Genomic DNA, 72089 nt, shown 5'->3' with positions numbered 1-72089 from the left:
TTGCCAACAATCGTTGTAGGATTTCTTTCACCCATTGTGCATCTTCTCCAACGCCTTCAACTTAGCCGGCCATGCCTTGTGGTAGGACATAGTGTAATCAAACTCACTGTAGATGTGTGTGATCAAAATAGGGACTCGGATCTTAGTACTTCGACTATGGGTAATATAAAGGTAGATATCATATTCAAATCTAATTTCAGATGATCGTTTGACATGCTTGAAAAATAATAAATTAGGTCACCATACATAGTAAAATGTTAGAAAAATAATGTCAGAATTCGAGTTGATATTCTTAACCATGATCCATACCAGCTAAAACACATGTATGTGGCACGATAAACTTCCTGATTGCCTATAACAGTGACTTTTTCCGTATAGATGCCATGATTTTCCATGGACACCCTATTCCTTGCATTGCATACTTCACTTCATATTTCTCGGATTGGGAGCGTGTAATAATGAAGTTGATGCCAAGTTGCTATACCATTTGACAACAGCTACAAAAGCATATTTGGAGTCAAACTCCATCCTACTCTCTAAATGGTCAAAATTTGTTGAAGAAGACGCATGCCCTAGTCTTCTACGAGGGAGGTCTAGAACATCTTTGGAGTCAAGCTCCATCCCAATCTCTAAATGATCGAAATTTGTTGAAGAAGATGCATGCCTTAGTCTTCTATGAGGGAGGTCTAGAAATACTAGACCTCCCTCAGCAGCAAGATCAAGAGGTCGTATGTGTGGTGGGTTGGTATGCCATGAAACTTGGGTCATCCCATCGAGCAATGTTTGCAGCTTCATTGTCAGATCCATTGTATTCTGGTTTAGTAGGAATGAGATCCAGTTTTGCAATAACTGCAATTTTCGCACCATCAGGCCTCGCTTCCTCTATTGGGACGTTATCTGTTTCTTCGTCCTCTTCTCCCTTTTCATTATCAACCCCGATTGCAAATCCAGGATTGGATGTACCCTCGTTGGTTAAGGTTGTTGGGAGTAGATCATCCGTTCTTGTAAATATGGTGTCTACCCCAAAATCACTTTTGTTTGACCCGCCCCAGCAACTTGATGGTGTGCCCGTCTGACTGTTATTGGTGTTGAACATCGGCTTGCCAAAATTAAAATAAAAGGGACTGATAGAATTTTGTGTGGGTATGTTGTAGGCTGGTGACCAAATACCCCGACTATCACCCACCCTAGTAATCGAGGGGCGAAACCAATGAATGCCTTACCATTGATTATGATTATGGTGGGTCTTAGAATGAGTTTTGTAGCAACGATGTGAATCCTCTACACAACCGTGTCATTGGACTTTCAGCTTCTTGATTGGGCATAAGATTTGGTGGACATGATGTAATCAGGCTCGGGCTACCTTCGTCCTCCTCAATGAAGTTGACATACAACTTTAGCACAACATTCCTACTAGAGCAATGGGATTCGATCACATGCTCCAGATTGTTGTCCCTATTCATCTAAAAAATGGCATAACTAGCTAGTTTCAATGACAAAATATATCTATATTTGAGGCTCGAAATCCTTCTCTAGATCGCCACTTTGCACCTAATCCTTGTCCTAAGCTCTTTTAACGTTATGGTCCGATTGAATGTTAGATAGTGTTGATACAAAAAAGGGCCAATTTCGGTCTCACAAATTTAATCATTGTAATGGATAAGAGTTATGACTCATCTGTTCATTTTCAATAAAATAACATGTTCAAAATGTTTAAAACAGAGAAAATAGTAAAAAAAATTAGTATTCATCACCCAAAACCCTAAACTTACACGTAAATTAAAGAATTACCTTTGCTTTGACAACAACGTAGATATGAAATTCAAGTTTTCGTTACCACACCAATTACTCCGAGTGCCAAGTATCCTTCAGATCAACAATCTGCTTCGAAGGTCAGTATGGAAAATCAAAGGCTTGTAGTGTTACCGAGCTAAACGGAACATTTAATTTCATTTCAAAACGATATAACAACTAAATTACAAACATATATAAATGAATAAATTTAAGATACAAATATACTTATGGGCCTTAATTTGGGCTTATGTGGCCTTAAAAACAGTTTGAAAACAATCTGGGATCAAATCAAAACAAAATAGAAAGTTTCAGAAAAACATGAAAATTTTCAAAAACATGTTGTGTAACATAGCCCAGACTGTGTGAACATTTGAAGTTAAAACACACGATCGTGTCCCAGCCCATGTGTCCGCCAGTGTGGGTATTCAAAATAGGACCTTACGGCTGTGTCACAGGTCATGTGCTAGACCATGTAGCAAATTATTTTGGTTCACACGGTCGTGTGGATACTACACCTAAAAACAATAATTACACATGGCTGCGTGAGGTGGCTATTTATGGCACACGGTCGTGTGACAGCTTGTGTCCTAGGCTGTGTGCACCATTTTTAACCCCTAAACCAAGCAAATTCATACAGCATTCCTTGTACAACAAGACATGGCATACCTAGTTCATTTCCATGGTTCAAAAACGCATTCAAATAACCAATTACATGCCAAAAATTCATTCATCCTATGCCTAACCAATATGCCATTCAAAGGCACCACAGTCAAAGATCATATGTTCAACTAACCTAGTTAAGAAATCACATGGAATTAATCATCTATTCTTACTCAAACCATCAACTAAATTGGTCAAACTATAAACATGCACAATAAGTTACCATTCCAAGCATCATGACCTAAATCATTTGCTTAAAGATTACCAATCCAAAAACACTTCAAACATACACATTCAAAACCAAGCATTTCACTAGTAACATCATTTTATAAAAAAAACACCTATATACATGCCACACCCCAAAACAAGATACAAAAGCTACCAAAATGGCTGGATAGTGTGAGCCTTCAATCGATTTGTCAAGTCAATCCACAAACTTGACAACTACAAAAGAACATAAATGAAACAAATAAGCTAAAGAAGCTTAGTAAGCTCATGTTTTAAAATATCAAACTAACTTACCTTAGTGGGCATCAAAATATAAAGAGATAATTTACAATTCCTGATAGCCAAATACACATTCACAACCTACATTAGTTCTTGATCACATATCAAAATATACCGTGCTAATCCTCTTCTTAAATAAATTATCAATTTCTTAAACAACATTTCATCAATGTAAATGTACTCATATATAAAAAAGTAGTTCACTGAACATTTAACACTTTCTGATATCTTAAATATACATCAACATTTATGTCCGCAAGTTTAACTATACATTCCATTAACATTTAGCCCGGTGAACTAAGTACTCAACTTGGATTCTCGGGTAACTACACCACACCAGAGGCATCGTAGATGCATAACAGAGACGCCGAAGTGCAGGTGAGGCATGAATGTGTAATTAGAGGCACCGAAGTGAAAATAGAGGCACCAAAGTGCAAATCCCATACAAGCGCACATACTAACCCTATTGGCATGCCAATCGTATCCTACGCGATTATTATGTTCATCTGGGCAATATATATAATTTCATTACTTTAATACATTTTCATCATACAAAGGCACACACCATTTTCGTACACATGTTATAAACTCAATACATTCATATCTATAATATGCAGCTCCAAGAAATGCTATCATTAATTTTTTAATTTCACCTATATACTTATTTTGTAATTCTCCATAATATATATAATCAATTAATGTAATTTCCCATACACACAACAATTAACTAGAAAACATCAATATAACCTCAAGTAAGTTACGATTACAGAACAAATTACTATGAACTTACTTATGATCACTTTCGATTACAAAGCAGGGACTACTCTACAATTTTCCCTTTTCCTCAGTTATTGTCTTTTTGGTTCGATTCTTGATCTATATAATAGTTAAATACAATCTTTTAATTTCACATACATTTCATATCAATTCAATGTATATGACCCTTAACATTTCATTAATTACACATTTTCCCTAAACTTTTATATTTTTCACAATTTAGCCCCTAAACTTAAAATCTCCAAATTTAGCAAAATTTGCCAAATACCCATGCTAGCCGAATTTATTCCTATATTAGTACAGTCTATAAGTATTCAAAATTCACAAGAATACCATGTAAGTTTTAATATTTTATCAAATTAATCCTTAACTCGAAAACTAATAAAATTACTTAATAAACTAATTCTAATCAACAACTAAAACCTCCATTTCATCAATTAACATCATAACATCAAGAATTCATCAATGGTTAAATCTAAAATTCTTAACAATTTCAAAAATGAAGGTACGTGTTAGTTGAACCTAGTTGCAACGAGTTCAAAAACATAAAAATTACAAAAAACGAGTTAAAAATTCATACCATGCATGCGCCCAATGTTTGGCCAAACTTCAAGCACCAAAAATGGGTGTTCTTCCTTATAATTTTCGGTAACCAAGCTTTTGGAAGATGCTGATATTATTATTTTTACTTAATTAAAGTTTTTAATTACTAAATTACAACTTTGTCCTTTAATAAAACATTTCATTAAACTTTTTCACTACCCATTACCGCCCATTAACCTATTACATGGCATAATTACATTATAAAATCCCCCACTTTACCAAGGACTTCACTTAATCATGTAATTCAATGATAATTAAGTTCTTTTATGCATATTACAATTTAATCTTTTTTGGTTAGTTAAACAATCAAAAATTAAATTTTCTTCATCAAAATTTAATATGACTCTAAAGTAGCTCTACAAATGTTAATAAAATAATAAAATACGATCTCACATATCGGATTGTGGTCCCAAAACCACTATTTCCAACACCACTGAAAAGCAGGATATTACAATTGAGTTCTTTCTATAGATCTCTTTTGTGGGGGAGGAAATGCACCCCCGCAAAGGCATGAGGCGAGGAAAAATGAAATTTTTTATCTCAAGAATCCTAGGTTGTAGGGGCTCAAAGGCAGAAGAAATCGAGTTGGCTTGTGGGTGATATTATAAATTTTTAGTCAAACAGATATTAATCATCATTAGAATATGCTAAACATACTTTAAATAAGCTTATAGTAATAATCAAACATGCATTAGGATCACATAGCCAAATTTCCAAGACCTACGTACGTATCAATACTAGAACATGGGTATTGATATTTTTCTTGCACGATATCCATACTATATGGAAAATTGGTACCAAATTGGCATTCTATTTCTCAACTAAAATCAAATCACAAGAACATATCAGTACAATTGAAAAAGTATTGATAAAATTACCCCGAGTATCAATACTCGTGGTAAGGTATCAATACCAATTTACAATTCTGACTTCTTGCACATTTCAAGTTCACATAGGTATCATTTTTACAACATGAATATTGATACCTCTGCTTTAGACCAGAAAAATACAATATTTTAAGCATATAAGTCATTCCCACTTATACCAATTCATCATTCTATAATGTCATCATCAAATAAACATCAAAACGACTGTAATAATAGTATCAAACATTGAAAATAAGTTCAAATAATAATCGATACAATACGATTCAATTCTAAAAATCCTAAGAGTAATTAAGCTATGAAACTTCCAAAACATCATGAAAAATATCATTAAAAGTCTACTACATTGCCTTATTCCCAAAACATAAACAAATAACAATAACACCTACGAAATAATAGAAATGGACTTGCTTTGATCGCCCCTTGGAACTACTTCGCTCACACCGGCATTCAACTACTCTGCAAAGGTTTTAAGAAAGGAGTGGATGAGCTTAGTAGGCTTAGTGACTGTTCAAAATAACCACAATGTGCACACAATATCAAAGGTTAAACAAGAGCATACTACAACATGTTCACAACCATATTCTAATCAAGTCAAAGTATCATATTCATGTTTCATTAAATCATAAAACTAACATATGCACGTACATGAAATTACATTCAACTCGCTTATATATAATTCATTTAATAATAATTCATCAAGACTAAACAACGTATACATGTTTTAATAACCCACAAGTCAACTGATATATTCACATGCATTCACAAGTTAAAAGGAAACGATCCAAACAATAATTACGTACACAATTTACTATAAGAACATACTAACATTCTCATGAAACTTAAATAAACTCATTTAGCATATTATTCACATGTTTTTACATCCATCTCAAATTGTATTATTACAACATATAAGATCACATTTAAATGATAATTTGCATAGCAACCACATACTCATTTAGGCATACATCACATTACACAGATATACATTTAATGTAACAGCCCGTTTTAGGGCCAAATCAGAACAGTGGTTTCGGGACCACGAATCTGACGTAGAAAGATTTATTTTTATTATATTTCTATGGTCTACAGTTTTATGGAATTGTTTCGTGAAAATTTCGTTCAAAAATGTTATCGATTGGGCACTTAATTAGCTAAAAGGACTAAATTGTAATAGGTGTAAAATATATGTTCTAGAAGCTAGAGGTGTCTAATTGCTATGAAATTTTAAATTAGAGGTCCTTAATTAGTAATTAGACCATTTTAATTTAAGTTGGACAAAAATGGACATGAAGTAAGAGAATTTTTATGTTTTAAGTTAGGGGCATTTGGTTATTTGGTTAATCAATGAATTAATAAGCAAAATAAAGCCAAAATTTTGTCCATATTGTTCCTTGATGGTCGAATATTGCAAGGGAAGACATAGCCAAGATTTGTCAAGCTTCCAAGCTCGTTTATCAAGAAAAATAGGGTTCAGACCTAGATCGGGCTAAAAATAATGTTTGATGACTAGGTCCAATTCTACTATTTTTATAAAGGTTAGTTCGTATGTAAATAATGCATTGTTATATTTATGTTTTAAATGCTTTAATATTGTACGAATTCTGATTGACTCTTTGGATGTATTCGAAAAAGTTTTTAACAAGCGAGAAATCCCTGTTGAACCTTAGGAATAGAATAAGATACGAGTGACATGTCACTAGGAACCCATGTGTGACAGCCCTAATGTGACCCTAGTCGGGAAGTGGTTTCGGGACCACTAAACCGAGTCATAAAAATAATTAACCGTCATAATTGATGCTCATTATATGTACATGTGCATGTGTGAAAATTTCGTGTTTGAATTTTGTTAATTGTAAGTGAATTTTATCAAATAGGACTTATGTGAGAAAATTTAGAAATGTGCTAGGCAAATGCAAAGTGGCCTATTAATGCATATTGTGAAAATGATGGGTTTGCATGTCAAATTACCCAAAATTAAGGCATAGTGGCCGGCCATGCTATGAGTGGAAACATGTCACAAACATGTTATGTTAGTGATGTATGTTAGGAACAATAAAATAAGGAGTATGGGTAATAAAGAAATGGAAAAAAAAGAATGTGTGTGATTGTTTCTCCCCCCTCCCCATTGCCGTGAATGTAAGAAAGAAAACAAAAAAAAAGTGTCCATCTTTTTTCATTTCTCTTGGCCGAATGTTCTAAGGAAGAAAGGAAACAAGTTGTGTTCTTTGGTTCTTCTTGGCCGAATTGAGAGGAGGAAGGAAGGAGTGAAGCAATCGGTCATCTTAGGTCGATATTAAGGTAAGGAAGTTGATACTAGTTCTTGAAATCCTAGTTGATTTTGAGTGAGATATCAAGTTATTGTTGGTAAACCATGTTGAAATTGTGATTTTGGAATAAGTAAGGTTTTCGGCTATGGAGATTAATAAGGGTGATGGTTGTGTTTCATGCTAAATCTAGATGAACAATGGTAGTTGCTTACATCTTGATGATTATGAGTTTCTTTCTTGATTCTACCTTAGATCCATGAAGTATATTTTTATTTGGTGTTGTTGGAAGTATCGACCATGGTATATCCATAAGTGTGATTTATGCTTATTGCATGGTAGGTAAGATTTATGTTTTGGATATATGTTTAAATTTGGTTATAATCAAATTTGTGATTCGGCTCTTGCACATAAATATATATGATTGCACATGATGTATTGGTATGACCTATATATTATCTCAAGGTATATACTTACACATGATGGTGCTTCGGTTATGGATTAAATGATGGATGCGTATTGAGTTATAATACGTAATGCATTAGTTTGTAAAATGTATGCCATTTATGTGTGGTATTAAGTATATAATCGGCCTCAACATAGACATGCATATTCGGCCATAGGAAGAAGATTGGTGTTGCATGTATTCGGTTAGAGGCAAGCATATTGATGCTTTTGTCTTGGCTTAGAAAATTCGGCCAAGGGGGAATATTAGCTAAAATGTTGAGTTTGATTCATGATTCCATATATATATGTGACTCTAATGCCTAAAGTATATATGGGCTAAGTACCTTGAGGTTTTCTTTTGATGTTCGAATGAATTGTATTAAATTGCTTGATGTGATTAAAAATGCATATGACCATTGTGTAGTTGAGCTAGAAGGTGGCCATATGACCAATCAAATTCCTTGTCATATTCGGCCATAAGCTAGCATAATGAGACTTTAATAAGTTAAATTTGTTTGAATTAGCTCAAGAGCTTAGAGGACCACAGTTGGATAAGGGAAAGGAAAAAGTTATCGAATAGCCGCTGAAAACGTTCGACCACATCCGAGGTAAGTTCTTGAGTAATAGAGCTTAAATTATGATTTGATTAGATCATGTTTTAAGCAAATCAAAATCATGCTCTTTGTGAGTGGCTATTGAGCCGAAATTGCAAGAGTGATAAGTGTCTTGTGTTTGAGTTTAGCTAATGAAAATGAAATACGAATGTGTCATGATTTAGTGTTAAATGTGCATGGTTATTCGAATGATGTCCGGGCTAAGTCCCGAAGGCTTTGTGCTAAGTGACCATATCCGGACTAAGATCCGAAGGCATTTGTGCGAGTTACTAATTCCGGGCTAAGCCCGAAGGCATTGGTGCGAGTCACTAAATCCGGGTTAAGTCCCGAAGGCATTTGTGCGAGTTACTATAACCGGGCTATGTCCCGAAGGCATTTGAACGAGTAGCTATATCCGGTTAAATTCCGAAGGTACGTGATTCGGGAATGAACGATCTTGCTGTAAAAATTTCAGTTAATACGCTTGTAACATCCCAACATTGAGGTATGTTTCGTATGTGCTTTGAATTAGTTGAGCCCTTACAAATAAGTATTCGCTCAGTTGATAAATGAGCTACCAGCCTTTGGCTAAGTTGATCTTTGTGTATGAATATAAGGGTTGGTAATGTGAAGTAAGTATGATATTGAAAATTTGCGCATATGAAATTATCTGTTTAGCTACATGAATGCTATACTTTGGTTGTGTCTAAATTCTTTGCTCAAAACTTACTAAGCATTTAATGCTTACTCCGTTTCTTTGATTCTCTGTTTTATAGATTTTGGTTCTTCAGCTATCGGACTCGGGATTTTGAAGTCGAAGTCGCCCACACTATCAAAGCTCCTTTTGGTATACTTTTGGTTGAACTTTGAAATGGCATGTATAGGACTACCCTTTTGTTGTTGGTCATGTACCCTTCGGTTTTGTGTAAATTTGGATAGCCATGCGAAAATGGCTTAAATATACTTTGATCATAGCATTATAATCGTTTTGTATGTTGTCCGTCGAGAGGTATGGAAATGTTGGTAACGGTTAGCCATGGGAATGGTTATTCATGATCATTTTTGGAATATGTATGACAAACTCTAGTTGATCCATGGAGGATCATGAAATGGGTAAAGTTCACCTTAAAAATAGATGCTGGCAGCAGCAGTGATGTGGATGTGAAAAATCACTAAAAATAGTAGGAATAGAATTAAATAGTTAATAAATTATGTAATCGAACCTTGATGAATCTATTTTCATTGGAAAGTAACGAAACGTTCATATGAATAGTATATTATGAGATGTTAAAGTTCTCATGAGACAGGGCCAGAACGGTTTCTGGATCCTCTGATCTGACTTTGGAAATTCATTAGAAATTAACCAGAGACATTTAGAAGTCATGCCATATATGTATAGATTCCTATTTGAGTCTAGTTTCTATAGAAACAAACGGAATCAGTATTGAAGCCCTGTACAGGGAGATATCCAAATCGTAATGCATGAAGGTCAGTATAGTCGTAGCCTGTAACAGGGGAGACTTTAACTAATAAACTGTACTAATTGGCCCAACCAAAAATTCTAGAAAAAAATACGTAGATGGACATATAAGTCTAGTTTCAGGGAAAAATTATGAAACTGATTTTCAAGTTTTAGAACTCAAGATATGATTTTTAAGGTGACAGTGACACAGTTAGCCAACTGCCTGGAAATTTTTAAAATGAACTGTGCAAGTAAGTGAATTTAGTCTGTGAACCCCTCGTGTCCGACTCCGGCAACGGTCTCGGGTACGGGGTGTTACAATTTTATTGGTATCAGAGCTACGGTTTAGTCAATTCTAGGACTACCGTAATGCGTTGGGTTTAGCTATACATGCCATTTTATGTGATTATTTGATAGTGTGGTGATTTCTGACATTTACAAATGTGTTTATTTATAGTAATGGATCCCGATCCCGACCGAGCGGTAGCTGATGATCTTGAGAGTGTAGCGCCTGCTCCAGCACAAGGGACAGTGCCGGCGGACTCTCAACCTAATGCTAGTAACCCGAATGATGAAGCTAGACAAGCTTTCTATAGCGTGATGAATGATTGGTTCAACCAATACATTCGAACTAATACGGCTGTTCCACAACCTCCATTCCCGACAAATACCACCCCCGCACCTACCATACCTCCGGTAACTGACCAAATAAGGTCAAATAAGCCCCCAGTTGACAGAATCCGAAAACACGGGGCTACTGAATTTAAAGCCACGGATAGCGGTGATGCCGAGCAAGCGGAATTTTGGTTGGACAACACTATCCGAGTACTCGATGAGCTATCTTGCACACCCGATGAGTGCCTAAAGTGTGCTATCTCCTTGCTACGTGATTCTGCCTACTATTGGTGGAATACGTTGACTTCTGTTGTGCCTAGAGAGCAAGTAACTTGGGAGTTTTTCCAAACCGAGTTTCGAAAGAAGTATATCAGTCAGAGATTCATTGACCAAAAACGGAAGGAATTTCTTGAACTCAAACAAGGTTCCATGTCGGTTACCGACTATGAACGAAAATTTGTGAGGCTTAGCCGGTACGCACGAGAATGCATTTCCTCAGAAGCCGTGATGTGTAAACGTTTCGAGGATGGGTTGAATGACGATATAAAGCTGTATGTAGGCATTTTGGAAATCTGAGAATTTGTGGCACTTGTCGAGCGAGCTTGCAAGGCCGAGGAGCTCAGTATGGAGAAAAGAAAAGCTAAGGTGGGAGCAAAGGAGTTTCGTAAGAGGTCTTCGGGGAAGCCCTTGCCACAGTCATCGAAGAAATTTAGAGATGGCTTAGGCCGGTCTAGAGACACTTCAGGCTTTTCTAGACGAGATCGCGATCGACCCCCTGTGAGTGCACGAGTCACTTTGGTCGCTAGTGTTGGAAATGATCGTCGGGACAGAGCGGAGTGCCAGTATTGTGGTAAATGGCATTCGGGGAGTTGTAGATTCCATGATCGCTCCTGTTACAAGTGCGGATCAGTTGACCACTTCATTAAAGATTGCCCGAGGTTGTCTGAACAGAATATAAATCAGAGCGGGAAACCGGGTGCTACCACTGCTCGAGGTAGACCATCCAAAAATATGAGCAATGCTAGTGGTGGTCAGAGAGGATCTAGAGATGCTACGACCAGATCTGAGGCTCGTTCTCCTGCTAGGACTTATGCTATACGCGCACGCGAGGATGCTTCCTCGCCAGATATTATTACGGGTACTTTTACTCTCTTTGATACTAAAGTGATTGCTTTGATTGACCCTGGTTCTACTCATTCTTATATATGCGAAACCTTAGCATCCAGTAAGACTTTACCTATTGAGTCTACTGAGTTCGTAATTCGGGTATCAAATCCCTTGGGTCGTTACGTGCTTGTCGACAAAGTGTGTAAGAAATGCCCCCTAGTAATTCGAGGTTCCTGTTTTCCGGCGGACTTGATGCTTTTGCCGTTTGATGAATTTGATGTTATTCTTGGTTTAGATTGGTTGACCGTGCATGATGCGGTTGTGAATTGCAAAAGCAAGACTATTGATTTGAGGTGCGCAAGTAACGAGATAATCCGAGTTGAGTCTACGGACTTAAAGGGGTTGCCAGCTGTAATATCATCAATGTCGGCTCAGAAATATGTAAGAAAGGGGTGCGAAGCATACCTTGCGTATGTACTTGATGACAAAAGAGTTAGAAAAGAAACCCGAATCTGTGCCGGTGGTTTGTGAATACCCGGATGTTTTTCCCGAAGAATTACCGGGTTTACCACCTGTGCGCGATGTAGAGTTTGGTATTGAGCTTGTACCGGGGACTATGCCGATTTCGATAGCTCCATATCGTATGGCACCAACCGAGTTAAAGGAGTTGAAAGCTCAGTTGCAAGAGTTGACTGATAGAGGTTTCGCTCGACCAAGTTTCTCACCTTGGGGTGCACCAGTATTGTTTGTGAAAAAGAAGGACGGAACCATGAGGTTGTGCATTGACTATCGTCAGCTGAATAAAATGACGATAAAGAATAAATATCCGTTACCGCGTATTGATGATTTGTTTGATCAACTAAAGGGAGCCTCAGTGTTTTCAAAGATAGATTTGAGATCGGGTTATTACTAGTTGCGAATTCGAGATTCGGATATACCCAAAACTGCTTTCAGAACGAGATATGGCCACTACGAGTTCTTAGTGATGCCGTTTGGGCTCACTAATGCCCCTACGGTATTTATGGATTTGATGAATCGGATCTTCAGACAGTATTTGGACCAGTTCGTAGTTGTGTTCATTGACGACATCTTGGTCTATTCAAGAGATGAGACCGAACATGCTGAGCACCTGAGATTAGTGTTGCAAATTTTACGGGATAAGCAGTTATATGCTAAGTTCAGTAAGTGTGAGTTCTGGTTAAGAGAGGTTAGCTTCTTGGGCCATGTGGTATCTGCATCGGGTATTCGAGTTGACCCGAGCAAAATTTCAGCCATACTTAACTGGAAGCCTCCGAGAAATATTACTGAGGTTCGAAGCTTTTTGGGACTCGCCGGTTACTACCGACGGTTTGTAAAAGGTTTCTCGATGATAGCCACACCCATGACGAAGCTACTTCAAAAAGATATTAAGTTCGAATGGACGGAAAAATGTCAGAAAAGTTTTGATCAACTGAAAACTTATTTGACTGAAGCCCCAACTTTAGTGCAGCCCGAATCAGGCAAAGAGTTTGTCATCTATAGTGACGCCTCCCTACTTGGGTTAGGTTGCGTGTTGATGCAAGAAGGTCGAGTTGTGGCCTATACGTCGAGACAATTAAAGCCACATGAGAAAAATTATCCGACCCATGATCTCGAATTAGCTGCCATCATATTCGCCTTGAAAATATGGCGACATTACTTATTTGGTGAGAAGTGCCATGTATTTTCGGAGCACAAAAGTCTCAAATATTTGATGACTCAAAGAGACTTAAATCTGCGACAAAGACGTTGGCTTGAGTTGTTGAAATTTTATGAGCTTGTCATTGATTACCACCCGGGAAAGGCTAATGTGGTTGCAGACGCCTTAAGCCGGAAATCACTGTTTGCTTTACGAGCGATGAATGTACACTTGTCTGTTCTACCCGACAATGTGTTAGTAGCTGAATTAAAGGCCAAACCATTATTGATTCATCAAATTCGTGAAGCTCAGAAAGTCGACGATGAATTGGTTGCAAAACAGGCTAAATGTGTTCCGAATATGGAATCCGAATTTCAAATTGATGATGACGATTGTTTGAGGTTCAGAAGTCGGTTGTGTGTTCCAAGAAATTCAGAACTCATTTCGATGATTCTGAACGAAGCCCATTGTAGCCGAATGTCAATTCACCCGGGGAGTACGAAAATGTACAACGATCTGATACGCCAGTTTTGGTGGCATGGTATGAAACGAGACATTTCCGATTTTGTTTCGAAGTGTTTAATATGTCAGCAAGTAAAGGCGGAACATCAAGTGCCTACGGGTTTACTCCAGCCAATCATGGTACCTGAATGGAAATGGGATCGAGTCACGATGGATTTCGTATCTGGGTTGCCAGTATCGGCAAGTAAGAAAGATGCGATTTGGGTTGTTGTGGATAGACTGACTAAGTCGGCTCACTTTATCCCCGTACGTACGGATTTTTTCATTGGATAAACTAGCTGAATTGTATGTTTCTCAGATTGTGAGATTACACGGGGTACCGATTTCTATTGTGTCGGATAGAGATCCGAGATTCACCTCGCGATTTTGGAAGAAATTGCAAGAAGCTTTGGGTACCAAGCTGCACTTTAGCACCGCTTTTCACCCCCAAACCGATGGTCAATCCGAGCGGATAATTCAGATACTTGAGGATATGTTGAGATGTTGCATCCTCGAGTTCAGTGGTTCATGGGAACGGTTACCTTTGATTGAATTCGCTTACAACAACAGTTTTCAATCAAGTATTAAGATGGCACCTTACGAGGCTTTGTACGGTCGTAAATGCCGTACACCATTATTTTGGACCGAGCTCGGTAGGTTGAACAGAAAGTAAAAATAATTCGTGAAAGTCTGAAGGCAGCCATAGATCGCCAGAAGTCGTACGCGGACTTGAAACGAAAAGACATTGAGTATCAGGTGGGAGATAAAGTATTTCTTAAAGTTTCACCTTGGAAAAAGATACTCAGATTTGGCCGTAAGGGCAAGTTGAGCCCGAGATTCATTGGGCCGTACGAAATCTCCGAACGAGTTGGTCCAGTTGCGTATAGATTGATTTTGCCCCCTGAACTTGAAAAGATTCATGACGTCTTTCATGTTTCGATGCTTCGACATTATAGATCCGATCCGTCACACGTGATTAATCCATCAGAAGTTGAAATTCAATCTGACTTGAGTTATGAAGAAGAACCGATTCGTATCCTGGCTCGTGAAGTGAAAGAGTTACGAAACAAAAGGGTTCCGTTAGTAAAAGTGTTATGGCTCAAGCACGGAATCGAAGAAGCTACTTGGGAAATCGAGAACTCTATGAAAGAACGATACCCAAACCTATTTACCGGTAAGATTTTCGGGGACGAAAATTTCTTAAGTGGGGGAGAGTTGTGACAGCCCTAATGTGACCCTAATCGGGAAGTGGTTTCGGGACCACTAAACCGAGTCATAAAAATAATTAACCGTCATAATTGATGCTCATTATATCTACATGTGCATGTGTGAAAATTTCGTGTTTGAATTTTGTTAATTGTAAGTGAATTTTATCAAATAGGACTTATGTGAGAAAATTTAGAAATGTGCTAGGCAAATGCAAAGTGGCCTATTAATGCATATTGTGAAAATGATGGGTTTGCATGTCAAATTACCCAAAATTAAGGCATAGTGGCCGGCCATGCTATGAGTGGAAACATGTCACAAACATGTTATGTTAGTGATGTATGTTAGGAACAATAAAATAAGGAGTATGGGTAATAAAGAAATGGAAAAAAAAGAATGTGTGTGATTGTTTCTCCCCCCTCCCCATTGCCGTGAATGTAAGAAAGAAAACAAAAAAAAAGTGTCCATCTTTTTTCATTTCTCTTGGCCGAATGTTCTAAGGAAGAAAGGAAACAAGTTGTATTCTTTGGTTCTTCTTGGCCGAATTGAGAGGAGGAAGGAAGGAGTGAAGCAATCGGTCATCTTAGGTCGATATTAAGGTAAGGAAGTTGATACTAGTTCTTGAAATCCTAGTTGATTTTGAGTGAGATATCAAGTTATTGTTGGTAAACCATGTTGAAATTGTGATTTTGGAATAAGTAAGGTTTTCGGCTATGGAGATTAATAAGGGTGATGGTTGTGTTTCATGCTAAATCTAGATGAACAATGGTAGTTGCTTACATCTTGATGATTATGAGTTTCTTTCTTGATTCTACCTTAGATCCATGAAGTATATTTTTATTTGGTGTTGTTGGAAGTATCGGCCATGGTATATCCATAAGTGTGATTTATGCTTATTGCATGGTAGGTAAGATTTATGTTTTGGATATATGTTTAAATTTGGTTATAATCAAATTTGTGATTCGGCTCTTGCACATATATATATGATTGCACATGATGTATTGGTATGACCTATATATTATCTCAAGGTATATACTTACACATGATGGTGCTTCGGTTATGGATTAAATGATGGATGCGTATTGAGTTATAATATGTAATGCATTAGTTAGTAAAATGTATGCCATTTATGTGTGGTATTAAGTATATAATCGGCCTCAACATAGACATGCATATTCGGCCATAGGAAGAAGATTGGTGTTGCATGTATTCGGTTAGAGGCAAGCATATTGATGCTTTTGTCTTGGCTTAGAAAATTCGGCCAAGGGGGAATATTAGCTAAAATGTTGAGTTTGATTCATGATTCCATATATATATGTGACTCTAATGCCTAAAGTATATATGGGCTAAGTACCTTGAGGTTTTCTTTTGATGTTCGAATGAATTGTATTAAATTGCTTGATGTGATTAAAAATGCATATGACCATTGTGTAGTTGAGCTAGAAGGTGGCCATATGACCAATCAAACTCCTTGTCATATTCGGCCATAAGCTAGCATAATGAGACTTTAATAAGTTAAATTTGTTTGAATTAGCTCAAGAGCTTAGAGGACCACAGTTGGATAAGGGAAAGGAAAAAGTTATCGAATAGCCGCTGAAAACGTTCGACCACATCCGAGGTAAGTTCTTGAGTAATAGAGCTTAAATTATGATTTGATTAGATCATGTTTTAAGCAAATCAAAATCATGCTCTTTGTGAGTGGCTATTGAGCCGAAATTGCAAGAGTGATAAGTGTCTTGTGTTTGAGTTTTGCTAATGAAAATGAAATACGAATGTGTCATGATTTATTGTTAAATGTGCATGGTTATTCGAATGATGTCCGGGCTAAGTCCCGAAGGCTTTGTGCTAAGTGACCATATCCGGACTAAGATCCGAAGGCATTTGTGCGAGTTACTAATTCCGGGCTAAGCCCGAAGGAATTGGTGCGAGTTACTAAATCCGGGTTAAGTCCCGAAGGCATTTGTGCGAGTTACTATAACCGGGCTATGCCCCGAAGGCATTTGAACGAGTAGCTATATCCGGTTAAATTCCGAAGGTACGTGATTCGGGAATGAACGATCTTGCTGTAAAAATTTCAGTTAATACGCTTGTAACATCCCAACATTGAGGTATGTTTCGTATGTGCTTTGAATTAGTTGAGCCCTTACAAATAAGTATTCGCTCAGTTGATAAATGAGCTACCGGCCTTTGGCTAAGTTGATCTTTGTGTATGAATATAAGGGTTGGTAATGTGAAGTAAGTATGATATTGAAAATTTGTCCATATGAAATTATCTGTTTAGCTACATGAATGCTATACTTTGGTTGTGTCTAAATTCTTTGCTCAAAACTTACTAAGCATTTAATGCTTACTCCGTTTCTTTGATTCTCTGTTTTATAGATTTTGGTTCTTCAGCTATCGGACTCGGGATTTTGAAGTCGAAGTCGCCCACACTATCAAAGCTCCTTTTGGTATACTTTTGGTTGAACTTTGAAATGGCATGTATAGGACTACCCTTTTGTTGTTGGTCATGTACCCTTCGGTTTTGTGTAAATTTGGATAGCCATGCGAAAATGGCTTAAATATACTTTGATCATAGCATTATAATTGTTTTGTATGTTGTCCGTCGAGAGGTATGGAAATGTTGGTAACGGTTAGCCATGGGAATGGTTATTCATGATCATTTTTGGAATATGTATGACAAACTCTAGTTGATCCATGGAGGATCATGAAATGGGTAAAGTTTACCTTAAAAATAGATGCTGGCAGCAGCAGTGATGTGGATGTGAAAAATCACTAAAAATAGTAGGAATGGAATTAAATAGTTAATAAATTATGTAATCGAACCTTGATGAATCTATTTTCATTGGAAAGTAACGAAACGTTCATATGAATAGTATATTATGAGATGTTAAAGTTCTCATGAGACAGGGCCAGAACGGTTTCTGGATCCTCTGATCTGACTTTGGAAATTCATTAGAAATTAACCAGAGACATTTAGAAGTCATGCCATATATGTATAGATTCCTCTTTGAGTCTAGTTTCTATAGAAACAAACGGCATCAGTATTGAAGCCCTGTACAGGGAGATATCCAAATCGTAATGCATGAAGGTCAGTATAGTCGTAGCCTGTAACAGGGGAGACTTTAACTAATAAACTGTACTAATTGGCCCAACCAAAAATTCTAGAAAAAAATACGTAGATGGACATATAAGTCTAGTTTCAGGGAAAAATTACGAAACTGATTTTCAAGTTTTAGAACTCAAGATATGATTTTTAAGGTGACAGTGACACAGTTAGCCAACTGCCTGGAAATTTTTAAAATGAACTGTGCAAGTAAGTGAATTTAGTCTGTGAACCCCTCGTGTCCGACTCCGGCAACGGTCTCGGGTACGGGGTGTTACACCATGTGTATATGTGATTATGTAATCTAGGTGCTAGTCTCGTATGTCTTGCCAGTGGCTAGGTAGTCAGGCATGTGTTGTAGATACCTCTAATAGCTTGTGTGAGCAGCACTATGTATGATATGTGATGCAATAGTGGTATGTTTGATGTGTTCATGAATGGCCAAAGAAATTGGTCAAATTGGTAAGTTTTTGAATTGTGCTTATTTGGAGAAAAGGTAAGATTATGACATGGGATTAAATGATGGATATTAAGGTTATAAATCATATGTTTTGGTATGTATTTGGCTTATGAAATGATATGATTTGGTATGTGTTTCAAGCATGAAATATGTTGATAATGAATTGGTATAAATGGTGTACATTTTGTTTGTGAAATGGTTGGAAATTTGGTATAAAATGATGTGGTTTTGATGCTTGTAAGGAGGACCCTTTATGGGTGGCAATTTGGCCTTACAAATGGCCTATTTTTGCCCACACGGGCAAGGACACAGGTGTGTGTCTCAACCATGTTACTGGAGGGCCATTTCGAATTGAGCCTGAGTAGAGCAGACGGTCGTACACACAGACGTGTGCTAGGCAGTGTGGCCAAGTCAATTTCGACCTTGGGCTAGGCACACACGAGCGTGTGATTGGTCGTGTGATCCAAGTCAGTAGTATCCCTAATTTTCACACAGCCTAGCACATGGGCGTGTCTTATGGCCGTGCGGACAAGTCAGTATGTATGCCCTATTTTGACACGGCCTAGATACACGAACGTGTCTAAAGCCATGTGAGTCACACAGCCTGTTCACACGTGATACGTACTCGTTTTGATAATGATTCGAGTTGTTTGTTACCTGATCGTTAAAATAGGGAAGTATCATTCTTGAACAGAGTATTGGTCAAATTCGGTTAAGTAAGGCTTTAAACAAATGGATATGTGATAGTTTGAGATAATTAAGGGATATGGTTTGGTTTAACAAAGGAATTCGGGTGGTTTGAAAAATGGTAATGTGGATGGTTCGAATGGCTTTAAGGTCAAGAAAGAACTAGTACTAAAATAGAGTACTAACCCAAATCTTATAGAACACTTAAAGGTGGATAGAAGGATAGCTAGACCGTGACCCACTCTCTATATGGAGATAGGAACCAATCGGTATGAAGGTGAACGCCACACTCAATGAAGAATGATAAGTTCAAAAGAAACAGAATGAGGCCACTATCAAGCTAGATAAGTCAAGTTGAGTCTAAAACAAAATAGGAGAGTTGAAAAACTCACAAAATGTTATAAACATTACTCAACGGATCAAAAATCTTCTTCTCCAAAATAATGTCTTCTTACAATCTATTTATAGGCACTATTATGACTATTCAAATGCCTATTTGTGACCTTTCACCTTTAGCAATTAAGTAAGGTTTTTACAAGCTTTAATTTTGTTTTTAAGTTATGTAGGGAAGCCAATAGTCATGTCTCTTCACTTGATTCTGGTGTGGATGGAAAAGCATGTCTCTTCACTTTATAATTGACTTAATGAACCCTTAATATGCTGTTTGGTGTCCCTTCATCTCCCATAAACTAAATGTCAAAAGACTTGTGCATTCATCTCTTTAATTGGCACCATAACTAGCTTTGAGTGCATGAAATTGATCAGACTTGAAGAGTAACTCTTGTTCTATTTGAACAACCACCATAATGAGTTTTGAAGGCTTGAAAAACGTCTAAAACTTGAAGAGCCAATTAGCCATATGAACAGTCACCTACAAGGTAGAAAATTAAGCATTAAAGGCACTCATAAGAATCAGCATGCTATAAACACTCATACACAAATTTATTAATGAACATGCAGCTTAAATCACCTTATTTTAAATGAAAATAAACACACTTTAATTTATACAGTAAAAAGTAACAGCCAAATTAAATAACATACTTATATAAACAAACTCAAACTTATTTAACAACTAAGATGCTTAAATGCATGGTTTAAGATGTAAACTAAATGAACAAATGAGTTACTTAATGCATGACTTAATTTAATGATACAAACTTTAACTAACATGGGAGTTACATAATGCATGTCATAATTTATGATGCAAACTTAACTTACATGAGAGTTACATAATGAATGATTTTATTAAATGCAGAACACATATTAATGATATTCAAACTATGACATAATTAAAGACTCATACTAATGATGTTCAAATTATAACATAATTAAAGATAATTAAAGACACAAACTAAAATAACTAAAGTAACTAAAATAAATGAATCAAAGTCCTTATTTTCCAGCAGCCAAATTAACAAACTGAAATTGAAAACTTCATTTTGCACTTAGGCCCCTCGAGTTTAGCCCAATCTCGGTGTCGACAAGTTGGGTCGTAACATGATGCGACCAGGTTCGCATCAACACGGGCATGTGACCTGTATAACTTTGAAAAATGTTTAAGTTTTGAAAAATTTTGTATAAGCTCGGTTTAGTCCCGACCCCTTCCTAAAGCATGTTTAAGGTCTCGTTAACCTATGTAAGGGACTCTGTAATGATTATATGATTATGTGTGAATGATGTTTGGGAATTATTTGTGAAATGTTTTGATTTGTTCGGTAACGCCTTTAACCCTAATCTGGCAATGGATATGGGTTAGGGGTGTTACATTCTGTTGGCACCAGAGCTACGATTTAGTCGATTCTAGGACTAACGCAGCGTATGTGAGTCTAGCTGTACATGCCATATTTATGAACTGCGATAGTGTGATGAATTCTGACAATGAAAATGTTTTTTATATAGCAAATGAATCCTGAATGAGCCGTAGCTTACAATGTCGAGAGTAATGCGCCTGTTCCTATGCAAGGGATAGCGGCATCTGATTCTAGACTGGCTATGAGTAGCCATGATGGTATATAGCGAATGGATCCCGAACGAGCTGTACTTGACGATGTTGAGAGTAATGCGCCTGCTCTCGCACAAGGGACAATGCTATCCAATTCTAGACCGACTACGAGTAGCCATGATGGAGAGGCTAGACAAGCCTTCTATCAAATTATGAATGATTTGTTCAGTCAGTACATTAGAACTAATCCGGCTGTTCAACAACCCCCAACCCCAGCTAATCCTCTGGCAGTTCCTGCTATGTCACAAGCTAATTCAAATCAGTTGATTAGCCTCCAGTTGATAAGATTAGAAATTATGGAGCTGAAGAATTCCGTGCTACAACTAGTGGTGATGCTGAGAGAGCTGAGTTCTAGTTAGAAAATACAATACGAATATTCAATGAATTGTCATTGAATCCCGATGAATGCATAAAATGTGCCGTTTCACTTCTAAGAGATATGACGTATCACTGGTGGAAGACTTTGATATCAGTGGGTCCAAGAGAGAGAGTCACTTGGGATTACTTTCAAGTTGAATTTTGAAAGAAATACATCAATTAGAGATTTATTGATCAGAAACGTAAAGAGTTTCTTGAGCTTAAACAAAGCTGTATGTCTATTACGGAATAGGAGCGAGAATTTGTGAGATTGAGTCAGTATGCTAGAGAATGTGTTTCAACTGAAGCTATAATGTGTAAGAGATTCGAGGATGGCTTGAATGAGGATATTTGTTTGTTAGTCGGGATTTTTGAGATCAAAGAATTCGTTACGCTTGTTGAACGAGCATGTAAAGCAGAAGAACTAGGAAAATAGAAAAGAAAAGTTGATTCAAAAGCTAGAGAAGTGCGAAAGAGAACATCGAGCAAGCCATTTCAGTCTATGTCAAAGAAGTTTTGAGATGATTATAGCCGTTCAAAGGCTAATGTGGGACATTCGAGTAGAGACCGTGCAAGATCATATTCAAGCTTCAGAGCTCCAGCTACATCTGTTGCCAGTGTTGGAAATGTTTGATCTGATCGACCCGAGTGTAAACACTATGGTAAAAGACATCCCGGTAATTGTAGATTGTATGATCGGGCTTGTTTCAAATGTGGATCATTAGACCATTTCATTCGTGATTGCCTCGAATTTGTTGAGCAAGAAATTGTACAAAATCTAAGGCTAAGTAACAATGCATATCGAGGTAGACCTCCAAGAAATTTGAGAAATGAGAGTGGTTGTCAAAGAGGGACTGAAGACACTGCTGTCCAATCTGAGGCTAGAGCACCTGCCAGAGTCTATGCCATTTGAGCTCGTGAGGAAGCTTCGTCTCCAGATGTTATAACAGGTACTTTCACACTTTATGATACTTCTGTGATTGCTTTGATAGATCCTGGATCAACACATTCATATATATTCATGAATTTAGTATCTAGTAAGACTTTGCCTGTAGAGTCTACTGAATTTGTGATTAGAGTATCGAACCCCCTAGGCAGATGTGTTTTGGTTGATAAAGTTTGCAAGAATTGTCCGTTAATGTTTCGAGACATTTGTTTTTCGGTCGATCTGATGTTATTACCTTTTGATAAGTTTGATATAATTCTAGGTATGGATTGGTTAACTTTGCATGATGCTGTTGTGAATTGCAAACGAAAAACTATTGATTTGAGATGCAAGAATGATGAAATAGTCTGAATTGAATCTAGTGATTTAAATGGGTTACCGGCTGTGATTTCGTCAATGAAAGCTCTGAGTATAGTGAGAAAAGGTTGTGAAGCTTACTTTGCCTATGTGATTGATTCAAAAGTGTCAGAAAAGAAAGTTGAATCAGTGCCTGTTGTCTGTGAATTTCCTGATGTGTTTCCTGAAGAACTTCCGGGATTACCTCCGATCCGAGAAGTTGAATTCTACATTGAATAAGTACCTGGAACTACTTCGATTTTGATAGATTCGTATAGAATGGCTCCTACCGAACTAAAAGAATTAAAGTCTCAGTTGCAAGAGTTGATCGATAGAGGATTTGCTAGATCGAGTTTCTCACCTTGGGGTGCACCAGTTCTGTTTGTGAAAAAGAAAGATGGTACGATGAGAATGTGCATTGATTATCGTCAGTTGAATAAAGTGACTATCAAGAATAAATACCTTGTGCCTCGAATTGATGATTTGTTTGATCAGTTGAAAGGAGCCACTATGTTTTCAAAGATAGATCTGATATCGGGTTATTATCAGTTACGAGTAAAAGATTCAGACATTCCAAAAATTATGTTCAGAACAAGGTACGACCATTATGAATTCTTAGTTATGCCTTTCGGATTAACAAATGCACCTACTATCTTTATGAATTTGATGAACAGAATTTTCAAACTGTATTTAGATCGATTTGTTGTCGTGTTCATTGATGACATATTGATTTATTCACGTGATGAATTTAAGGATGCCGAGCATATGAGAATAGTATTACAGACTTTGCATGATAAGCAATCGTATGTGAAATTTAGTAAATGTGAATTCTAGTTACAAGAAGTCGATTTTCTAGGCCATATTGTATCAGCATCAGGTATCCGAGTTGATCCGAGCAAAATTTTAGCTATTTTGGATTGGAAGCCTCCGAGAAATCTCTCTGAAGTCTGCAGTTTTCTGGGACTTTCTGGTTATTATAGAAGGTTCATAAAAGGCTTTTTGATGATCGCAACTCCATTAATGAAACTGCTTCAGAAAGATGTGAAGTTTGAATGGTTCGAAAAGTGACAGAAAAGTTTTGATCAATTGAAAGCCCTATTGGCTGAAGCTCTAGTGTTAGTAAAACTCAAATCGGGTAAAGAATTTGTAATCTATAGTGATGCTTCATTGAACGGTCTGAGATGTGTTTTGATGCAAGAAGACAAAGTCATTACTTATGCTTCGAGACAGTTAAAGCCACACGAAAAGAACTATCCGACGCACGACCTTGAGTTAGCTGCGATTGTGTTTGCTTTGAAGATTGGCGCCACTATCTGTTTGGTGAGAAATGTCATGTTTATTTTGATCATAAGAGTTTGAAATATCTGATGACTCAGAAAGATTTGAATCTGCGACAAAGAAGATGGTTAGAAATGTTAAAAGACTACGACCTTGTAATTGATTATCATCTGGGAAAAGCAAATGTTGTTGCTGATGCTTTGAGTAGAAAATCACTGCTTTCTCTTAATGTGATGAATGCTCATTTGGTTGTGTCCAATGATGGTTCGGTTTTAGCCGAATTAAAAGCAAGACCTTTATTCATTCAACAGATTATTGATGCTTAGAAAGTTGATAATGAGATAATAGCAAAACAAGCTCAGTGTGATTTAGATTCTGATTAAGAATTCAAGCTTGATAAAGATGATTGTCTGAGATTCTGAGATCGAATTTGTGTTCCGAGAAATCCAGAGTTAATTTAGATGATTTTGAATGAAACTTAAAATAATCGTTTATGTAACGCCCCCACGCCCGAAACCGTCGCCGAAGTCGAGCTTGAGGGGTTACCGAACATAATTTATCAAATTAAGAACTTCAAATCATTTGTTTCTACATTCACAACTTTCTAACTACCCGCGTCATAGTTACAAGAAAAATCATATCTCGAGTTAAGAAACTCAAAATCAAGATCCGTAAATTTTCCCTAAATCTAGACCCATATATCTATTTACTAATTTTTTTTCTAGAATTTTTGGTTGGGCCAATTAGTACAGTTTATTAGTTAAAGTCTCCCCTGTTTCAGGGTTTGACTGCTCTGACATCTGTGTATTACGAATCAGATATCTCTCTATACAGAATTTCAATGACTACAAGGTTTGTTTTTCTTAAAACTATACTCAATAAGGAATCTGTACATATAAAGAAAACTTTAATTATTTTTTTAAAATTTATTATGAATTTTTAAAGTCAGAACAGGGGATCCAGAAATAACTCTGGCCTTGTTTCACAAAAGTTTAAATATCTCATAAAATATAATTTATATGCCTGTTTTGTTCAATCCACATGAAAATAGACTCATTAAGATTCAATTTCATAACTTACTCATTATTTAGTTCCATTTATACTATTTTTAGTGATTTTTCAAATTCATGTCATTGCTGCAGCAATATTCGTTTTTAAGGCAAGTTTCATCTTTCCATGAATTTTTATGAACTAGATAACCTATTAAACTTCCATAATATCAAACATGATCTAAATTAGCCATCACCATGACTTATCAATATCAAACATTTTCTCAACCAAACATGGCCATATCATAAAATTATTTACACAAAATAAGTATATTGCTATACATGCCATACTTAAGTTTTACAAGCCATTTACCCAGATGAAAGTCCTTTGGATAGTGTGATCGAACCTTCGACCCGTCCCGATTCCCGAGCTGGCTTGTTCAAAACTACAGTAAATAAAGAGGAGGGAGTAAGCATAAATGCTTAGTAAGTTCATATGTAAATAACAAGTAACATAACAGTACAAATATACCAAACAACTTTAGCATGGTATCACCAAAACATATATCACATTTCTAAACATCATTCATCATCTTACCACCTTATCGTTGTTGTATCTAATTTCAACCCGAGGGTTAAGAACATACCTGTCCAAAGTGTCCATTTCACAACACTTACTAAAACGTCACTTGCATCTTAAGTGTTCTTCCATTTCACTAGAAATTTCACCCGTTGAACACATCGGAATACAACTCGGATACACGGATAACTTGCACATAAGTGCCTCATATGTAATCAAGAAATCATGCAACCCGCCCCTAAGTGAACTCGGACTCAACTCAACGAGTTCGGATGCCTAGTTACATTTCACGAACTCGGACTCAACTCAACGAGTTCGGACATTCGCATCCATAAGTGAACTCGGACTCAACTCAACGAGTTCGGATGCTCAACCATCCTAGTGACATGTCACTTGTATCCTAATCTATTCCTAAGGTTCAAACGGGATTTTCCTCGAACACATATCCTTGCCATCTTCCGTAAAATACCAAAACCAATACTCGGTAGTACTTTATATTTAACAATTAATACACATAATTTGCATTTTATTTGAAAATAACCACAAAGCATATATTTCATAATAAAAATCAGCATATCATATAATTAACATCAATAACTTAAAAATAACAATTATGCTACATTATTTACACATGAACTTACCTTGGTACCAAAATATAAAGATTTTGCAATTTAGTCCACAATCTTTTCTTTTCCTCGATCACGACTTGAATCTCGTTTTTCTTGATCTATAATACCAAATTAATCTTATTTAATACATACATTTATCAAAACAGCATTTAATACGAACTTTAAAAAAATTACACTTTTGCCCCTAAACTTTTGCATAATTACACTTTTGCCCCTAGGCTCAGGAATTAAAATTTATTCCTTATTCTTATGTTTTATAACATGCTGATCACTTTTCCCTTCTATGGCAACATCAAATTCTCTCTCTAACATATACTTGTGACTATTAGGTATTTTTGCCGATTAAGCCCTTTTACTCGTTTTCACTAAAAATCGAGTAGCACAAGTTGTCTAACATAATTTAAAACCCCATATTCTATCATAAAACATCAAAATACACAAATTTCACCTATGGGTATTTTTCCAAATATAAACCCTAGGTTGAATTATTGCTAGCATAAGCTTAATCGAGCTTCCGGGATTCCAAAAACATAACGAACATTAAAAACGGGGCTTGGAATCACTTACTATGGAGCTTGGAAGCTTGAAATAAACCCTAGCTATGGAGAACCCTTGAAATTTCGGCCTAATGAAGAAGATGGACAAAAAATGGCTTTTAATTTTGTTTTTAATTCATTTTAATAACTAAATGACCAAAATACCCTTACTACTAAACTTTCCAAAAATTCCTTCCATGTCCTAATTTTGCCCATGAACTTAAAATTGGTCAAATTGCTATTTAAGACCTCCTCATTAATATTCCAAAACAATTTCATACTAAAAACTTCTAGAATGCAAGTTTTGCAGCTTATTCGATTTAGTCCCTACTTTCAATTTAAGCACTTTAGGCATAGAATTTCATCACGAAATTTTCACACAATCATGCAATCATATCATAATCATCAAAATAATTATAAAATAATTATTTCTATCTCGGATTTGTGGTCACGAAACCACTATTTTGATTAAGCCCTAATTCAGGATATTACAGTTTATCTGTTCATCCGGTTAATATGAAAATGTATAATGATTTGAAACAACCTTATTGGTGGCCTGTATGAAGCACGATATTTTTGAATTTGTTGCGAAATGCTTAATCTATCAGCAAGTTAAAGCTAGGCATCAAGTGCCATCTAGTTTGTTACAACCAATTATGATTCTAGAGTGGAAATGGGATAGAGTGGCGATGGACTTTGTCTCGAGTTTGCCCCTATCTCTGAGAAAGAAAGATGCTATCTGGGTCGTGGTAGACCAAATGACAAAATTAGCTCATTTTATTTCAGTACGGTCTGATTACTCACTTGATAAGTTAGTTGAGTTATATATTTCTGATATTGTGAGATTGCATGGTGTGCCATTATCTATTGTGTCAGATAGAGATCCGAGATTCACATCACGATTTTGGAAGAAATTACGAGATGCTTGAGGTGCAAAATTGCACTTTAGTACTGCTTTTCATCCACAAACGGATGGTCAATCTAAGTGGATTATTCAAGTTCTCAAGGATATGTTGAGATGTTGCATTCTTGAGTTTGAAGGTACGTGGGAACGTTATTTACCTTTGATTGAATTCACTTACAACAATAGTTTTCAATTGAGCATTAAAATGGCACCATCTGAAGCCTTATATGGTCGCAAATGTCATACACCTTTGTATTAGACTGAGCTCAGCAAGAATAAGATTCATGGCGTTGATTTGATTAAAGAGACTGAACAAAAAGTAAAATTGATCTGAGATAGCCTGAAAGTAGCTTCCGATCGACAGAAATCTTATGCAGATTTGAAACGAAAAGACATTAAATTTGATATCGGCGATAAAGTGTTTTTGAAGTATCCCCATGGAAGAAAGTACTTTGATTTGGCAGAAAATGCAAATTGAGTTTGAGCTTCATTAGGCCGTATGAAATCATAGAGCGTATCGAACTGGTTGTATATAGATTATTGTTGCCACCAGAGATAGAAAAGATTCACAATGTATTTCACGTATCGATGCTTTCATGATACAGATCCGATCCTTCGCATGTAATTCCTCCTTCTGAGATTGAGACACAGTCTGATATGACTTACGACGAATAACCAATCCATATCTTAGCTCGTGAGGTTATAGAATTACAAAATAAGAAAATTTTGTTAGTAAAAGTGATGTGGCATCGACATGGTGTTGAAGAGGCTACCTGGGAGCCCGAAGATGTTATGAGACAACAATATTTGAATCTATTCAATGGTAAGATTTTCGGGGACGAAAATCCCTAAAGGGGAGAATTATAATAGTCTAGTTTAGACCCTAGTCAGAATAGTGGCTTCGGGACCATAAATCCTAGTCAGAAAAATATTTAAATATTATTTTCTGTGTTTAAAATATGTGAATTTATGTCCATAAAAGTTTTGTATGAAAATTTGATTGTTTGTGCGTTTCATTTTGAAAAATGACTTAATCACGTAAATTGTAAAAGTTGCTATCTAATTGTTAAAGTGCCTATTTGATATGGCTTTATAATTGAGAGGTCCTTATGTTGATATTTGACAATTGAAAACTTGAGTGGACATTAATGACCTTGTATTTTAATGGTTTAAATGTTAACTTACTAAGGGTATAATGGTAAACTAAGTATTAATGTTTATTAATTAAACAAAACATGATATTTGTTTCTTTCTTTCATCATATGGCCAAATATATCAAAGAAAATAAGAGAGAAAACACAAGTTAGGTGTAACGCCCCAAATTATAAGTAATTATTTTTGTATGTTGTGTTGCATAAATGCATGCTTGCTTCAATGGTTAAGAGTCTTGAGCAGTGTTGGAGAAGTCCTGAGTTCAAGCCTTGGATTGTGCAAAAATTTTGTTTTTTACTTGAATAAACTCTGTCTATAGTCAGTAGGCTTCTTAAATAAATGTGGATAAAACTTGATAAAAAGGGGCCTGTTGGTCTAGGGGTAAGTGGCGTGTAGAGTGTTCCTTGGGGTTTGAGGTTTGAGGCTTGGCGATGCAAAAGGAGTGTTTTATTTTACGGTGAGTACATAAGAGTGCCCTAGGTTGACCAAAACTCTAAGGAGTTTGAAGAAAGTTCAAATTAGTTGGTGGAGAGATTGGAGGAGAGGTTAAGGAGTGGATCATGGGATTTGGTGGACGGTTGGAGAGATTTTAGGAGAAATTCGTGGGGAATAGAGGGGAAGGAAGTGTTGTGCCGAATTGGGACTTTGGGCACTCAAGGAAATCGATTTTGGGGGAAAGAATTAGTTATTGGAGTTGGTATACTTATTCCCTTTTTCGGTTTCTACCAAATGGTTCTCTTTTGCTTCTTTGCACTTCCTTGTTGAGGCCGAATATTGCTTGACCATTTGGGTATTTTTCTATGCTTGAGATTTTGTGCTCTCTTTTCAACCATTTTCCTCTTGTTAACTGACTTCCTTTCCTTTTCTTTCTGAAATGGTCTCCCTCTCTTGACCGATTGCTTCTAACACCTTTTCCCCTCTCAGCACTTTCGGTTTTGACAAGTTACTCTCTTGGTTTCCTTGTTCTTTTTGTGACCTTCTTGATCGATTATTCCACCTTCTCCCTCCCGCAGTCACTTGTGGTCCTTAGGCCGAATACCTTGTCTCCTCTCCCCTTCATTTCTTTTCTCTGCTCTCACTTAATTCCTTCCCATTTCCCTTGGTGCGTTGGCCAAATATTGATTGGTAAGTCCCTATTTTGCTTCTCCAGTTTTGGCTTTTCTCCTCTTTTTTCTCTTATTGCCAATTCTTATCTTCTCTCTCTCATTTATAGTGCTCTTTCAGTTTTTAGAACTTCTCGAGGAGTGAAAGAGTTTACAAGTGTTACAAAAGTGTACGAAACCTTTCTCCCGTCACTCGATTAAAGGTAGCTTGACACTTATTTATCACATGTTGAACTTTGGTGCATGACTTGTGTTATAGGGTGTTGGCCGATTGCCTTATTTTTCCCTATCTCTAGTTTTATGTTTACAATAAGCCTGTATATGTTGATTCAAGCCACCTGTTTATGCAATCATCATTAATGGACTTTGCTGGTAATGTAGCTTTTCGATAAGGAGGGTGTAATCAACCTTCGTCAACGGTTTAAGTGGGCTAAACCACACTCTTTCAATCAAGGCAAGTATCAAATATTATTTTGGGTTAAGTGTGTAAAAGAGGGTGATTAACCCTATTTTCAAGCGACTAATGGAAAGCCTTGTATGAATGTAGGTTTTGGTGCTCGTAGATTTTTAGCACTTTTCATAAACAAGGTGTGTAAAACACTACCCCTATTCGTAAATCGACAAAAGCCGAAAAATGTGACCATTGACGCTACACAGGCGTGCGCTCACTCGTATGGTAACTAGAACTCATAGACGTGGGCTTTTGATCATAGAGGCCACCATGAGCAATTTATGGGCTTAGGCCATTTTGGGCCACGTTGGGTCGAATGATCTGTGTAGGCCCCACGAACTTGTGGGCCCTATATGGGAGACCACAGGGATGTGTGGAGAATATTGGGCCAGGCTGTATAATCCATACGACCAAGGCCATTTTTGGGCTTTGTGGGCCACATGGGTGTTAAGGTTGCACGGGTCACCCGAGATAACTGTGGACCGACTGTTGGGTCAGTAAGTATACCCAGATCCCAAAGTGATAAATGACTGTTATGCCCCTATGAGTTAAAATGACTATTATGCCCTTATGAGATGTATGACTGTAATCGAGCATGCCATTTTATATATATTGCATACATGTATGATATTATGATACGATGCATGACATATTGCATGGGGATGGGTTATATTACTTAGAGGAAGTGTACTGTACTAGCATCTCTGCTGCAAATACTGTTTAATGCTGTAACCGGTGCTAATTTTGGAGAGTAGGGATGGATGGGTTGATTTTATCCCTCACATGGAGTGTAGGGCTGGATGGAGTAGAGTATAGAGGCTGGTTGAGTAGGATTCTGATTGCATATCTGTACTATTACTGTCACTGAAATGGGCTAAGGCCCACATTGATACTGATACTGTAATCGGCTTAGGCCCTAACTGTTACTGAAACGGGCTCAGGCCCAGACTGTATTTGCCTATCGTATGAATGACTATTTGTTCATTAAGGGATTACACACTGAGTTTTCATAAACTCACCCTTCTGTTTATCTGTACAGGTAATTCCAAGGTTTAGGCCATTCGGTGCTACGAGGGACTCGAAGGTAGCCACACAACCGCACATGCTTCCATATTTGCCTTTTTATTTACAAGAAATTTAATTTGGGTATTTGTTTTTGTAATAAGACCTCTTTAAATTTTTAACTTTTAATTTGGGATTTTATTTATTTTGATTCATATCTGATAGTAGTAGGACGTGAATTTTCAAAAGATAAATGCTTTTCAAAACACCACATTACGTAACATATTTTAAAAGCTTCCGCAACAAACATTGATTTAAAGTGTAATAACAATCTAATATGATTAACATTTTGCTAAAATGACTTGAGTTTTAACAATGAACGGGATATCCTAAATTTTCGTTAAGATCACAAAGAAGTTTTAATATAGAATGGGTGTTTCAATGAAATTATGTTTTCGAAAAACACTTCAATGTGACATCGCCAGATTCGGCCATAATGTCTAGGCCGGGTTTGGGGTGTAACATTAGGGTTTCGACACTTTGATTGGTGATTAAGGTATGGGTTTTGTTCAGTTTTTGATAATTTCTACATTTTTGTAACTGTTTCTTAGTGTTCTATCAAGCCTATGTTTGAATTTGTGAAATTGTTAATGATTTTGAGTTATGCCATTGTTGATAATGTGAGCTTTGTGAAGTTTGATAATAGTATATGAAAGATATGTTTTGGGTTAACATATATTGTTCTTGAATTTTTGATGAATTTGAGTAAACTAAATTGTAAGATTTGTAAATTGAGAGACTAAAATGTGAAATAAATGAGACATATGGGCTTAGATGAATACTATGAGAATTTGGCCTAACATGAGTATATGGAAATTTTGTATATTTTGTGATTTTTGTGATTCGGGACTAAAGTGAAAAAATATGAAAATGTGAGGGCTAATTTGTAAAATACCCTAAATGTGTGTTTGTGGATTGATTTGAATGAACTCGTGAATAAAATGGTTAAATTTAAATTTATATAGATCAAGAACAAAAGAAAACGAAATTAGATCGGGGAAAGTCGAAAGTTGTTGAGTAGCGGATTTCGTCTATCAGAATTCACACGAGGTAAGTCTATATGCAAATAAATGTATTTGAAATGGTTTATTTATGCTTATATGTTATTGAACAAGGATGAATGGCTTTATGCATTGAATATGAGACATATGAGAAAGTATCGACAAAGTTCTGACATCAGAAAAGTACTTGATTTTATGTAAGACCACGTCTGGGATGTTGGCATCGTACTTGATTTCGTGTAAGACTTTTTCTGGGATAGTGGCATCGATATTTAATTACATGTAAGAGCACGTCTAGGATGTTGGCATTGTACTAGCTTTCTGAGTTATCCATGTATTCTTATGATTCTGAACAGTTTAATGGGCATTCCGAGAAATGAATGATAATATGAAATGTGTATCCGATTTAGGTACGTTTGAAGTTGTATATCATATTTGATGTTGAAAGGTAAGTATATGTATCTTTATGATAAAGTGAGTATATGTGACAAAAGTATAAGAAAATATACATTATGTGCAAATCAATAAAGAATATTTAAAATGTATTTGAGCTATGTGTTTTTTGATAGCATGTGGTTAAAGATTATATGTATATTATAATGCTTATATGTTTATATTGTTAAGTTTATTTGTATATGGCTTACTGAGCTTTTGGAAAGCTAACTTTGTGTGTGTTTGCATTGTTTTATAGATATTGTAGCTATCGGGAGCTTGGGGATCATCGAGGATCGTCACCACACTATCGAACTATATTTTGGTACCTTTTGAAAATGTATATATTGAAGTATGGCATGTATAGGCTAGAGGTAGTTGAATATGTTTTGTAAAGTGTATGTTTAGCCATGTGATATGGCTTAATTATGGTTGAACTTATGGTTTGATTTTGGTATATGATATGTGATGCAATAGTGGTATGTTTGATGTGTTCATGAATAGCCAATGAAATTGGTCAAATTGGTAAGTTTTTGAATTGTGCTTATTTGGAGAAAAGGTAAGAAAATGACATGGGATTAAATGATGGATATTAAGGTTATAAATAATATGTTTTGGTATGTATTTGGCTTATGAAATGATATGATTTGGTATGTGTTTCAAGCATGAAATATGTTGATAATGAATTGGTATAAATGGTGTATATTTTGTTTGTGAAATGGTTAGGAATTCGGTATAAAATGATGTGGTTTTGATGCTTGTAAGGAGGACCCTTTATGGATGGCAATTTGGCCTTCCAAATGGCCTATTTTTGCCCACACGGCCAGGGACATGGGCATGTGCCTCAGCCGTGCTGCTCGAGGGCCATTTTGAATTGAGCATGAGCAGACCACACGAACACACGCACGGGCGTGTGCTAGGCCATGTCGCCAAGTCAGTTTCGACCACAGGCTAGGCACACGGATGTGTGATTGGCCGTGTGATCCAAGCCAGTAGCGTCCCTAATTTTCACCCGGCCTGGCACACGGACGTGTCTTGTGGCCGTATGGACAAGTCAGTATGTAGGCGTGTCTAAAGCCGTGTGAGGCACACGGCCTATTCACACGGGCATGTGACTTGTATAAATTTGAAAAATATTTAAGTTTTAAAAAATTTTGAATGAGCTCGGTTTAGTCTCGACCCCTTTCTAAAGCATGTTTAAGGTCTCTTTGACCTATGTAAGAGACTTTGTAATGATTATATGATTATGTGTGAATGATATTTGGGAATTATTTGTGAAATGTTCTGATTTGTCCGGTAACGCCTTTAACCCTAGTCCAGTGATGGATACGGGTTAGGGGTGTTACAATTTTATCATATTATCATCAAATAGACATCAAAATGACCATAGTAATAGTCTCAAACATCAAAAATATGTTCAAATGATAATCGAGATAATATGATTCAATTCTCAAAATCCTAAGAGTAATTAAGCTATGGAACTTCCAAAATATCATGACGAATATCATTAAAAGTCTACCTCATTGCCTTATTCCCAAAACATAAACAAATAACAATAACACCTACGAAATACCAAAAAAGGACTTACTTGGATCACCCCTTGCAACTACATTGCTTACACTGGCACTCAATTACTCTGCAAGGGTTTTAAGACAGGATTGGGTAAGCTTAATAAGCTTAGTGAATGCTCAGAATAACCACAATGTACACACAATATCAAAGGTTAAACAAGAGAATACTACAACAAGTTCACAACCATATTCTAATCAAATCAAAATATCTTATTCACGTTTCATTAAATCATAAAACTAACATATACTCCTACATGCAATTACACTCGACTCACTTATATATAATTCATTTAAAAATAATTAATCAAGACTAAACAATGTATACATGCTTTACTAACCCACAAGTTTAGCTGATATATTCACATGAATTTTGTAATAGCCCATTTTCAGTGAAATCAACATAGTAGTTTCAGGACCATAAATTTGATGAGTAAATTATCATTTTAGCATTATTTTAATGTCTATGGGATATTAATAGGGTCGTATTAAAATTCCATAAAGAAATTTTAATGTTTGCATGGTTAATTAAGTGAAAAAGACTAAATCGCAAAAAATATAAAAGTAGATTTCCAATAGATAGAAGGGTTAAAAGGCTATGGAAAGGAAACCAAATGGACTTAAATGGTAATTATACTATTCATAATGTTAGTGGACAAAGATGGGCATGAATTTGGTGTTTTATTTAATTAAATAACAAGGCTACAATGGTAATTTGATAAATAAATCTTAATTAAACTACATAAATATAGTATCATCTTCTACAGTTGTTTCTTCCATCGATTTTTGAAGAGGAAAATAGCCATTTTTAGGGGTTTGAGGTTCGGCTAGCTTTGGTGTATGCATGTAAATGATTCCGAGCCCTATTTTTAATGATTTTTATGTTTTTGAGGTCGTTTTAGCTTAATCTAGCTAGCTTGGGGATTAATTTGTAAAACTATCAAAGATTGAGGGTTATGACATGCATGACTTTGTATAATTCTTGATGTTAAATGGTAGGTTATGGATCCTTGTTGATAAATAAACAAGTTTTGTAAAGTGATTTTGATTAAATTTACATATAGGGATTAATTTGTAAAAATAGTAAAAATTCATGTTAAATTTATGAAATGATGATTAATATGGGTTGGTTTAAGTCCTTAGAGAATTCGATTAGCTTGAATGGGGGACTAAAATGCTTAGATTTCAATTTATGAGCTTAAGGACTAAATTGTGAAAAGTTAAAATATTGGAGGCAAAATGGTAATTTTGCATAAATATGAATTGTGGACTAAATTGAATGCTAGAGGTATTAAATGGGTTGAAATTATCTATTTAGATCAAGATAGACCACATACAGATCTAGATCGGGGAAAAGCTAAAGCCTCAGATTAGTTCGACTTCATTTCTACGCCTCTAGTCATCGAGGTAAGTTTGTATGAACGATTGTTATTATTGTAACAACCCATTTTTCAGTGGTGTCAAAAATAGTGGTTTCGGGGCTACAAATCCGACTAGTAAGTTTGTAAATATTATTATTTAATATTTATGAGTTAAATATGGTTTTAAAAAGGTTTTTGATAGGGTAATTTATGTTATATAAATGATTAATTAAGTTCAAGTGGTAAACCATAAAGTCAAGTTATTTTAAAAAAATGAGGTATCGTGACCTTGTTTCTATAAACCAAGCCTTAAATAAAGAGGCTATTTAATGGACCAAATGAGACTCTTCAAATTAGAACGTTTTTGGAGTCCTAAACCATCATCATGATGCCATGTAAGAGGATGTTACACAAGCTTTTATAATTTGGTTTCAAGGGAGCTGAAGGGGCATCAATTAAACACATTAAGGATACATTAAATCTTTATTAAGGAGATTTGGCATGCCTTTTCAACTACACCAGATTCTAATGAAGAGACATGACTCATTGGCTTCCCTACATGAGTTTAAAATGAAACTAATACTTGTAATAACCTTACTTAATTGCTGAAGATGAAAGGTCTCACATAGGCATTGGAATAGTCACAATACTCCTATAAATAGCTTGTAAGAGGACATTGTTTGGAAGACTATGATAAATGAATTTTTTTAGTTATTGCTCGAATTCTATCTCATTGTTCTTGAAAAAACTTACTTGGACTTATCAAGGTTCTCCTTATGGTGTCAAACCTTTTTTTTTCTTTTGAACTTATCACTTCTTTTATTTCTTTGTTCTAAAGTATGGCGTTCTAATATACTGTTGGTTCCTATTTTCTGAATAGCAGGTCACAATTTTCTTCTTCTTCTTCAAAGACTTGTTTGTTATTTCAATTTATAGAAATCAGGTCACGATCTCTCATATCGTTGCTTCATTTCTAAGTGTTTGATTCGTAAAAGTCATCCATCCAACCTACTTTTAGTCATTTTCATCTACCAAGTTTCCACTATTCACAATTTCACCTTGAATGCTAAATCGAGACGATACAGAATTAGACAATCAGGAAAACTAGCGTATTGTAATCAAACTCATGGTTACGAGCATGCATCATTTGGTATCAAAGTTACGATAATCTAATCCATGTATCGTATTGGAAGTTTCGAAATATTTAAAAAATTTGAAATATTAAAAAAATTTGAAAAAAAATATGAAGAGAAATTTCATTAGAAAAATTGAAGTTGAAAAAAAAATGAAGAAAAAAAAACTGATTCATATCTTGGAGTATATAATATATTTTTCGACAAGTTGTCGCACTAATGAAATCTTTCGATTAAAAGAAATCTTTCGATCAAAATTTTTTTTAACCTTTTCCTTTCCTTTTTGGACCTATACTACCACATATCAACCTTTTGTTGCTAACCGACTATTGCAAGTGTTCTTTGTTCAAGTCCGAACTAGTTTGATCCAGAACTTGAGAGGAAAACGGCACGAGTGGTGAGATTAAAAGAGTGAGAAAAAGCCAAATTGAGTGCAAACATGAGTGGAGTGAACAAAAATAATTTTTCTTTGTGAGAGAAATTCGTGAGGTTCATATTGGTAAGGTATTCATCTTCTATTTTAAATTCTTTTGTTTTTCAATCTTTTCAATAAATCATGTTTCAAGAAGAGCTTTCAAATTCTGAACATCTTTTCAATAAATCATGTTTCAAGAAGAGTTTTCAGATTCTGAACATCTTTTCAATAAATCATGTTTTAAGAAGAGCATTCAGATTCTAAACTTCAAGATTTTATAAAAGAAATGCGTAGAATCATGCTATCTGAATTTGAACAATTGTATAAAAAAATTGATCGTGTGGAAGGAAGATCATCAAAGGAGTCTTTTGTGCAAAAAAACCGAAAAGATTCATTTAGGAGAAAGCCATGTCTTGATTCCTATTCTCCAAGAAATTCAAGTCGAAATAACTAGAATCGCAAGATTGAAGTTTTTCGAGGTAACAAACATGAAGATATGAGTATCTCTTCAAGTGCATCAACGTATTCATCCATGGAGTTTCAATCACGAAGAGAAGATCGTGTTTCATGTGTAAAACATTCCGCTTGTGACCAAAGAAACTCTACTCATTTTGATTCTTTCATTTCAACCCCATCTTGTAAAGAAAGTATGAGGCCAAAGGAAATTGCGAGAAAAGAAAAACAAGAGTTGATAATGAGAGAAAACTAAAAGAATTTGAGAGAAGAAAAATAGAAATGAGAGAAAAAAATTGAAAAAGAAAAAGAGGGTGAAAGAAAGAAAACAGAGATTGAGATTGAAAAGGATCATGAGCAAGAAATGAAAAATGAAAGAGAGATTAAGATTGAAGAAATAAATAAAAGTGTGAGTGGATCGAGTGACGTTGTTGGAAAAGAAATAGAAATTAAAAAGGAAATGAGTGAAAAAGAAAGGAGTGTTTTTACTAACCAACATGTGAGTTGTCATCGTATTGTTTCTTCATTTCAGGTTTCTAAAGATCCATTTGACGAGTTTCAACTGATCAATAAAGGTAAGATCAAAAATGACATTAATCCACTAGTGCTTAAAGGTAAGCAAGGTTAGGAATCTTTAGCAATTGAATCACGACAATCTAATTTGAATGTTGTTGATAAAATTATCTGTAACTTAGTTTTGAAAAGATCTCTGCACATTGTTTTAGTTAATTGTCATTCTTTGACCGTCATTCTTTAATTGTTGTTGATGATTTTGTCTCAAGTAGTGTCATGAAGAGTTTTTTCTCATGATGTGTATTGTGTTCATAAGTCTATTTATGTCATTGGATTAAATTGATGTATACAAAATTTGATCGTGTGTGATAAAGAATTTTCATGTAAAAAGCTTAATTTGTTTGATTGTGATGGTTATGTGAATTCTTTAAATCTTTGTGCGAAATCTTCATGTAAGTGCATGCCTATTCGGATGAAATTTGAGAGGTTTGGTTGTTTGAATGTGTGTATGCTTAAATTCTCTTTGTTTAGCATGCGTGAATTATTGGTGAAAAAAAACATTTGCTGCATTTTGAAGCGAGTGATCAAAATCGTGTGTTTAAACATGGAGCTTGTTATTTTGAATCATTATTAAGAGAAATCAAGCATCATAATTTTTATTTGAATAAATGTGTGAACAATTTTTGCTTGTTTGATGTTTTATCTTTAAATATGAAAACAAAGTATTTGAACTGTGATGAGTTGCAAATGCAAAATCAAACTTTCAATCCCAGAGATTGTGAATCTATATGTTCAGGGGATTCGAGCTAGAATTTTGATTTCCAAGATTATAAATTTTGAATGCTTTGTGATTCTTCTTTGTTGCCATCGATGAAACTTTTGATACATTCTGAAAAGGTAAGACCAACTTATATTTTTGATCCCGTCATTAGTTTATGTGTTCCATTTTTTAATAGGATTCCAGAAAGTTATTTTGTGCTTATAATTCACAGTATCACTAATTTGTTTCATTCTCGTGTATGTGACAATTTGAAATGGTACCCTCATAAGAAGGGAGGGTATGCAAATAAACCTTGTTTCTTTTCGAACCATGTGTGATTCTCAGGTTTTTGGAAGCGACTTTATCAAGTTCATAAATAAAGGGGTTTGTGATCTTGAAAGGTTTTTTACAAACAAATGGCCCGATTGAGGACAGTTCGTTTTGAAAACCGAGGGGATGATACATGCACGAGAACGATTGAAGTGCACTCCAGCACATTAAGTAGACCAAACTCCAAGCTACCCGTTTAAAGAGAGGACCCAATTGAAATTCCCATCAGGCCTATAACGCGTGCTAGATCCAAGAAGCTTAAAGAGGCGATAATGGGCCTAATTCAGCAAGTTTTGGCTGAGCATGAGATGTCTAACCCTTATTGGACCCAAAATAATGTTCCAATCCCATGCAATGTTTTGCATGTGGTTGTTTGTTTAGTTTAATTAATTCTACCGTTTTTAATTATGTCTTGATTAGTAAGTGTTTGCATCTTTTCATTATGACATGCATTATGTGTTTTGCATTAAATAAAGCCATGCATTATGTAGCTCTCGTGTTAGTTAAAGTTTGCATTATTAAATCAAGTCATGCATTAAGTAACTCATTTGTTCATTTAGTTTAAGTGTGTGAAATGTGTTTAATTTGGTTGTTACTTTTAATGCATAGTATGATAATTATCATTATAAATATGGTGTTAATAAAGTATGATTTAAGTTGCATGTTCATTTAATTCGTGTGCATGAATTTTATTAAATATGTTGTTTTTATGAATGTTTTAAGTTATTGTTTAATGCTTAAATATCTATTTCATAGGTGACTTTTCATTTGATTAAAGACTTTTCAAGTTGAACAGTTTCAAAGCTTTTTAAAGAACATTATGGGGGCTGTTTAATGGACCAAAGGAGACTCTTCAAGTTAGAACGTTTTTGGAGTCTTAACCTTCATCATGATGCCATTTAAGAGGATGTTATACAAGCTTTTATAATTTGGTTTCAAGGGAGCTGAAGGGACATCAATTAAACACATTAAGGATACATTAAGTCTTCACTAAGGAGATTTGGCATGCCTTTTCAACTACACCAGATTCCAATGAAGAGACATGACTCATTGGCTTCCCTACATGAGTTTAAAAATAAAATTAATACTTGTAATAACCTTACTTAATTGCTAAAGATGAAAGGTCTCACATAGGCATTGGAATAGTCACAATATTACTTATAAATAGTTTATAAGAGGACATTGTTTGGAAGACTATGATAAATGTATTTTTTAGTTATTGCTCGAATTCTATCTCATTGTTCTTGAAATAACTTGGACTTATCAAGGTTCTCCTTGTGGCGTCAAGCATTTTTTTTTCTTTTGAACTTATCACTTCCTTTCTTTCTTTGTTTTGAAGTGTGGCATTCTAATATAATGTTGGTTCCTATTTTGCTAAATAGTGGGTCAAAGTTTACGTCTTCTTCTTCAAAGACTTGTTTGTTATTTCACTTTATAGAAATATGGTCACGATCTCTCATATTGTTGGTTCATTTCTAAGTGTTTGATTCGTACAAGTTATCCATCGAACCTACTTTTAGTCATTTTCATCTACCAAGTTTCCATTATTCACAATTTTACCTTAAATGCTAAATCGAGATGATACAAAATTAGACAATCAGGAAAACTAGTTTATTGTAATCAAACTCACAATTACGAACATGCATCACTAAGGGTAGGGTTAAATAAAAATAAACAAAAAAAATTACAAGAGGGAAGACTCAAACCCCCAATCTCAAACACATAAACAGAACACTTAACCACAGATACAGAGACTCAATTATTGACAAAGTTTATCAAACTATTACTCAAAATTTTGGGCGTTACAGAACGTTTTGTCACCATTTCATGTGTCCATCATATAAAAGTAATGTATTTTTTTTAGGAATATTTATAATACAAATACATGAGTATCTTTTTTCATTTTTGTACATGATTTATATGTAAAACATTTAAATATTTCCTTCAATATATATATATTCTCAATCTAAAATAATAATACTATGTTCTACAATATTTTGCATCACAAGGAGGTGCAACATTAGCTATTCAAGAGATTTACAATTTGATGTAATACCTTAATGAATACATAACTTGTTTTAAATAATATGCAATTTTACAATTCTTTTCAACATGGATGATAAAAATTTTGGATCCTTAAAAACTTTATTTATTCATATATAAAAAATGTATACTTGTATAAAGAATAAGTATAAATAAAATTTATGATAAACATAACAAAGAATAAATTCATGTTACTACTCAATCACTTTACCAAACATGCAGTTAGATAATTTTTTATATACCATAACGCAATAAAATACAAAATAATATAAAGTCATAATCAAATATTAAAGTTGCACTATAAGGGTTTAAAATTATAATTTTCTATCCTCTTCCTCTTATAGCATAATTTCAATTCAAATTTTATTATCATGCATTATGGAGTAATTTTTTTTATAATATTTTGAAAATTTAATGTTTTAGACATCCTACAAGCACATACATTATGCATTCATATTAATCATAATGTTTATTAGCATCATATTTTTTTTTTAGCCTTATGCTTTTCAACAACTAGTATGTCAATATAAATTGTAACAATTGATAGTTTCATTATCATTCCTTTTATTTTATATCCACTATTACATTTACTTTTGAAAGTGCCTAAACCAAAGAGATGTTTATAATGTCATTAACTCAACAAAAGAAATATAATTTCTATAAAATTATGTACAATATTCACTTTAGGAAATATGTCAAATTTTCCAAATTGACTTCAATGATCAAAAGTGATAAATCAAATGTGTCAAATAATATTTGAGTATCACATAAATATTTTTATTCTCTTTGAAGGACTATTTGGAAAAATTTAGTGATTCTCTTATTTAAATTTATCATTCCACTTTATAGGAGAGAAAAAAATATTATAATCATTATAGTTATAGTGATTATTATACTCATACTAGCCATCAAAAACCATGCTCATAACCATAGTTATAACTTTATCCTTTTTAAGATTGATCATGTAACGCTCCATTCACTTCAAGGAGTACAACATATCTAATCATAATTATTTTCCATTATCATAATTTTCTTTCAAAACTAATTCATAGTTTTAAAGAATCTTTTACCTGCTTTCTTAGTGAGGCTATAGTAAAAAATTCATGATTAATATCATTAGATAGTACTCAAGCATGTATAAATTTGAACTCAGGTAAACTACTAAAATAGACATTTTTGCTTATCTTAGGTTACATTTTAGTCACTTATGTTTGTGTAACACCCCAAAAACTAGGTTAGAAGAAATAGGGTTTTGGAAACCAAGTATGGTCATTCTTCGATATTGAGTTTAAATTTTGGAATTTAATGACAAGGAAATTGATCTTGTTCAGTAGTTAGGTGTTCTAGTCATGTGTGAGAAGTTTTGGGTTCAAACTCTATTCCTTGAAATTTTGTTATTTTTATCAAACCCTTACTCTTGATCACCTAGCATAAGTTCTATTTTTGATAAACTAATGATAAGAATAAGCCTACTGGTTCAATGGTTAAGCGTTTTGCATACTCTTCGGTCTTGGCTTCAAGTCTCGGCAAAAGCTAGGGAGATGTTTTTATTGAACTGTCTTGTGGGGTAGTTTATTTTAGTTAATTAGAATTTACCAAAACAAAAACTCCCTTTTTGTTTCACATTGTTTTATTTTTTTCTAACGTTACGCTTTTGTTTTCTTCTTTATTGATTCGATTTCACCGTTTCAAGTTCCTTTCTTTTTGTGTCATGTTACGTTTTATTGATTCTGTACAGGGTCTAATTTCTCCATTTTAGTTCAATTCGTTGGCCGGTAAGTTTGATTTAAATTTCTGGTGTCAAAAGTTCTTCAACATAATTGCAATTTTGGAATGTTAGTTTTTAGTGATTAGACTGCGAATTAATCATTTTGTTGGGCAATTGCTTGTCATTTAGGGATGATAATTCATCCTTGTTGCTCTTGCATCGAGTCCGTGTCAAGTGGGTGCCGAAACCTTCTTTTTTTGCATTTTCAATTGTCAAAAAATGGGACTGTCAACGCCACACAGCTAGGGACATGGACGTGTGCCCAGGCCATGTGAGCCACAAAAGTAAGGACATGGGCATGTGTCCAGGCCGTATAACTCACTGTTTACACATTAGAACCACACGACCAGGAACATAGGCATGTACCCAGGCTATGTGAGCCACACGGGCAAGGACATGGGCATGTGTCCAGGCTATGTGGCATATGAATAGGATCCAAATCTTATTTTTGAGGCCGTGAGTGTTGCTCAACATGAGCACTGACCTCCACAATGTATTTATGATCTCAATTTGATCGTAAGAGAACTATCTGATGCTCTAAGACTGATATATGGACGATATATGCGATATCTGAACTTGTTAGATTAATGATGAACAACTTGTGATTTGTACGTATATATGTTATGTTTGAACCTAAGTGAGTAGGATCCATCAAAACGTAATGTTCTATTACCTATGTGTGCAAATTATCAGGTACGACCTATATTCTGTTAAGTTTGTTGGTACGCCTCTGCGTTGCTGTGTTGATGAAGAATATGTGATATATGAACATGTTAGACTGATTGTTACTGGTTCTGATTTATAACCGTGCATATGACTTCATGGCAAATCACATATGGTTCGTTAAGGTTTGATAAGTTTGTTTTTAAAAAAATGGACCCCAATATTTAATAATTATGTTATTGAGAGATAGCATGACTTACATGCTCATTACTCTGATTTTGCATTAGCATGCTCTAACACATTGCATGGAACTTGGGTTGAAGTAAAAGGAGGAAGTTTCTGCAGTTTAATGATTTGCACGATTTGGTGGTTTATCCATACTTCTGTTCCGACAGTTCGACTGTACTATAGTGGCTTGACAACATATATTTAATTGGTAGTTTAACTGTATATTGATAAGCCATCATTGCCAGGCAAACCTAGGGTGGCGGGTCATCGTTGTTGGGCAACCCAGGATGACTTTATTGGTGTATTTTGGATGGATGAGTTCGGGGGAGAACTCTATTTTAGTCTATATCGGAGTTTGGGACGATTGTTTCTGATAAATTTGCATTTTGATCTGTTTGAAAACACTACATCTGCATAAACATACATGTTCTGTTCTACTATGCTCCGTTTTGTTATGTTCTGCTCTGTTCCGTTCTGTTCAGTATTGCTCTGCTCTGTTCCATCTTGTTTTGTTCTGCTCTATTTGTTTCTGTTCTGTTTTTCTTTGTTCTACTGTACTACCTCTGTTGAAACCTCTATGATACTTTAGATCTGTTCAGTACTGGTTATACAATTGTTAGTGTTACTATGATTTATATATTACGTTCTATTTATTTGTATTTGAGTTTGGTTATACATGTGCTTGGTGACTTACCCTTTTCTTACTTTTATCTGTCAAGAAGACATTTGATTTAGGATCGGACACCTGCGAAAGCTTAGATTGTTTTGCACTAAGATAATTACAATTTGATCCTTTAGATTTGTAATCTATTTTGGACTTGTCTTATTTTTCTTTTTATAATCTCGCCCATATCTGCTGAGTCTAAAACGAAACTACAAAATCATCTAAATCGACTAAAATGAATTCCTAATTTTCAAAGTTAAAACTTTGAAAAGAAGTACGTTTTTACTACGTTGGTGTAACTCATTCAGATTCAACTTAAACTTCTGGAATGGGTTTGGGGTGTTACAGTTTGAAATGTTACATTTTAGCCACTTACGTTAATATGTTGTAACATTTTAGTCACTAAGTCGTTTAATTGCCATTAATGGTATAACGGTAAGCTGATATAGCACGTTAAATCATCATTTCAAACAAAAATTTTAAATTAAATTAAATAATTAATCCTCATATTTTTTCGTTTTAAGCAATTTAAATTTTTTCTTTTATGTTTTTTCTTAACTTTCTTTTTTTATCTTTATTTTTCATTTCATTCTACTTCTCCTCTGTTCTCTCCTCCCTTCTCCATTTTTATTTTCTACATAATTAATTCAAAGAAATGTGATTTCAAACATGGGACATCTGCAAAGTTATTTTGCTTGAATGATCTAATAATTAATTCAAAAAATTGAGATTTCGAACATGAGCCATTTGCAAATTAAGTCAAACAGTCAACTAAAGGTTACTTGTTAACGTGTAGCATTTAACCGTATGATGAATTTAAGGGCCTAGTTGCACGAAAATCATTTGAGGCAACTCTTGAAACCCCCATTGGAATATGAGAAAGGGATAAAGGAACATAAGAGAAAAAAAACATAAGAGATGAAGAAGGGAGTAAAACAAAAAAAGTAAAAGAAAATGGAAAATAAAATAAATAGTTAAAAAGAACATAAAAAAAATTAAATTGCTTAAAATGAAAAAAAATATAAGGACTAAATGTATAGTTTAACCTAAATTTTTTACTTGAAATTATAATTTAAGGTGCCATGTCAGTTTATCGTTACACCGTTAACGACAATTAACGACTCAGTAACTAAAATGTTACAACATAATAACGTAAGTGACTAAAACGTAACATTTCAAACATAAATAACTAAAATGTAACCTAAAAAAAAAGTGACTATTTTGATAGTTTATCCTTTAAACTCCAAACTAATCATTGCATATAATACACATTTACAATAGATAAGATGTAAGAACAATTATACATTTCAATCAAAATTAAAGCTTACAATTATACATTTCACTCAAAATTAAAGCTTAATCAATCAATTCTATAAAAATAACAAAAGAAAAAACATATACCTCTACATAGAAAACCCAACAATTAAACTCAAAAAAGAGATTGATAAATCTATAGAGATGCAAATAAAGAATTATATAAATTTAACTTCTTAATAGAAATCGACTTAAATTTTAAAAAAAAAATTGATTAGACTTAAGTAATTGTGGATGAGAAGTAGAGACTAAGCATTCTTTGTAGTAAAGAAAAAGTAATCATCCCCAAGAAAATCTTAAGTAGCCACTCATAATTTTTTATCCAAACAATTAAATTTCAATGCTTTAAAGTCCAACAAAATTTTGACGCAAACTAAGAACCTATCACTCTTGAATAAAATCGTGTCAATGACGTATTATAAAACTAAAAGAAATATAACAAGAAGAAGAGAAAAGGATAGACACAAAAGCAAAGCTAATTCTACTTTTCTTGGGATTGGGATATCTAAAAAACCTATACACGCCTTCTATTTATAAAGCCTCAACCACCATATGTTACAAAACTCTAATAAATAAAATTAAAGTACCCTAAAATTTTTAGGGTTTACAAGTCACAATAAAATAAATTTTTAAAGGTTATGAGAGCTATATAGACATCCATTTTACAACAAAATACAAATGTCTTTTTAAAGTAAATACAAATAATGTTAATTTTCATTCTCTTTTTTAACTCAAAAATATGAAAAAAAGTTATGTTCAACAAAACATAACACGAAAACATTGACTAAAGTTGATCAGATATACAAGTGTTACGTTTTGTTCTTAGACATTTTTACATGTCCATACTGGTAAACATAACCCATACCAGATAAGCCGGTTTCATAAATTTATGCCAACCCAGTCCCCACCGAATTCACATCTTAGTATTAGTTTTATTTTTATTTAAATTTAATTATAAAAAATTTTAAAATTAATTTGAATAGTAAACCAGACTTTTCATCCAAATCAACCTCTAATTGTAGATTATTAAAAAGAAAAAATCTTACATTACCCTTGGAAATATAATATTATTACGGTGCATCTATATATTAACTGAAGAAAAAGAACAGAAAATAACTTCAATTGTAGCTCTCTTTGTTCTTACAACTTTGTACAACATGCCATCAGTAAAATGAGATTTTTCTAAAATAAAATACGGAAATAGTTCACAAATTAGCTTAAGTTCAAAGTTGAGTATATAGATATATATACCTGCTCAAATTTTGCACAAAATGAAAATTGACAATCCGTGCATAATATTGCAGAATATTACATTTGCTGCAATTTGGGGGTAAGAATCGAACCTTGATCGCGCGATAAATTTCATTGGCAATTCGCCCTCCGAAAACTCCAAATATATTTCCTTGCAAGGATCATGCCAGATCTATCATTTTATACACTAATTAGCTTATAATGATCAGCAATCCGATTTTTATGAAAAATTACCTGCTTCAAGCCTCTCCGGTGAGATTTTTCGTGGCAGATGACGACTCAGGGCTGTAATTCCAAAGCTCTTTCAGCTCTCCTCTCACCAAACCTAATATAACCGTAACACCTGCAAAACCAGAGAAGAAAGCATGAGCAATGGAGAAAGGGGAAAATGACTCAAATTGAGAAAGCATATGAAATCCTTTTACTGTCCGGACCGTCCAGGTGGAATCAAAAGCTTTGTTACCTAGTGTACAAGGAACAAGATAGAGGAGTGCCGGTTGACCCTGTCCATTCATTAGATATAACCCTAGGTATGTAAACAAGAGGCCTGCAATATGTGGAAATTGAAACAATTAAATATCTTTCACTACAGCTTCATAATAGTTATTTCACTGCTTTCCAACTTGGCTTTTAGTGGAGTCTCAACCAAACTAATACGAGAAAAAAACCTCAGATCATCATTCATTTTTACAAATCAAATATCAAGGTTTTGGTACTTACATGCAATCAAACATATTATGCTCAAAAACCTAGACAGCATGTAAAACAATTCAATATTCAATTTGTTTCTCAAGATGAAGAACGGTATTTTAAAATCTAGAACCGAAAGGCAATATTACAAGTGTGTGTGTGGGGGGGGGGGTTAACGATGATAGACTCATTTCCCTTCAAGAGGAAATTTCAACAGCAAAGATCTTACTTATTCCTGTAATATCAACCTCAAAGAATAAAGCAGGTGATTCCATAGGAAATTCAAGTCCGGGTCTCAGTTCAGTGCCAATTTGAAACAGACAAAGGTAAAACAGATTATTTGAGATCAAAGAACTTAAATCTCAGGTAAAACATCATCAAAATCATTCCTGAGTTAAATAAACATTTGTAGGGGAGTTAGACTAGGAACAAAAATTGCAAAGATAGAAACATCAATCAACTGAAGTCACATAGTAAGCCTGATGAAAACAGTTATATTTCATAGACAATACGTTATCCTCACTAGGTGGGTAAATATAGCTTTGTTTGATAGAGAGGAAAGGAAAATTGGAAAGATGAAAAATTGAAAGGATAGAAAGATAGAAAAAAGGAAAATATAATTTTTCTTTGCATAGGTGTGTTTGGTAGGAAGGATGGAAAATATAATTTTCTTTCCATCCATTACTTGGTAGAGTTGAAAAATAAAGGGAAAAAAAACATTTGAAATTTTGAACTAACATACACCTATCTCTCATTTTCTCTCCTCTCAGCATTTTAATTTGGAAGGATCGATTTTTATACATTAGGATAGAAAATGATCATCCCTCCTGATCATCCCTCCTATTTTCTTTCCTCACTTATCTTTTCTATTATGCACACTCCAAATTTATTTTCTTTCCACTTTTCAACTCCCTCCCATATCTCCACTTTTTCATCCAACCAAACACACCCCAAGTCTTATGACACAGTTAGGAAAAGAATATAACTATATATACTATGTCAATCCAACTGTTCCTTTTGCTTGAAGTTCCCATATCCAATAATATTTGGACATGGGTGTTGGGATATGGCCCTCCAAAGACCCTCCGAACACATCGAAAACCTTGGAAAAGATTTAACATACTTGTATCTAACTCTCACATCCATGTTAGAGTAACACAGTACGCATATATAAATAGCGTATGTATTAACAAAATTATGATGCATGAACACTCACCAAATCCATAGCCAATTATCAACCACAGAAAGTATCCATTGGCAAGATGCTTCTTGCATGCTTTATCGTATCTGAGACAACCAAACAGGGAAAATAATCATAAACCCATAAACAATGAAAAGATTAAAACCCTTAGGGTGCATTCGGTTGAGGAATTTGTAAGAGGGATTCCATTTGTATCAAGGTTTTCAGAATTCTAAGAATGAATTTACTTGTTTGGGTAAATATATCAAGGAATTTCAAATTTTGTAATTAATTTCAAGAGGAAATTATAGCTCAAATTCTTTCATCAAATTCCACCTGAATAGGTGGTTTTTTGAAATTCTAATAATTTTGTTTGATTTAATACACATTGTTCCACTATAAGATAAAAAGCTTAAACTTCAAAATTATTGCTTTTATTAATTATAATATGTACTTTTTAAAGTTTATTTTATTAAAACTATTTATAATTTTTTATTAATATAATGATATCCATATTAAATTTTTTATATTATTTATTTTTAATATAATTATTCTTCTTTTATAATTATTTTTTAATTTGTAAAATTCCAATAACCTAATTTTCTTTTTAAAAATCGATTTTTTATCCAAACAAGCAATTACAAATCCTAGCATTTTGAATTGATAAATTCCAAAATGCTAGCATTTTAAAAATCTCAAAGATTTTAAAATTCTTCATCCAAACACACTCTTAATAAACAATGGCTTAAGTCAAAGGACCAGTATGCAATATTAACATTAAAACTCAAAATTGACACTAAAAACAGTTCAAATGCTGACTGAAACAGCTTGACAACACCTAGTTCAGTGACCGCTATCAAACCACTTATTTGCATCTTGGTATCAGTGATGAAAGCTAACAAAATAAAGGAAAAGAGTACCTAAAAGCAAATGCAACGAGCAAACCAGGAAAGAGAATGTCACCGAATCCAATCATATCATAACCACCCCATGGATCAAAAGCTCTCGGAACTCTCAAAAGCATGGGAATTGATTCTCCACCACTATTGTCACCTCGAGCAACCTATTAACAGGAGCAAAATGTCAGAGATCAAAAGCTCATCCTTGAACAGTCACCTTGTTTTTAGTTTGACCAGATGTAGGGCCACCTGGGTTTATGGGTGCTTGCCATATGCCAAAACCACTTCTATTGAAGTGGAATTGCAGGTAAGAAGTAAGATTTTACAGTAAGTATAAACTAGTGTGGTGTGTAGTATATATACATATATGTGTGTGAATATTTATGCAAGCATATAAATACACGGCTGGATTGACCAACTAACCAAATCAGTTTACATAAGAAGTAACTCCTCAAAAACATTGGCATCTAAAATGCTACTGATTCCTTTATGCGGTATCAAAGCCTCTTTGAACTAGTGGTTTAGAGCTTAAAATAATAAACAAATTCAATACAAGCACGTGACGGACCAGATTGACTTACATTTTATTGGACTTATTCACAAGGATGTTTGAGTTTAAAAACTTATTCTCAGCCCTAAACCAAATAACATAGGCTAGCTAGTTATTTGACAGGAAAGATTGAGACAAATCTATGATTGACAACATGATTTCTGATGAGAGATGTTCTCTATTACACAAAACAGAAAGAAACCAGAGAACATAATCACCAAAAAAGGAAGAGGTTATTACCAGGTTAAAAGAAAAATACAATAAAATCAATTTTGTAACTCCAATAAGGCGCCCTAAAAAGTAATCTTAAGAGTAAGAACCGTGCATATTTTGTAATCTAGAAATCATTTCTTTTAAGTCAACGTAAGAAGCATGAGAAAAATCATAGATTCAACCAAACCAAGGAATCATCCTTCGTTCCATCAGAATATATTTGATTGTGTAATTATTATTTATGTCCATAAGAATTACTGCACTGGCTAATCACAAGGAAATCAAGGGACCATGCTTTTCCATATAAACAAATTTTTACGAAAGATGGTATTGAATTGAGTAATGAGAAAGGTGCTGCTGCTCCATTAGATGCAAAGATTCAATACTTTCAATGGAGTCAAAGCAAAAGATTAGTCAATTACTTTACAACAATTAACACAAAGCATATTAATTTCAGTTCAACAACCAAAAGGGTAAAGACTTACTACAATCATCACACTCTGATGGAATATAAGTGGCGATAGGAAGACCCAGAAGATGTCATAAACAAATGCACAACAGAGAAGCACTGTAGCAACCTGGTTCATGAAGAACTATTAGGCCATGAAGTAAAATATATTTTATAAATACATGATAAAGAAACCATTCTACCTTGATATTAGGTAGTCGAGCCAACTGTAAGACTGTTATCATCAAACAGATCCCCTTTCGAACAAAATATATATCAAGGTCATCAACAAATGCAAAGAAAAAGGCATCAGAACAATGTTGGAAAAGTTAATACTAACCTCAAGCTACTCAAAACAACAGAGAAATAAGTAGGTGAAAAATGGATATCATTGGAATTCAAATATGAGATACTAGATAACATTTCCTTTAAACCAGATTATGGCTACCTACCTAAGTCAGTAATTTAAAGTCCACTGCATTCCAGTACCGTTTAGATCTGATTCTAAACATCCTTCTAACTCTGATTTTATGACCTGATTCTCAATCCTATTCCAAACCTTGTAATACATTTCTAATTTCCAATACTCTTAACATCATTCACCATAAAATTTAAATCTCAAAACCCTACTTGTTTCCCAGCAATAGAATCAGTTAATTGCCAAGTTGATAAAGCCATCTTTCTTGTCCTGAAATTGGCATCCACATATTCAACATATTATTAAGCAAAGATATTACACTAGAGAGAGTGCTAAATATTTGTATCTTAGAAAGTATGATCAATTCCCAAAACATCCATTACTGGAATGCAAAGTGGCGATGTGGAGAATTACAAGAATATCTTGGCCCACCCATGAATATGATTCTCGCCGATTGACAGCCCAGACAACAGCAAAACTCAAACAGCACAATGCAACCACAAATGAGACAATTGAAACCTCCCCAAAGAGGGGCAAATTCAGTGTCTTCTGCGGACAATTTCTGCATTTTCTGCTAGCACACTTAAATCAGAAACAAGAACAAAAAGATAATCTTGTAAAACAGCTACGTGACAGGTTTATAGCAAAGACAAGCAAATTTCGAGCATACCTCACTATAGGCGTCATAATGCAAGTATGCATTCCCTGGAAAAAGAAAAACCCTCAACAGATATACAAAAGATTTCCATAAGGGAATACATCACTACGACAAAAAAGAAAGTTTAAAAATGACAAAAGAAAAAGGGGGGGGGGAATAGCTTCTTCAACACTCTGTACATCACAGAAACTGGTGTTTCAACATAACATATTCAGAAGTACAGCAGTGAACAGCAACCCAGTTACACATTTCTAATCATTACTTGCATACTTTTAATATCCATTGTAATATATTAGGAGGTGCTAATATTTTCTATATCGCATTTCCATTTTGCAAACCACCGGCTATAAAAATGTTAAGAAAAAATGGAACACAGATAATAACATTAAATGTGTAGGCTGTTTTTGACATGCTCTGTCTAACCATTGGCAGATTTGAGCATACATCCAAATATACATAATAAATAACGCATAAAATTCAAACACAAAAGTAACTGTGTTACCTGAACACCACCAATGCAGAAGAGTACAATCAGCAACCAAACAAACCAAGCAGACATGAAAAGGTAGAGTAGCACCAGAAAAGTGGATGCCGTTATAACAAAAACCACAGCACCCTTTACACTAATATCAAGGATTTCCTTGTCATCATCATCGCCTGTTCCAGCATTAGGAGATTCCTAGTCAACAGCAGCAGAAAAAACATCACTTAAATTTCCTTTCAAGAATAAGATGTTATAATGACGGAATTAGAAAGAAAAGCAAGAATACAGATACACTATGAAAAGGGAGAGATATAAATGGAAATTGGTATGATTTCTTCGCATGACAAATCAAAGCAGTATAAAATAGTTGTCTGCTGATGATGCAGGAACAATCCCATATGCATTTTCCTAATTCCTTGCAAAGGACACTAACTCACTTAGATGCAATGTGCCAACATAAGAATTTTATTGAAAAATGAAGCAAACACCACACTACCCATCAAACTGGACTTTTAGATATATGACAAACAATATGGACGCTAATCATCTACCAGCTGATAAGATAATAGAAAAATATCTAGAAAGAAAAACAAAAAACTTAATTGTATACTGCCAACCAACCAGACCCACCATAAACTTTGAAAAGAAAGTAACAAAAATAACCATGTGAACAATACGAACTGATTAGAAGCACCAATCATCAAATGTCTTGAAAATTCAATTGCCATGAATGTCATTTATATGAAAATACTAATAGGTACTCAAAATTTTAGGAAAACCTAGACAATATGCTTTTCATCAGAACCAATTACTCCCAATATTATAGGTATCAACAAATATATATAAGACACGCATAAACAAAGACCTCAGCTATAATCTTCATAACAATTAACAGAGATAGAATATGGTAAACCTTAGATAATTCATTATAGCGTTCGTCAGAATTCTCAGAAGTGCCAAACTCTTGCCAAAGTGAAGCAGTAACAATCGTGCCAACAGCCATTGCCCACAAAAATATCACCGAGAAATCCACAATCGGACGAGTTGGTGCATATAATAAAAATTCCACTGCATTGGAAAACTAAAATGATTTAGTTTATATGAATCATTATATGAGAACAAACTTAAAAGATCAGAAAGAATGTATGCATCCAAGAGGTACATGTATATACACCAAAAGTAAAAGTAACATCCATTTACCAATGTGTTTCAATGTACCATTTCGGATTTTCATCAGTATGTTTAAAATAACTTTTGTTCACATATAACTTATTTTCAAGTTCTCTAATAAAATCAATGATGTCAAGGCGAGCACCTAGGCGCTAAGGCATAGCGCAAATGGCCATTACTGCCTCAGTCATCTCAAGGCGAGGCGACTTCAATCAGGTGAGCAGCTGGTGCAATTTCGGGCGCCTTTGTAGCAAAGCCAGGCGCAAAAAAAGCACAGTTCACTAAAGAGCCGTTCCATTCTCTTGTTTCTATATATTATAGTGGCTTTTAAAAGAAAACTATCATAAAATATAATAAATGACTTTTTTTAATTAATTATTGACCTAATTTTATTATATAAAAACCTAGTTAACTCCTAAAAGTTAAAACTTTTCAAGAGAAGATAAAGAAAATTTAGTGCTAGTTTCTGATGATGATATCTAATTTCGTACTAATGGTGCTTTATTTTACAATACATTAAGTAAATTATTAAACTAAAACAATTGAACAATGTTTTGAATTTATAAATTGAACTATATTAAAATTTATCTTTCTTTTACTAATTAATTAATACTTATTAATTATATGTATTAGTTACATATGTTTTTTTTATATATTTTACATATCTATTTATATTTATTTATATGCTTGCGCCTTGGTTTACTCAGGCGAGCGTCTTTTTTGCTGCTCAGGCTCTATAAAGGTCCTAGCGCCTTGAGTGCGCTTGGTGGCCTTGACAACATTGAACATAATATATATTACATGCATACGTAACTATGCCCCCATCATACACATCTATATGTTTATTTGTTTGAATTTTCAAAATTATAAATGTTTAATATCCAAATTTTTTAAATAAAAATATTAGAAAATATAGTAATTATTGTAAATCAGATGCAATAGCTTAATTTAAAGAACATGTCTTTGAATGAAATTATTAAAAAGAAGTCTTTATTAGTTGATTAAAAAAATCAACCAAGTGAAAAATGATTTTTAGAAAAACCAAAATCTTGCATCAATTGACTTGAACAAGCTGTTAAGATTGGTACAGAATAGCACACAAACCAAAATGGTAAAATGCTAATATTGTACTGAATCTGATTTCTTCAAAACTTGTGCTTACAGCCGATAAAATTGGAAATCGAATGACACTAACGATCAAGGTTATAATAGCAACCAAGGTTGAACTCAGCCATTATAGCAGGAGAAGCTTCAGTCTTAAGTAATTACACTTAAGTTGGGATTAGAGAGAAAACTGAAAAAGATAAAAAAAAAAAAATACAGACATGAAAATAATGAACATTGTTTGGGACAGATGGTGGAAACTGAAGCAGATTGAACAGCCACTGCAGCTGCTATTACAGGCACAATATTCTTTCTTTTCTTAAGTTTCTCTGGCGTACTTCTCAGTCAGCATAAAATTTCAACCCTTCAAAGCTTCTACTGGAAAATGTAACACTCTCAACTCAGACCCAAATTCTCTATATTATTAAGCTCTAATCTTAGATATCCAATGATGTTATTGTGTGCTTGAAATTTTGCACACATGAAAACTAAAATTTTAGTGCCAGTATAGTAAAGATCACCCTGAGGTTTGCATTCAAGAAAAGCAGATAGCCATGAGTTCTTATATTAAAAATATAGACAAAGGAAATGACATTAAAGATTTTGTTTAGTACCATAACAATTATTCTTATCTTCTTTAAAGCTTAAGGTTTAGTTACACTGATCCATAATCATACAGGAATGTACAAACACAGAAAACCTGCACATTGCAGAAGACATATTTATAACATCAAAACGACAAACCTTATATTAATGGCATTAAGTAATCTCTTCATTTAGACTTGAACCGCTAACAAAAAGGTGATGAAGTGTTTCCTGAATCCAATTTCTTATAGCTAAGTCAAACAATAGTTTAGACACATTTGTACGCTGAATTGACTAAGCTTTAACCAAAAGCTAGTTTATTTAGCAATTTTAAATCAGATCTAGAGGCTTAAGTGCATTCTGTCCAACATCATCATACCATTTTCAGAACAAGATATCCTGGTTTCTAACAATCTAGAAAATAGCTCATTTGCATCTGAAAAACAAAAAGAAAAAGAAAGAAAGACATTATATGAGATCAAGTGTTTACCATGTTTCTCTTCCATGGATTTGTTAATTGCATCTCCAGCTGATTTCGGAATCATCACAACAGGTATTGAAATATTTAAAGATGTATCATTCTCAGAACAAACCATCTTGTAAAGTTCTGGATATATTAACAATAATCAATCATCAAATTGAACTTCAAAATGAAGTTTAAAATACCAATAGCATATACCAGCAAAAAAATATATATATATATATAACCTTCATTGTCATTTATCACCAGTAAGGCTGAAGCACCTCCTGACTGTGCAACTTTTGCCTTAGTTACAAAGTCACAATCACCACGTATGGACAAGGCTACAGAACCAGTTAGCTGTAATCATAGAATCCCAACAATGATGAGTCAGATTATAGTGCTTATGAAACCATAAATTTTATTCAAAACTTCTATAAAGTATCATCCCCAAACTTCATAGGCTTACATGGTCCTCCCAGAGCTAAGAGAAGTTTAAGAGAAATAGAATTTAGTACACCCCTAGGTGGTTTCTCCCCCCCTCTGATAAAAGAAGTTACATGAGTACTTATTTTAGTAGTTCAGTCATACATACACCACATACCCACTATATGGATGAAAGAAAAAGTTAGACGTAGAAACAGTTTTCAAAGAGAAGAAATCACTTATTGGAAGCTTTTTAAAGAAAAAGTGGATAGTTTTTCTAGGAAGAAAAGTGTAGTTTTCTAAAAATACATCTCTCGATAGAATAACTGAAGACAAAATTTCTGTATTTTATTTTTTATATTCTGGTTTAGTTGGTTTCATGGTACTTTCATTTATTAAACTGGTGTCACTTAACTCATAACACCAAATTCAATAAAATGTAAATAGCATAGATGGCTTACAAATTTCACCATATTTAACTTAAGCGAACGTACTCCAACTAAAAAAAAACAATTCCTGGCATTGAAAGTTCACCAACAAATTTGTGAGTAATGATAAATTGAGACATAACCTTTGAAGAAGAATTAGAACAGCCATTTAGGGGATTTGAGAAAACAGCAGGCAATTTAGAACTTTTGTTGGCTTCCTCGGGCAATGATGCTCCAAAGCTCGCAGTTATACCAGACAAATCTTCACCTTCAACACCATCAACCCAGATCTTCACCTTGACCTAGAAGATTTTAACTTAGTTGTTAAGAAATTAGGATAAACATATACTAGTACCCTTTATCACTCTATTACTCTAAGATATGAAACTCGGACTAGCCTACCATATCAAAATCTCACATGCTACTTCTCTGTTATTGATATTTCCCAATATAAAGTTTGAACACCAACCAATAAAATAATTGGTCTATTTCATGGTATTGTGGAACTCTGTAAAATAACTGTAAAAGCCTTCAGATAATAAGCAAAATCACAAAAGTAATTTTGTATCACCGACATAACAGGTGTACAACATTATTTTATTCGAAAGAACTTTCGGTTTTGCATATATTCTTCAAAAAACCCACAAAAATTTGATGTATCCCCGGAACTCAAGTTTTCAAGGTCGATCATTCAGTACTTTGTACTGTAGTAAAATTGTCCTATAACAGCTTATTATGCAGCAGCATAATGTTCCAGTTAAAACTCTCTTCTTTACATTTTGCACCCTTCGGCACTTGCTGGTTTCAAATAATTAGTAACCAGATTCATTCCTTCTTTTAAATTACTAAATGATTTTCAAAACCCTTCCGCTTTTTTTAAATCCTAAACATTTTCCTATAGAAATGCAAATTATAAAGAACCCAATTTTTGGAACTCACAAGCCGCATGCTAGTTGGCTGCAACTGTGGTTCCCAGTATAAATTCCATTGTCAGAGAAAATCCCTACAGAAATCAAACCTCAAACTAACCAGAGCAACAATTCTTTCCGTTGTTTTCTCAAATTGAAGGAAGAAAAGACAATTTGCTCTTTTTCCTATTCCTATTTCTCTCTCAATCTCTTTCTCTCAAACCCTAAAGAATAACTAATGGAGCTAATAGAATTTGAAACTATTCCAAATCATTTTGGATTTAGATCCAAAATTAACCAATTAAAATAGAAAAAAAAAACTTTTTTATCAAATACAAATGTCATAAATACTAATGACATAAGAAAAAAACATGAAATGAAATGAAATTACCAATTTGAAAGGGTTGTTGCAAGCAGGTAACTCAGGGCCGTCGTCCTGGGAAGCACCGTCGGCGGTGGCAACAACAGCAAAAGACAAAGTCACGAGTAACAATAAAGGAAAAGACACCACAAAACGGCGGCGGATCCCCGGAGGAAACGACATGGTTGGTGTCTCAGTCTTAGATGAAGCGAAAGAGGAAAAGAAAAAATTAAATTCAACTAAAAGTCTTTTCCGTTTTCGCTCCTCTTTCTTGAAGGGAAGTTTTTCTCTCTTCTTTTTTAGGGTAATCTTGAAGGAAAGTTAAATGAACGAGGACCCGAGCAGTAAATTATATAATTCTTTATTATTTTCTCTTCTTTGTTGGCTAAACTATAAAAATAATTATTTATGTTTAGTTAAATTGACTTTTTGGTCATCAATATTTAAATTGTTACCATTTCACATAAACTTTATTGATTTGTAAATGTGAGGAGTGAGATGGTGACGAGAATGCCAAATCTTTAAATTTTTTAAAAACATTTACATTTTTCTTTTTCTCTTTCGCAAGTTTATTTTCTCTCTTTTCATTTTTTATTCTTTCTTTTTTTTTCTAACAAACCCTAGCCATTGTCATTATTCAACTGCCACGTTTTGTTGTTCTTCGGTCTTTCTTCAGCTAAAGAAATACATCAAAAAGTTTCTCCTTCCTAATCTTGGACCTCTCATTTGTTTTCTAAGATCCAAAACCAAAATCCTTAAAAGAAACAAAAAACTTTTGAGCTTCCCTCAAACGGATCTTCGTTCTTCGTTGTTAATTGACCGCCGTTTGTTGATATATTACTCTATTCATCAATGCCTCACTCCTCATGCTCAGGTTAAGCTTTCGTCTCTCCGTTCAAGTTTTTGTTTGGGGCTTCTTCAACACCGATTTTTTTTACTACTTGATTTGTTTTCATTGGTTGTTGGCTTTAGGATTGTGTGGGTGCTGAGTAGTTTTTAGAGTGTGTCCTCTTCAGATGGGTTAAATTGTATATTTATATGATATGATTATTATTCATGGATGTGATATAGTAGGCAGATTCCCATGCATGTCGACACTTACCCTAGTCTAGGGTTAACACGTGTTTGCATGATGTAGGTTCACCTTTATGATGGTGCGAACTCACATCATGCGGTCTCATCATAGAAGCCTGCGAACACCTTACATGCGAACCTAAAATGTGCCTCATAGAGTATGGGTCAAGACCCAATTGAGTACTCGGGTAGGTAATAGTGAGTATCATAACAATTTGTCCCCCGCTTGGTTCAAAGAAAAGTTATAAAGTGACTCTTCTTAGAACCTGATTTTACAATATGAAAGGTTACATGAGGAGAAGCTTATTACATAGACCTTGTGTTTTAACTTGTAATGTACATTTCGCTACGTGTTAAGCAGTGGTATAGCTATACACAACTGATTGTGCCCTTATTCTCAGATACATGAATCGTTAAAGTACAAAACCCTTTTAACAAAAGGTTGCTTGAGCCTTAAAAATTAAATTGTTCGAATTCAAGATTTCGAAGAATAAGAGAATTCAAGATTTCAGAGAATAAGCTGTTGTTGAGAAGAACAACTTCAAAGGTAATTTTCTTAATATCTCCATCGTTCTTGTGATTTTTTCTAGGTTTATTAGAACATAATGGTTAGGACAAGAGGAAGCGGTCATGTTATTCAAGGCATCTTTTCACAAAGCCGTGAAGTGACTACTCAGTGGAGGTAAAAGCTTATGTTTGAACCACCAAAGAGGAGGAAATGAGCCCCATTTTGGTTGCTTGAGGAATTCAACTACCCAACTTCACTTACGACTTCTCAATCACCAAAAGATTAAGCCGATTAAAAGACACTGCCAACAAGAGTTTCCTACTTCCATTACATGTGATAGAGGCATGTTTCCATTTACCACTCCACCCCTTCTACCATATTCTTGATGAATACAAGATAGCTCCGGGAAAGTTATATGGCTTTTTGTGGTGGGTCATAATGGCATATTTCATTGAATGTAGTTGGTAGGAGGAAGTGCCATTGATGTCGTTTTCAAGAATTTGTACCAACTAAAAGCGTGCAATTAAGGAGGTTTGGTGGGTTTGTTTTATTTCTCTCTTCGTGAAGATGTAGAATCAATCATCGCAAATTGGTCTTCAAACCTTCGCCTAAACCACTGTAAGTACATACAGGTTAAGTACAAGCTTAAATGTGGTTTTGATTTTCCAACTAATTGATACCTAGTAAGAGTATGTACCTGAAAAAATGAGAGATTATGTCTGAAGTTGGGTGGGGTCAGTATTATAAACTTCACAAGGGTTGCGTACTAGATTTGGAGGAAGTGCTAATTGTTAGGAATGTGTTTCAACATTACTTCTTAAATCTAAGTCCTAATGGATGGTGGCCTATTGAGGATGGTAATGGTGTGGACAGCATAAGGGTATTTCCTACATAGTTCGTATGGCCACATAGAGTCACTGATGATTTGGGGCTTATACTCTTAGGGAAGAAAGAGGAACCTAAAAAATTATTTTTATAGCTTTTGTAAATTAAAGCCTCGTTCGTGGTTCTCTAAACTTGTAGGGGAGTTAAAGAGTGATGCGAACCTCATTATGATAACTGGTACTAATAATAGACTTCTTGGTGATGCAAGCACAGTTCACGTTGTTGAAGAGAACTTAGAGGAATCAACAAGTTTGTCCAGGGAAATTGACGAATATATAGATGTTCAATCATTCATGCAAAATATTCGAGGCGGTCCCTTTGGTACTTCTGCTGCAGAAGCAAGAGTAAAAAGAAGAGGAAAACTGCTATTGGGATTGCCAATATTCTTAGTAGCGAAGACGAGGGTAGCCCTATAAGGGAGCTTCGCCGAAAGAAAGGAAAAGGTCGTGTTGTAACATCTGGCGATGTGGCCCCTATTGCTATAGTCCCTGCTGCAATTCCTTCTCCCTCTAACTCTAGAATGACCCGAAAGTTAATGGTGTCAGAAAGTGTGATTTTGTAACCCCATTTTTGTAAATCAGGTTCATAAATGTTTTTGTTAAATATTTATGGAGTGATGTTTGGGGTGAATTGAATTTTGGTTAGGTAATTTCATTGAATTGGTGCTTAATTAGGGTACAGGGACAAAATCATAAAAGTGTCAAAAGTTAACTTATTAGTAAATCACTATATATAACTTAGTTAAGCAAATCTTGAGGCAATTGAACCATTATTAGAACATAGTGGATGGCAACATGGATTTATATGGTTAAAATGTTATAATTTTTATTAAAATAATAAAAACAAAACAAAATAAAAACATATGTAACAAAATGTGATAATTGGATGGAAGAGAAGGTTGTCTTCTTCCTTTCATCAAACTGAAACCAAAGTGAAGAAAAGAGAAAAACATTCAGCTAAGGATTTCAAGGTTTCCAAGCTTCAATTGCTAACGTCGACCTAGATCCGTTGTTAAAGAAAGGAAAAGATAAGTTGTCGACGAATAGCTCAGAGTTCACAGTTTGTGTTTCTACAATCTGAACTATCTCAATTGTTGCATTCACGTTACTTCACATAGTAAGTTATCAAGGTGAGTTAGTTGAGAAAAAATGTTTTGAATTGATGAATTGGGTTGAATGAAATTGATTGATTGAGTGGTTGTGATAAAGGACTTAATTGGATAGTTATGAAAATAATGTATAATGATTTATATGTTGTGATATGGAGATGAGTAATGTTGATAAGTGTATGATAATGGATTGATGAAATTGAGATTTGAAATTGAGAAATTTGTAACACCCCTAACCCGTATCTGTCGTCAGAATAGGGTTACGGAGCATTACTAGAGTTTACAATTCAAACAAACAAAAAATTCAAACATTTCATAGCATATCCATAAACATATTAAAGCCAAGTCAAATCATAAAAATTGTAACACCCCAAACCCAGCCCAGACGTTATTGCCAGATCTGACGTGTCATATGAACTTACGACTTAGTATGCATTCGTTGGTTTAAGTGATTGGGGTGGTCTTTGTAAAAACAGCGGTTGAATGAAAAGCCAGTTTATCAATCTTTAGGCTATCTATTTGTTGTGCTTGTTGAGTCTTGGAAACGTTCATTAATTTTGAAAACCCGCGCAGCCTAACACCAGCAGTTTCGTCATAGTATAAATATAATCAGAAAATAAAACCATAGCGGAAAAAGAAATTTAAATAGCTGCCTTATTACAACTTAAAACCCAAAATTAAATCAGAATATAAAAATAATAAAAATAAACTAACTTAGAAAAACCAACTTTGCAGATGATGTGGCCACTCCGAATCCCACACAGCTCCAAGCCAACTATGGTTGGGGATTTCCTGCAGAGATGAAAATAAAGGGTGAGTTCGGTAAACTCAGTGTGTAACATAACCCAACCATAACCCAAAACAGATCAAACCTCAGAGTCAAACTTATCTGGGCCTTGGTCCAGTACAGAAATCAGAATGAAACCCATAGGCCCATAGCAGATACAGAACAAATATATCATGAATACAGAAATCCCAACCCAGAGCCATCCATAACACCCCCGTACCAGCCTTCAACCATGTGGGGAGACTACTCGACCCACCCAACCGCTACACACCACAGAAATTGCAGCGAGGCTACCAGATATTGTGACGAAGTCACCAGATACAGATATTGTGGCTAGGCCACCAGAACAGATATATATATGTGGCAAAGCCACCAGATTGCAGCGAGGCTACCAGATATTGTGACGAAGTCACCAGAACAGATTTATGTGGCGAGGCCACCAGATTGCAGCGAGGCTGCCAGAACACTTCCTCCATCAATATAAACCCATGCCCCATGCAACAGAAATAATATGTCATGGCATACATATACAGAAACAGAACATCATTGATGTGAGCACACCCGGGGCATCCTCGAGTGCACACCAAGGATCTATTGAGCTGCCTAAAGGACCTATAACTCAAGCTCATGCTAAACATTTCCTAGAAGCTATTTTAGCTTCTAATGCAAAACCTTGGTTCGAAACAAGGGCCAATTCTCACAAAATCAGCTTGAAGCAACTATCCAAAGGACCCTTGCATTGTTGGCAAGCTGATCCTAGCTCATTTCCAGCTCTTCGTGTAATATCCTGAATTAGGGCTTAATCGGAATAGTGGTTTCGTGACCACAAATTCGAGATAGAAATAATTATTTTATAATTATTTTGATGATTATGATAGGATTGCATGATTGTGTGAAAATTTCGTGATGAAATTCTATGCCTAAAGTGCTTAAATTGAAAGTAGGGACTAAATCGAATAAGTTGCAAAACTTGCATTCTAGAAGTTTTTAGTATGAAATTGTTTTGGAATATTAATGAGGAGGTCTTAAATAGCAATTTGACCAATTTTAAGTTCATGGACAAGATTAGGACATGGAAGGAATTTTTTGGAAAGTTTAGTAGTAAGGGTATTTTGGTCATTTAGTTATTAAAATGAATTAAAAACAAAATTAAAAGCCAATTTTTGTCCATCTTCTTCATTAGGCCGAAATTTCAAGGGTTCTCCATAGCTAGGGTTTGTTTCAAGCTTCCAAGCTCCATAGTAAGTGATTCCAAGCCCCGTTTTTAATGTTCTTTACGTTTTTAGAATCCCGGTAGCTCGATTAAGCTTATGTTAGCAATAATTCAACCTAGGGTTTATATTTGGAAAAATACCCATAGGTGAAATTTGTGTATTTTGATATTTTATGATAGAATATGAGGTTTTAAATTATGTTAGAAAACTTGTGCTACTCGGTTTTGAGTGAAAACGAGTAAAAGGGCTTAATCGGCAAAAATACCTAATAGTCACAAGTATATGTTAGAGAGAGAATTTGATGTTACCATAGAAGGGAAAAGTGATCAGCATGTTATAAAACATAAGAATAAGGAATAAAGTTTAATTCCCGAGCCTAGGGGCAAAAGTGTAATTATGCAAAAGTTTAGGGGCAAAAGTGTAATTTTTCCAAAGTTCGTATTAAATGATGTTTTGATGAATGTATGTATTAAATAAGATTAATTTGGCATTATAGATCAAGAGAAACGAGATTCAAGTCGCGATCGAGGAAAAGAAAAGATTGTGGACTAAATTGCAAAATCTTTATATTTTGGTACCAAGGTAAGTTCATGTGTAAATAATGTAGCATAATTGTTATTTTTAAGTTATTGATGTTAATTATATGATATGCTGATTTTTTTTATCGTGAAATATTATGCTTTGTGGTTAATGTTGAGTAATATGCAAATTATGTTTACTACTTGATAAATATGAATTGCTATCGAGTATCGGTTCCGATATTCCATGGAAGACGGCAAATGTGAGATCGAGGGAAAAAGCCCGTTTGAACCTTAGGAATAGATTAGGATACAAGTGACATGTCACTAGGATGGTTGAGCATCCGAACTCGTTAAGTTGAGTCCGAGTTCACATATGGATGCGAATGTCCGAACTCGTTGAGTTGAGTCCGAGTTCGTGAAATGTAACTAGGCATCCGAACTTGTTGAGTTGAGTCCGAGTTCACTTATGGATGCGAACGCCCGAGCTCGTTGAGTTGAGTCCGAGTTCACTTAGGGGCGGGTTACATGATTTCTTGATTACATATAAGGCACTTATGTGCAAATTATCCGTGTATCCGAGTTGTATTCCGATTTGTTCAACGGGTGAAATTTCTAGTGAAATGGAAGAACACTTAAGATGCAAGTGACGTTTTTGTAAGTGTTGTGAAATGGACACTTTGGACAGGTATGTTCTTAACCCTCGGGTTGAAAATAGATACAACAACGATAAGGTGGTAAGATGATGAATGATGTTTAGAAATGTGATATATGTTTTGGTGATACCATGCTAAAGTTGTTTGGTATATTTGTATTGTTATGTTACTTGTTATTTACATATGAACTTACTAAGCATTTATGCTTACTCCTTCCTTCTCATTCACTATAGTTTTGAACAAGCCGGCTCAGGAATCGGGACAGGTCGAAAGTTCGATCACACTATCCAAAGGACTTTTATCTTGGTAAATGGCTTGTACAACGACTTAAGTATGGCATGTATAGCAATATACCTATTTTGTGTAAATAATTTATGATATGGCCATGTTTGGTTGAGAAAATGTTTGATATTGATAAGTCATGGTGATGGCTAATTTAGATCATGTTTGATATTATGGAAGTTTAATAGGTTATCTAGTTCATAAAAATTCATGGAAAGATGAAACTTGCCTTAAAACAGAATATTGCTGCAGCAATGACATGAATTTGAAAAATCACTAAAAATAGTATAAATGGAACTAAATAATGAGTAAGTTATGAAATTGAAGCTTAATGAGTCTATTTTCATGTGGATTGAACAAAACAGGCATATAAATTATATTTTATGAGATATTTAAACTTTTGTGAAATAGGGCCAGAGTGATTTCTGGATTCCCTGTTCTGACTTTAAAAATTCATAATAAATTTTAAAAAAATAATTAGAAGTTGTTATTTATATTTACAGATTCCTTATTGAGTCTAGTTTTAAGAAAGACAAACCTTTTAGTCATTGAAATTCTGTATAGAGAGATATCTGATTCGTAATACACATATGTCAGAGCAGTTGAACCCTGAAACAGGGGAGACTTTAACTAATAAACTGTACTAATTGGCCTAACCAAAAATTCTAGAAAAAAATTAGTAAATAGATATATGAGTCTAGATTTAGGGAAAATTTACGGATCTTGATTTCGAGTTTCATAACTCAAGATATGATTTTTCTTGTAACTGTGACGTGAGTAGCTAGAAAGCTGTGAATGTAGAAACAAATGATTTGAAGTTCTTAAATTGATAAATTATGTTCGGTAACCCCTCAAGCTCGACTCCGGTGATGGTCTCGGGCGTGGGGGCGTTACACCTCAAGCTCCGTCCAGCTCAACTCAGCTCATTTGAGCTTGTTTCAGCTCGTTTGAGCTCTACCGAGCTTACTTTCAGCTCCTTCTTTCTTCCTTTCAATAAACTAAGTCTTAATTTATTTTATAATTAAGTTTGCTACAGCTCATGCCGAAACCCCTAGCTTAATTTCAACTCATTAAGTGTTTTGACTATTTTTGAGCTAGCCGAATTTACTTCATTAGTTGACTTATAATTATTATGTTTGAATTTAGTTAATTTCATTAAATTGTTTAATTATTAATTATGATTTTTATGAATAGTTATATTTTAATTAATTGTGTGTTAATTCATGTAGGTTAGCCGAATGTGGAAGGTACATTCATGAAGAGATGCATGAACGGGAAAGTTCAATGAATGAGACGATTCGTGCACGGCCTGGTTCAATGCTTGGAGGGAATTAAGTTCATATACATGGGAGGTTAATTACATGCATGTGGATTAAGAAGATACATTCACTTTGGACGGCACACATGCATGAATGAAGGCATTTATTGCATGTTCATGTACGGCCAGATTCAAGCTCCCTTCTAGTTCATGCATGGCCGAAAGTATGTGGGTGAAATACATGAATTGTTTGCTATCCAATTGACTTCCCTAGGTGTCTATTCGGCCAAGAGACACTTTTTGAATGATTCATTCATCCCATGGACGAATTTAGGCAAGCTATTGAGTTCCCAAGACATCATATTCATCCAAGATGCTTTGCTTACACATAAAGCTGTCCAATGGAGTTCCCATCAGCCGAATTTAGTCCTAGCTAATTAAAGACTTGTTCTAGATTATTCTAGTGCATTCATAGCTGAATTTATTTAGTCTTTAAAGCTATTAGTTTGTCCATTCGGCTACTACTTGTTAGCCTATAAATAGTTTGCACATTTCATTGTAAAGGGACTTTTTGCCAAAATTGTTAATGAACATTTGTTCTTGTGAGGTTGCTTCCTCTCATATCTCGTACAAGTTTCGAAAGACTTATCTGGCTTGTGCTAGTGGCGTCAATCGTCTTGTTTGAACTTATCACCAATCTTGGTGTGGCGTTCACCTATCCATCTATCCATACTTCACCTTAACAATATAGGAACCGGGGTGACACTTCTTAGTGTTGAATCATTCCTGACGTTGAGTTCATTTTTCCATCCCCCATCTTTCAACTTTCCTTCTTGTAACCAAACCAACCCATTTATCCATCACCCATCTTTGCTACACATAACCGAACCTATTACTAAACTTACCCTTCTTGAAACCTTCCGCTTATTCTAATCCATTATTTTACTTTTATTACTAAAATCCGAGGCACGAACGACTCTCTCGAACTACGATCGGGCAACTACGTGAATTCGACTCATCTACCCGGGGCGAATCACATCAATCATGCTTTTCAGAAAAAAATAACCCTAAGGGTAAAATCGTAATTTTGTATGCATAAGGGTATTTTAGTAATTATTACCTATTGCTAAGGTTTCATGCTCATTCTAACGTTTACCAAGTAATCAGAAGTACTTACCTCGTTTTTTTACCAAAGTGGGCCCGTTGGCCCATTAGCCCGTTTTCAGCCCATGAAGCCCAAAAATACCGTTGTGCACGAAAATACACACTCTGCACTCTAATCATCCAAATGCACTATATTTATTAACAACTGTCTCACGAGCGCTCGCACGCTCGCGAGTTTACAAAATACCAACGTTTCGGTATTTCGGCTTTTACCGATTCAGTCTAAGGGAGGGTGTCGTTTACACACCTAGTTGATGACGATTGATGACGATATCTCCCACGCGATAATCCTACAATCGATCACTAACACATTAGACTTACGAATTAATGATAACTAACATAAATCCACGTCAACTAACCCAATCATCCCACAAGTTAGTCATTTACCCACGAGGGGCAAAATGGTAATTTTACTCCACAAGGATATCTCGGTAATTCTACCCTACAGGGGTTTTCAGTATTTCTACCCTACAAGGGTATTTCGGTAATTCTATCCTACAAGGGTATTTCGGTAATTCTACCCTACAGGGGTACTTCAATAATTCTACCCTACAGGGGTATTTCGGTAATTCTACAACTTATCTACTTGGGCCTACGGACCCATTGGGACCACATGGCCCATTTCAGCCTATCGCGGCCCGAAATAGTCGTCCTACTGCTAGAGTAATGAGGAGTACACACCTGTTAGGAGACTGCAGTTAATCCGCACTCCAAACACTCTTAGCTGACGCCCAACCCAAACGAACACGTCACAAAGCGAAAGGGATTAGCCAAGAAGGGTATGCCTACTCTCCTCGTGGTTTGCTCTATTTAAAGCCAGCTCTCCATCTACTCTTATGTTAGCTTCCCGATGTGGGATCCCTCCATCACCAGAGTTTAAAACCAACATCAACTATTGTTGTCCCAACATAGCAAAATAATCAACCTTTGCGTGCCAAGGGATTCGAACCAAAGTCCTCTCACATGCCAACTCATGCCACCACCACTAGGCCATCAACTCATTTGTGTCATAAATCCAACATATTAAACATTAAAGCGCACCTACTTGCTTCCAGATTTATTGAAAAGAAAAACCAAAATATATTGTAAGAGCCAAGACTTGAACCTTGGACCCCTTGCTTCCTCTATGGCGCCACTTCCTTGTCCCCTAAGTGGCGCCACCTTGCCACTACACCACACTCCTTTTTGTGTCATCTTTTACCCCTTTACTCTTAAAAGCCCAAACGCCAATTGCATCACCTGTTCATAAAATTAAAATTCCAAAGACTACCACGGATTTAACTTAAGTTTGGGCCTTCCAAAGGCCCACTAACCTACTAATATATATATTAACCAACCAGAACACACACAAATTTTAAAAATCACAGAAACACAGAAAACCCGAAAATTGGGGCGTTACAACTCTACCCTCCTTAAAGAAATTTCGTCCTTGAAATTTTACCTGAATCAAACAGATGAGGATATTGTTGACGCATCACCACTTCTGGCTCCCAAGTAGCTTCCTCTCTGCCATGATTATGCCACAGCACCTTTACTAGCGGAACTGATTTCCTCCTCAAAATCTTAACATCTCAATCCAAAATCTACACAGGCTCTTCCTCAAAACTCAAGTCTGTTTGAACCTCGATCTCTGTAACTGGCACAACATGAGTAGGGTCAGAACGATACCGCCTTAACATGGAGACGTGAAAGACATCATAAATCCTATCCAACTCTGGAGGTAGCTCCAACTGATAAGCCACTGGACCCACTCGCTTAAGAATCCGATAAGGCCCAATGAACCACGGACTTAGCTTGCCTTTCCTCCCAAACCTTAATATTTTCTTCCAAGGTGAAACCTTCAAGAAGACCATATCACCCACAGAGTACTCAATTTCCTTGCGCTTCAAATCTGCATATGACTTCTGTCTATCAGATGCTTCCTTCAACCGGTCTCTAATCAACTTGACCTTATCCTCAGTATCTGCCACCAATTCAGGTCCAAGAACCTGTCGTTCACCCAACTCGGTCCAACAACTAGGTGTACGACATCTTCACCCATACAGTGCCTCATAAGGAGCCATTCGAATACCTGCCTGATAACTGTTGTTGTATGCAAACTCTGCCAACGGTAAGTAATCCTTCCAATTGCCTCAAAAGTCGATAACGCATCCCCTCAACATGTCTTCCAGAATCTAAATAACCCTTTCCGACTGACCATCAGTATGAGGATGAAAAGCTGTACTAAAGTTCAACCGCGTACCCAACGCCTCATGCAACTTTTGCCAAAACTGAGATGTGAATCTAGGATCTCGATCAGAAATAATCGTCACTAGCACTTCGTGAAGTCGCACTATTTCCGCCACATACAATTTGGCTAACTTCTGAAGTGAATAATTAGTGCAGACAGGTATGAAATGAGCAGATTTGGTCAATCTATCCACAATTACCCAAATCGGGTCCTTCTTCGACGGTGTCAAGGGTAACCACTCACAAAATCCATGGTTACCCTCTCCCACTTCCAAAGTGGTACTTTCACTGGTTGCAAAAGTCCGGAAGGTAATTGATGTTCAGCTTTCACTTGTTGACAAGTCAGACATTTTCCCAAAACTTCTGTTACCTCTCGTTTCAATCCAGGCCACCAATACAACTCCTTTAAGTCGCGATACATTTTACTCCCTCCAGGATGCATAGCACACAGACCTCCATGAGCTTCTTTCAGAATTGCTTGCCTCAAGTTAGAGTCCTTCGGAATACAAACTCTACCTCGGTAACACAGAACTCCCTCACTGTTTAGTTCAAACTCAGAAGTATCCACATTCTTAACTTGCCGGAATTGAGAAACCAGTGACTCATCCCTCGACTATTTTTCCTTAATCTCATCCACCCAGGTCGGCCTAACTTGCAGTTCTGCTAACAGACTACCATCGTCATACAGACTCAAACGAGTAAACATGGCTCTCAGATCAGATACAATTCTACGACTTAGGGCATCAACCACCACATTAGCTTTACCTGGGTGATACTCAATCGCGCAGTTATAATCCTTAAGCAACTCTATCCATCTCTGCTGCCTAAGGTTCAGCTGCTTCTGAGTCAGCAAGTACTGAAGACTCTTATGATCTGTGTATCTAATACACCTTTCTCCGTACAGGTAATGTCTCCAAATCTTAAGCGCAAAGATTACCGCTTCCAACTCCAGATCATGAGTAGGATAGTTAGCTTCATGTGGTTTAAGCTGTCGCGATGCATAAGCAACCACTTTACCCTCTTGCATCAGCACACAGCCCAACCCTACATGTGATGCATCACTGCATACGGTAAAATCTTTTCTAGACTCCGGCTGAATCAGTACAGGTGCCTCGGTCAGAACTTTCTTCAGCTTCTCAAAAGATTCCTGTTGTTTCTCAGTCCAAACAAACGGTACTCCCTTCCTTATAAGCTTTGTCAAAAGTGCTGCCATAACAGAAAATCCTTCCATAAACCTTCTATAGTACCCAACTAAACCCAGAAAACTTCGAATTTTCGACACTGACCTCAGTGGTTTCCATTCCAGAATCGCTTCAATCTTTCGAGGGTCCACCTTGATCCCTTCAGTAGAGACAACATGCCCCAAGAAAGTTACCTCTCTCAACCAGAACTCACACTTACTGAATTTTCCATAAAGCTCATTCTCCCTCAGCACTTGCAGCACAATACGAAGATGCTCATCATGCTTCTCCTCAGTTTCAGAATAAGCCAGAATATCATTTATAAAGATGACCACGAATCGATCCAAGTATGGCTGGAACACTCGATTCATCGGATCCATAAATGCCGCAGGTACGTTCGTCAACCCAAATGGCATAACCAAGAACTCATAGTGACCATACCGAGTTCTGAATGCCATCTTGTGAATATCCACCTCCTTAACCCTCAACTGATGATACCCAGATCGAAGGTCAATATTGAAAAATACTAAAGCTCCTCTAAGTTGGTCGAATAAATCATCGATTCTCGGCAATGGGTACTTGTTCTTAATCGTCAGTTTGTTCAACTGCCGATAATCGATGCACATCCGCATTGACCCATCTTTCTTCTTTACGAACACTGGTGCTCCCCACGGAGACTCACTTGGTC

At 35.1% G+C, this 72089-nt stretch overlaps 1 protein-coding gene across 1 annotated transcript; it reads right to left on the bottom strand.

Annotated features, from left to right (window-relative positions):
* Positions 1-47407: 47407 nt before the first annotated feature.
* Positions 47408-58942, bottom strand: LOC107887179 (signal peptide peptidase-like 3). The gene is made up of 15 exons (XM_016811341.2): positions 58568-58942; positions 57412-57570; positions 56663-56774; positions 56445-56561; positions 54009-54163; positions 53114-53290; positions 52624-52658; positions 52368-52524; positions 51739-51792; positions 51573-51665; positions 50346-50488; positions 49462-49532; positions 48019-48102; positions 47790-47898; positions 47408-47706 (listed from the first exon to the last, which is right to left on the bottom strand). The coding sequence occupies exons 1-14, from the start codon at positions 58718-58720 to the stop codon at positions 47795-47797; spliced, it is 1614 nt and encodes a 537-aa protein (XP_016666830.1). The 5' UTR covers positions 58721-58942; the 3' UTR covers positions 47408-47706; positions 47790-47794.
* Between the last annotated feature and the right edge of the window lie 13147 nt (positions 58943-72089).

The sequence above is a fragment of the Gossypium hirsutum genome, chromosome A03 (assembly GCF_007990345.1).
Source record: "Gossypium hirsutum isolate 1008001.06 chromosome A03, Gossypium_hirsutum_v2.1, whole genome shotgun sequence".
Lineage (NCBI taxonomy): Eukaryota > Viridiplantae > Streptophyta > Magnoliopsida > Malvales > Malvaceae > Gossypium > Gossypium hirsutum.
The sequence above is the reverse complement of the archived record's forward strand: the minus strand, read 5'-3'. Positions and strand labels throughout refer to the sequence as shown.

What these genes read in the sequence shown, in the direction of transcription:
- LOC107887179 (XM_016811341.2), bottom strand. Translation starts at nt 58,720, where the DNA reads ATGTCGTTTCCTCCGGGGATCCGCCGCCGTTTTGTGGTGTCTTTTCCT. An exon ending in ATCAGAGTGTGATGATTGTA is followed by an intron (nt 50,489 to 51,572) that starts GTAAGTCTTTAC and finishes TCCTGTTAATAG; the next exon opens with GTTGCTCGAGGTGACAATAG. An exon ending in GATAATTGGCTATGGATTTG is followed by an intron (nt 48,103 to 49,461) that starts GTGAGTGTTCAT and finishes CACATATTGCAG; the next exon opens with GCCTCTTGTTTACATACCTA.